The following is a 68,117-nucleotide window of genomic DNA, read 5'->3' on the forward strand; positions in this document are numbered from 1 at the left end:
AATAGGAAAGCCCTGATATGGGGAGAAGAGTCTCAGTTAACCTGGACAGTGTTACCCAGGGTTGTGAGAACAGCTTAATGATGGTCAACTCATGAGCCTGAGATCTGGGATCCTCTATTCTAGGGTGGAACTTTACTGCAGCACGTGGCTGCCACAGCAACAAAAGGACTGTGTACAATAGACTGAGAGTTTGCTGAGTTTCTTGGTTTAAAGAAAGCACAAATAACTCAACAGCAAGTGACATATTTGGGATATGAGATTACAGCTGGACTTTGAACCTTAAGGACTGCCAGGAAAGAAGTCGTCTGCCAAACCCCTGAGCTGCAAATTGCCAAGGAAGTGAGTAAGGGATGGCCAGGGTGCCTGAGGGCGGTGGCTGCACTGGTGCTTGTGGGAATACAAGAAAAGCTGTTCAGAGCAGCAGCTGTGGAGCAAGATAAACGGCATGAGAACCAAGGACACCTCTGCAAGGAGAAGAAGAGTCTCACAGCTCTGATTGGATATGTGCCTGCATGGACAGTTGAAAAGTGTTTTGTAGAATGCTTTGTTGACATGCAAAGGTGTTTGGGAAAGTTGTAAGGGCAGATGGGAAAGTTAGAAAATAACAACTTGTGAAGGTATATAAGGGATGTGAGAACTTGTAATAAACAATTTGGATCGTTCACATCTGAGTCCGTGCCTCAAACGCTGCAGAAAGATATGCGTAAATTTTATTTTTGATAATGAAATGTGAACTTCGGTCTAGAAAGGCAGCGTCGTCTTCCTTCTTTTGATGCTTTCTCAGGTTCACAGTCATCTAGAGGACTTGATAACCGGATTACGTACAGTACAGACTGCTGTAGAAGAATATCAACATCAGCAGGTATCTCAATGATTTCTGCAAAGAACTGGTTTAGTCTTTTTATTTCTTGTGTGTGGGTAATTGACTGGAAAGATTGGGTGTGCTGTAAAGTACAAATAAACTGACAAAATTGGTTTCAGGGCAAGACACCTTCAAGGGTAAAGGTTGTAAATCTCCACCTTTCACTGTTGCCATTTCTATCTTTGCAGTAGTATGAAAATGTTTGTGTTAATCAGCATGATTCTTTTGATGGATAGGATGGACAATGTCAGCAGGAGGGAGATGTGTGGTTGAGATCTGGGAGGGGAAACCTGGATGTGAGAAATGTATTTTATCTTCAGAGCTTTGTCATAGTTTCCACCTGAGCTCATTAGGTTCTTTTTCCATTTGTGAATATGTGTTGGTACTTTACTGCCCCGCAGGGGGCTGAGGTAAGGAAAGAACAACTAGGTGAAGTAATGCTGTGCAGTCAGTGGCAGGCAGCTGGGAAGCAGCTGGTGCACATGCATGGCTTAGCATCTTGTGTAACCTTGGAATATTCTTTAATTAGTTTGCTGTTGGAAAATTAAGCTGCTATAGGGAGAATAAGAAGGATCTAGTGGAAGGGAAAAGCTGTTGACTATCTGCACCAGAAAAGTCTGAGCTCTTTTCCAGGTTCCTTTTCTGTCTTTTGGTGATATACCAATTAGAAGGTTTTTAGCATTTTTAACACTTCTGTATTTTACCCATACATTGTCACATACGGAGAACCGACATTTAACATATCCTGTAAAGACACACGAGGAAGTTTTATGAGTTTGTTGTATAAGCCTTTAAGGTCAGGTTTTTATGTCCTTCTGTAGGCCAGGAATGTCTCATTTTTTCTTAAAATGTGCTATTCAGAGCATGTAGGCAACTTTCATTCTTTACAAAGAGAACTGAAAAAGCATTTGTTTACACACAAATGCATCTGTGATGCAAATCTTTGCTCCTTTGTGTAAAAGGATAAGTAACATTGCTGTTCTGAAAACATTTTCTTGCTCTGAGGAGATCTGCAGTTTTTTCACAGTCAGTGAGTGTAGGGAATTTTAAGTGGTGGGCACAGTTATAAATGTAGTCATTTTTGTATCATTATGAAATCTGGAGAATTTTATGAAGAAAACTGTGGGTTAATGTTGTATGTGTGTCTTCTTATCTCCAAACGATGTAACCTCATTTTATTGTATAGAGAGCATTCACTTTTTCCACTAGCATTAAGTGCTATTCTTGACGGTGCTTCTCAAGCCATCTTTTATAAACTCAGTGTAACATTCACTATAGATCCTTAGTGGTGAGAGCTTAGCCCTGCCTCCATTTGAGTTACTGGTTTGTAATGCAGTTTATGTGCAGTGTTGTTTCTCTGGTTATCTTGGCATTCCCTTTGTCATTGTTGTTTCCATAGATACAAAATCAGAATATGTTGGCTATGACATCCAGAGGCTCACGCATGACGTGCGAGGAAGATCGAAAGTCGAGAGCCCACCTTGAAGACCATATTGCTAAACTGAGTAGGGAAAATGCTGAGCTTTTAGAAGAAGTGAGCCCAGAAAACAGTCCCTAACACCTAGCCAATACCCAGAGCAATGCTGACATTTTCTTGAGTTCTTACATACTCTGATTTTATATCCCTGCTACTCAGGCCCTGAGTACTATTGTGATTTGGGAGTCATGAAGGAATTGAATAAAAGCCAAGAGTATATCTCAGAGTTGTGCTGTCACGGTTTAAACTAAAAATCCACCTGTGTCCATGACAGGGGCCATGGGCCCCACAGGGGCCCAAGGCAGAAAGGAAAAAAGTTAATTAGGAAAAGAAAACAGCGGCAACCATCTAAGGAGGCACACTTATTTACTAAATTACTATATTGAAATACAGGATAACACAATATAATACAATATAATTGAAAATTGAAAATTGAGCTAACGAATCAAGCAAAATAGGAGAGAGAATGAGTCCCGTAACCGAGAGGCCTACTGTGAATCTAGGCGAAACGGTGAAGGCTCCCACACACTCCCCTGAACGCCAGAACTCAAAAGACCTCAGTCTAGCCTGCGACAGAGTTATTAAAGTGTCCAGGTCCTGTGACCCATCTATCTCTGACCATGTTGCTCTCTGGGAGATGTAGTCTTCTTCTGTAAGTTGCAGATTCAGTAAAATTATTCATGCTTTATATGATGTTATGATGTGGAATACTGATAGCAAAATTACAAAATTATTAAACCATGACATGTGCTATCAGAAAGATGGTGTGGTTTGATACCAGTTGAGCAAATGGAGCAACGCAGCAGTTCCTGTGTTCTTTATTTGATTTCCTTCTGGTTATTGTCTGACCCCTTGATTTACAAGCAGGATTAAAACACCCCTTATTTTCAGTGCAGTGTATGGAGGAACTGCTGCATGTTTTCAGAATAACAGGAGCTTAAAACCCTTGCAGAATAAATAAGGTGCAAATGCAAACTACAGAACTAGTTGCCAGCTCTCCTGTGGTTTGTCTGAAAAAACACCACAAGGAACAGCAACTAAATTAGTAAACACCCACAAATAAGATATACACAAATAAGTAATGACTGAGAAGACACTGGTGAATTCCAGAAAAGCAGACTCTTCCACAAGAGCCTGCTGGTCATTGGAATGAATGCTGTAGAGTGTGCAGTGTTCTCCAGGGCTGTGGCTACCTGTGCAAGCTGACCTATTAGCAGAGGAACTGCGGAAGCTGTTCTCTAGCATCTTTTTTCCAGCTATTTGGGACGAAGCCCAATAAGGGGGCAGAGGAGCATTTGCTTCAGCAGGGGCGTTAATTGGTATCCCTAGGTCTTGGCCCGCTTGTGTGAAGCCTGAAGTGATTTAAATGTTTACAAGAATCCTGTGCCTCAGTGTTCTGCTGAATGTGGCAAAGGGATGGATATGTGCTATCTGCAGTTGCTATGTGTACTGTCCTGTGCTGAGTGTATCATGTATTTTTGTTTGTTTGTTTTTTGAAAGTGTGAGAATGAAAGAAAGCAGGTGAAGAAGCCGATAGAATTGAAACTGAACTGCAGAAGGAATGTGACAGGTATGGCTCACTAGTACTTGAAAGAGAGCTCATGTAGGTTAGAAGTCAGGCTTTAAGGAACTTGAATGTAAAAGTAGGTGTGTTTAACTCTGAACAAATTCAGATCTCACATCAGTTCTTGCAAGACAGTTCTGGTACATGAGCCTATGATTTTCTGTAGCTGCCATAAGAAGAGCAAATGTAGGCTGCCTTGCACTTCTGGGAGGGAAGTCTTTTTTTCCTCTGTTGAGGTGAAATTTGGACCCTCCAGGTGATCTATTGCATTGAAATGCTGTTTTTTCTTATTAACTTTTGGCCTGTTGAGCATGTTAAAAATGAAGCAAGCCATAGCTATGCTTTTCTTGTACAAGCGTGACAAATAGATACCTAGTTCCTTTGCTTATTTTCTTGACTGATTTGTTGTGCAGGTTCAAGAGGCTTCTGAAGAAAGCTGTGAAAAAACTAAAGATGCATGAAGCCAAAGAAAGAGACTCCCGATTTAATTTCCAGGGAGAAATGAAGAACAGGTATTCTGAAATGGTGAATGAAGATGACAAATTAAGAACATAGGCAAGTTCTTGTTGTTTCTTTTTGGGTTTTTTGGTGTTTTTTTTTTTTTTTTGGGGGGGGGGGGGGGTTGTTTGTTTGTTTGTTTTCTTTCTTTCTTTTTTTTTTTTTGTTTGGGTCATGTTAATTTCTAGAGACTTGTAATATTCTTTTCAGTAGGTATGGAAAAGTTATATTTCTGGGAGAGAAAATTGGCTTCACAGTTGACCTTGGAAACTACTGAAACATCTCATATTTTGTACATACTCTTGCAACCAGACACTGGATTTGACCTAGAGAGAAAATACCTTCCTTTACCACTGCTGTGGAAGCTGCTTTACACAATTAGCATTCTGCCAGAGTCACTGCTGCTGTTCCTAGAGTTATTTTTGAAGCAGGGAGCCCTTGAGAATCCAGCTGTTGCTTCACAGCTCTTCCAATTTCCCTGAATAGACAGAAACCCATTGCCATGTGCCCATTTGCATATTCAAACATAATTACATGTGTAGTAGGAGCCGTAGTATTTGCTTGGTCTGGGGATCTTGTCTGGAAAAGGCTGATGGATGGAAGTACTGAAAATCCTTTTCTGCTTCCATCAAGATGTGTTTCCATGAACGAAAGAGGGTTTAGCCAGGGAAAGTTAAGACATCCCTGGCAGTTAATGTTAAGGCTGAAACTTTCATATATATATATGGGCATGTAATAACAGGATGCGGAGAAATGGCTGTAAACTTGAAAGTAGGTAGATTTAGACTAGATATTAGGAAGAAACTCTTTACTTCCTAATGTAAGGGTGGTGAGACTCTGGAACAGGTTGCTTAGAGATGTTGTGCATAGCCCCCATCTTGCAGGCATTCAGAGCCAGTCCGGATGGGGCTCTGAGGAACCTGGTCTAGAGGGAGCTGTCCCTGCCTATAGAAGGGAGATTGGAACTGGGTGATCTTAAAAGGTCCCTTCCAGCCCAAACCATTCTGTGTTTCTAAAACCTGGAATTTCTTTAACTAGCTTTAAAAATTGTATTGGCTGATCATTGAATGTGAAAAAATGTTTCTTCCTTTATGCCTGTCCTTTTTGATTTGTGTTTTCCTTGGAAGTTTTTAAATATCTCTTTAGAGCGTAGCCTGATCAGTTATCAGTAATGTTTTTACAGTGACTGATTTGACTCAATCTACTGTAAAAGTAACATCGTCAGTCTTGTTTCTTTTCTTTCCAGCCACCGCTGAGCTTGAAACTGCTAGATCTTCTCCAATGAAATCTACTTATGGATCTTCAAAAAATCTCAGTGTTGACCAGGATCCCCTTTTGCAGAGTGGTACAGGAGTACCGGGATGTTTTAAACCCAAATTACCTAATCTAAATATATTTTTATTTAAAATGTAAAGGGAAAAGTACTGGAGATCATTTACACAGTTTAGTGTGGAAACATCTTTACTGCGGTTTGAATATAAATTTTAAATGTATTAAATAGGTTGACACTCTGCACTTACCTGTTGGTCACCAAGGGGTAGCCAGTTTATTTTGCACTCAGGATAAGAACCATATCTATTTTTTCTTACTATCAGACTGAATAAGGTTGGTTCTTGAACTTGACGGAACTGTCAAAATGTTTTTGACACGTTATTTTGCTCCACGTTTTTTGTTGAAGGTTTTACCAGAAGCATTCCTTTGGTTCTATTTAACCCTTCCACTGTTTGTGGTAGAGTCTCTAGTGTTATTTTAACGCATAGGAGATTTTGATTGGATTCCTGCCAGCTGTTTCCGTCCTGATGCTGTGAATATTTCTGCTGGTTAAGTGGAAGTTTTAGCAGTGATTAAGCTGGAGAAGAATGCACTTTACATTGCTGTCACTTTCACGCAGCTTGGGTTTAAAAATACTGTGCGTGTGTAGCAGTGCCAAGAAAGCTTTAATGTGGCCTTTTTGATATTTCTGACTTGATATCCTTGTTGGATTTTGTGTTAGAATTTGACTCATCTTAAGACACTCACAGTTGGTAGATGAACACATGATGAACCTGAAGCAGTTCATAGTGGGAAGAAGGAAAATTAATATTGCAACCTTCTGTCCAATTGGTACTGCACCTTTTTATATGAATGTATGTTGTGACACTAATATGCTATATTTAATTCCAGATATTTATGTTCCAACTTGATATTTAATAAACTTTCATATCTGGTACATCTTTGTTTTATTCTGTTGGCCTTCTTGACTTGCTTTCCACCTCATTCCTTGCCTCTATGACTTGCTACAGCCCTCCTCTGCTCACTTCCATCTCTCCTGGTGCCTTCAGTCTGCCCTGAGATCAGACAAGTGGCCAGCATGCATTTGTGTCCTTTTCCTCCTGGGTACTTGAAGCAGTGGGGCAAACAGCTACTATATGTCATAAGGTTTGTCATCATAGAAATTAAGGGGTATATGCTTGAAAGAAGTGTGGAGGGTTGTGATTTTAATGGGTGCGCTGAACCACTTTCAGGTCTTTGGTGGTGATTCATTAACAGGAAGCCGAGGATAAAGTCTCTGTTGTAAACCTGGCCATGCTTGGGAGGGGGATCTTTGGAGCCTTTTCTGCAGGTTGGCCATTCCTTTATGAGATAACTTCTGGTGGCCCTTTGTGCTCTCTCCAGCTGGTACAAGACAGCAGCCAGGTGGAAGAATATCTCCAGCAGAATCCAGACAGCAAAGCACTCATAGAGTACCTTGCGCTTCTCCATGTTGGTTAAAGCCAGTTCTCCCTCCTCATTTATCAGAGGGAATGCACTCTCCCAGGTCTGTCACTTCTGCCCAGTGCACCTGTAGGCTCCCTTCTGGTTATTTTTACATCCCTCGCCAAGTTCAGTTCCATCTGTGCCTCAGCCTTCCTGATCCCATGCATGTCCAGACAGCATCCCTGGCCCCTTCCCAGCTACCTGTCCCTGCTTCCACTGCATACAACAAGCATGCGGGGCAGGGCCAACCAAGGAGTCCTATTAAAACAAGTGCCACCAAAAACAGCTGACGAGCCTTGGTAATTGGGACTCCTTGCTGGGAGGCACTGAGGCCCCCAATTTGCCGCCAAAAATAACCTCTCCAGAGCAGTTTGCTGTTATCTGGGGGCACATGTCACAGATGTTAAGAAGACTCTACTGCCTCTGATAAAATAGAAGGTTACTACCCACTCAAGGTCTCATTTAAGTAGGGTCCCAGGAGGCTGCAAAAAGGAAATTACAGAACATTAAAAGGGACTTTGAATCCCTTGGGAAGATGTTGAAGGGATCAGGAACACAAGTAGTCTTCTCTGTACTGCTGACTGGGGGCTGAGAAATGAAGAGGGAGAATGGGTCAGGTAAATTACTGGCTCAGGTAATGGTGTCAGGATCAAGGTTTTGGTTACTGTGATCTTGGGCAGGCCTTTGAGGGACCAGGTATTGTTGCATTAGGCGTGCACGAACACTCGGGATGTAACGCGATAGGCCCTCCCCTGCTCGGTTATGCATATGTAGAAGGAGTTATGCATATGTAGAAGGGGTGTAGACGAAGTAGATAGCGGCTTATTTAAACTGCTAACACACACAATAAAACGCCATTTAGCTATTCACCATATTGGTGTGAACGTGTAGTTAAATGGGCCCCGGCTGGACCAGGCCGGATTCACGGAGGCTTAGCCCTTGAATCCTGGCGTGAAAGGGACCACTGGTAACAAGTGGTGCCCCGTGTGAGGACGTTAGGATTCAAGGCGTTGGACATCCTCTGCATGACCGTCGGATAAACAGAGTCTGTGAGGTCGGCGGCAGGCTACCGGCGGTAGGACCGTGGTTTCGGGGCCGAGCGAACTTCTTCGTCTCGGATCGACTATGGAGCAAGTCGTAAAGGTATTGCTTCAGTTTTGTAAAGACCATGGTGGCAAGCATGTTCCTTCTAAGAAGGACATCGCGGCCATCATTATTTGCCTAGAAAAGGAGAGAGAGCTTTCCTCTCCTCGGGAGATTTTGGACCACAATAAGTGGGACTCTTTAACTTTTTCGCTCTGTGAACGCGCAATGAATGAGCAGAAAGATGCTGAGCTCAAAACGTGGGGGTTGGTGCTTGGGGCACTGAAAGCAGCTTGGAAAGAAGGAAAGACTGATGCTCAGGTCGGGGATGCTTTGGGAATTGGGTTGGGAGGCTTTTTCTCTTGCAGATGTGAGGATTTGAAAGACAAAGACAATGTGGAGCGCGCCATCCCGACCGCAGCCATCACTCCGGCTGAACAACAACCAGATGGCCCTGTCCAGCAGCATTCCACACATTCCACATCCTTATCTCTTGACCAGCAGAAGCCTTCCTCGGAGGCCCCATCACCGTATCCAAAGAAACCTGCGTTCCTTCGCCCATCCTTGGGGGTGGGGAAGGGGAGTGAGAAGAGGCGGTAGGATGGGTCCCTTCCTCGAGATGGGATGGGTTGTGGGTGTGGTTCCGCCCCGGGGGGCTGGGTGGATAGGTGTAACCAAGATAGAAGCCAATCCACATCAGTGGGGGCGGGGGCGGAGGCGGAGGCGTTCCTAGTCATCATAACCCTTCCCCGAGAGGGTGGGCTGCTCGTCCACCTCTACCTGGGAGGAGGGGGAAGGGAGAAGAAGAGCGACCAAGTCACGGATTGGTCAAAGATAAGGGAGGCATTCCTTCTTGTCGTTAATTGGGGGTCCGGTCAGGGGGCCCTGGGCTCGAGTGGAGTCTCTGAAGCTGAAACAAGACCAGCTGATGAGAGAGCCACGGCAGTCAGAGTCGGTTAAACTGCTGTTAACAACTTTGAGAAGTCTTTTTTCATCTATGCTTTTGTTTGTTGTGGTTGTGGATTGTGATTGATATCAGTCCTTGGATGTGTTAAAACTACATAATTTGGTTATGGCTTGAAGACTGGTGGTTTAAGTAACTTGTAACGTATCTTGGAATTTGGAAAGTTTTGTGTGTGCACCTCTTGGGGAAGTGAGAAAGTAATTTTTTGACGTTTGTGCTTCTCCAAGGAGTTTATTGCTTTTGAAAAACCTAGAAATGTTTGCAGACCTTTTTTCAGGTCATCCTAGATTTCTGGTACTTCCTTCACAGTGATAATCATTCCTTTCTTTCACCTCTTTTTGTCAAACTGATTATGATTTACATGTAACTCCTCCATAGTGTTTCCAAATGAAATGAGCCAAGGGACCTATCTAATATCTGTTAGTTGTGGTTACAAAAGAAATCTATCATAAAGATCTTTGCACTGATGTTTTTCAGTGTCAGTTCCAGCCCAATGGTATCAGTGGACAATAATCATCCTTAAAACTATGCTACTTAAGCAAAAAAAAGAGGGAATAGAGATGGCACTTCCAGCAGGAAGGCTTGCTAAAATGACATATGTATTGAAATCAAGGATGTGATGATGGGCAACAACCAGTAGCCCTCACTTCATTTCAGTTAACAAGGAAAGAGTGAAAAGTCATGGAAAAAATATGATAATATTAAAGAATTTGGAATCAGGTTAATGGTCCTGCTGATAACTTGGAGGAGAGCAAGAATGCTTAGGATAAACTGTATTGGTTATTGTCACTGTCTTTGTGATTGTTAAATGCAAATGGTATATGAAAATCTTAATGTTATAGGGATGTGTAAACATGAATGCTATATGGAAGTGGAATTATTAATGTTATGTGCAACTGTAATTGAGGGTACGAATAGTGGAATTGTGAAAAACGAAAAACAGGAAAAAGGTTACAGAAGAACAGTGAGTTAAAATATTTAATGTGACCTGCTCTAGCGAGAGAAGTTTAAGTGCCTGCAAGAGAACGCAAACCCCCGCGTTGCCCCCCCTCACTGCCTACCCCCCTCCTCCGCCGCTTGTGAAAGTAAACAAATCGTTACTTCCGAATGGGGACAAAAGCAAAACATTGGGAGTGCAACTGCCCCTAGTTTAGTGTGAATCACTACCCCTGCTGGGACCCGAATTACAGACAAAGTAAGTGATAATTTGGTGTGGGTAGTAGAGGCCCAAGACAGGGATAAGAATGCAGCACCAATTGCATTCAGAGTAACACAGACAGCTCAGCTGATTGAGCTTTGGTCATACGTGAACCCATGGTCTCTTGCCACTCACTCCAAACCGCCTCAGTTTTGGTGGGTCTTGCCAGTGGTCTTTATAGTATCTGCTCACACCCATGCCAGGTGCACAAGCTAGACGTCCCGTGATCATGCCAGGATGGTCTGTCTGGCAGGAATTGTTACAATCTTTCGGTTTTCTTCCTCTTTGTCTGCAGAGCTGTTTGCACCTCTGAAGGCCTCTTGCTAGTCCCAGCAAGAATGTCTTCATTTTCTCCCAATAATATACTCATTTAGGGAACTAGGGTAGGGGACTTGGACAAATTTGTTGATGGAGCTTGGAAATTGTATGGAGGGGGAATTGTGGTGGTGCAGTTGGGAGGAACGGTGGCAGCTTTACTAGAGCAGATCCTGAAGATCCCAGGATGAGTTTTGCCCCCAGTGGGCTGAATGCAGTGTGCACACAGCAGTGCGAAGATATTTGTTTTCTGGCAGATACAGGTGCATCTCACTCTGTACTGCACCAAGAATTACTACCCATAGATGGTTTTTTTAACTATAGTAGGAGTAGGTCAACAAGAAAAGCTTACCAATTAAATAAAACAAAAAGAAGAAAGTTAAGGGTAAAACAAGTAACAATAGGAATAAGTAACTATAGCTGTAAATAACTTTCTCTGAGTAGTCTGTATTGTAGAGAGATCTAATATAGTGGTTTGTTAACAAGAATTAAAACAGGAGAGAATCTGAGATGGGTGAGAAAGGCAAAGTGCACTTTGAAGCAGGGGATGCCCTGCAGGCACTGCCTATCACATTCACCACTATTGTGTTCCTTCTCTCTCCTTTTGGTGGTTTATCACCTCGTAGTTGTCAATAAGTAATAATACATTAGCTTAGAAATTTCCATTTATAGTATTGTCTAAAATGAAAGCTGGAATCAGTGTGTATATGTCAACTCAAAAAATTATGACCTTACATGTAACCTTATGTTTAGTGCGTTATCAGTCAAGGTTTTGATTGAGTGATGATGATTATGTTAACATTTAAGTCCCCTGCAGCTCAGCGACACTGGGCCACTGCCATCGTGGTCCTTGGTGTGCCGCGACATATCAAGACAGACAATGGCTTGTGCTTCATCTCGCAATCTACTCAAGAATGGCTTGAGCATTGGGGAATATCGCACTCGACAGGAATCCCTGGGAATTCCCAGGGGCAAGCAATTGTGGAGAGGGCCAACCATCTCCTGAAGGACAAGATAAGTGTCCTTGGAGAGGGGGAGGGTCACAGAGGTAGGATCTCGGTAGCCCAGCAGGTGGATGTATTGGCGTAGCACATTATGCAATCAATCATTTTGAACGAAAAGGTTATGCCTCAGTAAAATAGAGAATCAGGAAAAATTTTATGGGTCCCATCGAGAAAAATAAAACCTGATACAGTGATCACCCATAAGGATGTTCTGGGAGAAACAGAAAGCTAATCGAAAGCTGAGTACTTTTCTTTCAGGCACACAGTTTTACAGAATAGAGCTGCAATAGATTTCCTGCTGCTGGCTCAAGAAGCACAGGTGCAAGGACTTGGAATGAGAAAATGGAGTTCCAGCGGATATACAAGAAGCTTTGCATAGAAGGATGAACTGTATAATATAACCAAAGATGCCTTGGACATACTGGTTAGAACACCACTAACATTGTTAGGCATTGCACCACTTATCTCTGCATGTTTTGTAACCTGTATACCTCACTTTATAGTTAATATGTAACAAAGTTTAAATTGTATAAGGACTAACACTTTTATATATTAGGATTAGGATCGGTGCTTGCGTTGTAACGGGGCATGGTTTTGTTAAGCATGGGGGGGGGGGGGAATGTTGCATTAGGCGTGCACGAACACTCGGGATGTAACGCGATAGGCTCTCCCCTGCTCAGTTATGCATATGTAGAAGGAGTTATGCATATGTAGAAGGGGTGTAGACGAAGTAGATAGCGGCTTATTTAAACTGCTAACACACACAATAAAACGCCATTTAGCTATTCACCATATTGGTGTGAACGTGTAGTTAAATGGGCCCCGGCTGGGCCAGGCCGGATTCGCGGAGGCTTAGCCCTTGAATCCTGGCGTGAAAGGGACCACTGGTAACATGCCGGAGCTGCAGTGCTGCACTCAGTGCAATGCCGGAGCTGCAGTGCTGCACTCAGTGCAATGCCGGAGCTGCAGTGCTGCACTCAATGCAATGCCGGAGCTGCAGTTCAGCACTCAGTGCAATGCCGGAGCTGCAGTTCAGCACTCAGTGCAATGCCGGAGCTGCAGTGCTGCACTCAATGCAGTGCCGGAGCTGCAGTGTCGCACTCAGTGCAATGCCGGAGCTGCAGTTCAGCACTCATTGCAATGCCGGAGCTGCAGTGCTGCACTCAGTGCAATGCCGGAGCTGCAGTGCTGCACTCAATGCAATGCCGGAGCTGCAGTTCAGCACTCAGTGCAATGCCGGAGCTGCAGTGCCGCACTCAGTGCAATGCCAGAGCTGCAGTGCTGCACTCAGTGCAATGCCGGAGCTGCAGTGTCGCACTTAGTGCAATGCCGGAGCTGCAGTGCCGCACTCAGTGCAATGCCGGAGCTGCAGTTCAGCACTCAGTGCAATGCCGGAGCTGCAGAGCTGCACTCAATGCAATGCCGGAGCTGCAGTGCTGCACTCAGTGCAATGCCGGAGCTGCAGTTCAGCACTCAGTGCAATGCCAGAGCTGCAGTGCTGCACTCAGTGCAATGCCGGAGCTGCAGTTCAGCACTCAGCTCCACCCGTAGGAACCCACGGGATGAAGGGAGTCACCGCCTGGTTTTGACGGGACGCTGTGTGTCCCAGCTGCAGTGCTGCTGTCAATGAGGGGTGGGCAGAGCACGGGGCTGCGGGCAGAGCTGGGGGCGGAGCCTGCGGAGTAGCGACCAATGAGAGGGAGGGACGGGCGGTGGGCGGGGCTTGAGTGGAGGGGCGTGTCTATGCTAATCAAAGCCGCGGGGGTCGCCGGGAGCGCTCCGCCACGATGAACCGGGGCCCGGCGGAGCCGCTGTCGGGACCGAGAGGGAGTGGCACCGGCGAAGCGGGGTGGGAGTGGAGCGGGGGAGGAGGCGGAGGGGTCGGGGCGGGCGTTGGGTGCGCGACCGTGAGGTGTCGGGGGCGCACGTGGGGGCGGGTGCTGTGCGGGCGGTGTTACGGGTATCGCTTCTCGGCCTTTTGGCTAAGATCAAGTGTAGTATCTGTTCTTATCAGTTTAATATCTGATACGTCCTCGATGAGAGGACTTTATATTAAACGGATTTTTGGGTGCGGGAGTTGGACTCGGAGCTTGCTCCCTCCGCTCCGCGCATCGTCCCGGTATGGCAGTACCTCCGGGCATGGTGCACCTCCCCCGGGAGGAGTGTGGTGGTGAAAGGCAGAGCTGGGCCCAGTGCTGGGTGGGGTGTGCAGTGATGGCCGGGATGAGGGCAGGGAGGGCAGCTCAGTCAGTTCCATACGGCACCGAGTTGCTGCGAGTGTGGATCTGCCTGGGGGGAGCGAGGCCCTGCACAGGGATCTGGACAGGCTGCACAGCTGGGCTGAACCAACGGGATGAGGTTCAACAAGAACAAATGCTGGGTCCTGCACTTTGGCCACAACAACCCCGGGCAGCGCTACAGGCTTGGGGCGGAGTGGCTGGAGGATTGTGCGGAGGAAACGGACCTGGGGGTATTGATGGAAGCTGGCCTGAACATGAGCCGACAGTGTGCCCGGGTGGCCAAGATGGACGACGGCATCCTGCCCTGTATAGAAACAGTGCTGCCAGCAGGAGCAGAGACGTGATTGTCCCCCTGTACTCGGCGCTGGAGCGGCCGCACCTCGAGTGCTGTGTCCAGTTTTGGGCCCCTCACTGCAAGAAAGATATTGAGGCTTTGGAACGTGTTCAGAGAAGGGCTACAAAGCTGGTGAGGGGTCTGGAGCACAATGGGGCCATATGAGGAGAGGCTGCGGGAGCTGTGATTGTTCAGCCTGGAGAAGAGGAGGCTCAGGGGAGACCTCATTGCTCTCTATAACTAACTGAAGGGAGGTTGCAGTGAGCTGGGGGTTGGCCTCTTCTCTTGTGCCATTATTGATAGGACTAGAGGGAATGGTTTCAAGCTGCAGCAGGGGAGGTTCAGGCTGCACATTTGGAAATATGGCTTCTCAGAAAGGGTGGCCAGGCACTGCAATGCACTGCCCAGGGAGGTGGTGGAGTCACTGACCACAGGAGTGTTCAAGAAATGTTTGGATGTTTTGTTGAGGGATATGATTTAGCTGGGAAGTATTGGTGATGGTTGGACTGGATGATCTTCGAGGTCCTTTCCAACCTTAATAATTCTGTGATACTGTGACGTCCAGGCAGTCAGGGCCCAGCCAAGGGAGGTTGTGCCCTGTCTCCCCATCACCAGAGATCTCAGGGCATGAGAAAAATCGCTTTCCTCTGCAGAAGTGAGCTCTGAGCAGTCCCTGACAACTGGAGCAGAGAGAAAAGATGGAGCCCAAGTGCGGCCCTTAGGAGGATGGGGCTTTTCTTCAGGGCAGCTCTCCTCTTGATCCGACAAATTCACACTCTTCTTCTCCAGGTCAAAGCTCTGCAAAGAAGTAGGACAAGAACACGCTGAAGAGCATGACAGGTACACTGCTACGGTTCTATCAAATTCAGGCTAAAGCAGCACAAGCTCTTCAGAAGGTCACCACCTTCCCCCTGCCCACCTAGATATGAGCGGCACACAAACCCTGTGCTGTAAGCATAAGGCAAATCTTCCAGTTCCTGTGAAGTTTTCACCCTTCAGTACAGGCTTTTTCCAAGTGGGAGAGCTGTTAACCACCTCAGGCTGCACTCCCTGCACTCCTCCTCCTCCTTTCTTACCTCCAGTTCTTGCATGACCTCATCCATGAAATCTCCTGAATTCTGTTTGTAAGTAACTGCCAGCTTGATGGTGTCATTGAAGAGCTGACAAGGAAGAACACTTTGTCACTCAAAGCAAAGAATGATGGGATTCTTTAATATATGGAAATTGTTCCCACACCCCACAGGGAAAAACCCTCAACTCTATAACTGCTTACAGTCAGTGGGACAACCCACGTACCAAAGAGAGGCACTACCCCATTTCCCACCCCGTGCTTATAGCAGTCTCCATGTCCCTGGGCTGTACAGCTGTGATTTACCTTCACTACGTTGGTGCCATCTGCAGCAGACACAAAATAAAAGGGTGTCATGGAGTCCTCTCTAGAGCTCACTCCGCGACAGTGGGAACAAACCCAGGGGAGCAGGAGCAAAAGTGCCTCCCTTTCTCTAGCGGCACGGCACGGCACGGCCCAACCACGTGTGTTTCGGGAAAGGGGAAGGCAAGGGAGATTGTGATTGGGTCTAAAAAATAATGAAGAAGGAAAAAGGTCATCTGAGAACGAATGGCAGTTTAATAACCTAATAACGCTAAACAACAACAAGAGAGTTTCAACAAAGAGAATACCAAGTCCCCAATCTCACCGATGGAGCTGTGGAAGGCGGGAAGCTCCGACCGCGTTGTCTCCTCGTAGGGAGCTGGGCCAGCAACCCCATCCTCTTCCCCACTTCCCTTCCGGTGCCCCTCCCCACATGAACATTTAAGGCAGTCCACAGAAAAAAAACTTGTCCCCTTTACTCTCATTATTAGGCATGGTGTTCTGATGTGGAATACCAACACCAACCAAATTACAAAACCATAACAAAGGGCAAACTGAACTTTGGGTGAAGCTGAAGCTTTTCTGGGTCATCTTGATATCCGCTGAGGGGAAAAAAGAAATGGAGAAATAGTAAAGCACTGGTATAGAAAGAATGGCGACAAATACAGGGATGGTGGAACACATGTGGATTAGATCCTAAAGCAGCGATCAAGGCCCCCCCTTTGCAGTACAAAGCCATGCGGGTCCCCCACAATTGTGAGAGGGCTTTAAAAGCTATGGCATCAGCACACAGCTGGCAAGAAGATACAGACAGGAATGGGCTCTTGTTGCTTTATTTGTGGTGCTTGATGCAGCCTGGAGGAAAGGCTCATATGAGTGGGATGGATCTTGCCCTAAGCTCTACCACTGAACCCAATGAACTGCTCTACACCTGGCTATTTATTTGGTACCATAGAGCCCGGAGGGAGCAACACTAAAGGATGCGCTTGGGCCCAACAGAAGCACGACATCCCTTCACAGTCGGATAAAAGAGAACAACGTCACAGTCCCGAGGAGCTTCAAGAGGCAAAACCCATCAATTGTATTGGCGGCCGCCAGGAGCCCCCGGCACCGGCCGGACATGGGGGGACGCGCGGCCACGCTCTTGGATTTGCGCACGGCGCTGCCGCCCAGAGCGATGATCTGCACGGCCTCAGCCCGGGGCTCAGCCCGGGGCTGCTCCGCCGCCTCCGCCATCGCTCCAACGCTGCGTCCCCGCCGCGCGATGCATTGCGTCATCACCCGCGCGACGTCGCACTCTGATGACGTCATCACCGCAGCGCCGTCTCGTGGAGTTGAAAGGCGGGGTCAGAGCTGGGGGCGGAGCCTGCAGAGTAGCGACCAATGAGGGGCGTGTCTATGCTAATCAAAGCCGCGGGGGTCGCCGGGAGCGCTCCGCCACGATGAACCGGGGCCGAGCGGGGCCGTTCCAGGGGGCGCAGCGGAAGCGGCACCGGCAAAGCGGGGTGGGAGCGGGGCTGGGGAGGAGACAGAGGGGTCGGAGCGGGCGGCGGGTGTGCGACCGTGAGGTGTCGGGGGCACGCGTGGGGGCGGGTGCTGTGCGGGCGGTGGGTGGGGTGTCGCTTCTCAGCCTTTTGGCGAAGACCAAGTGTAGTATCTGTTCTTGTCAGTTTAATATTTGATACGTCCTCGATGAGAGGATTTTACATTAAACGGATTTTTGGGTGTGGGAGTTGGACCCGGAGCTTGCAGTCTCCGCTCCGCGCGTCGTCCCGGTATGGCAGTACCTCCGGGCATGGCGCTCCTCCTCCGGGAGGAGCGTGGTGGTGAAAGGCAGAGCTGGGCCCAGTGCTGGGCGGGGTGTGCAGTGATTGCCAGGATGAGGGCAGGGAGGGCACCTCAGTCAGTTCCACGTGGCACCGAGTTGCTGCAAGTGTGGATCTGCGCTGGGATGCACTACCCAGGGAGGTGGTGGAGTCACCAACAATGGGTGTGTTCAAGAAACTTTGGATGTTGTGTTGAGGAGTATGATTAAGCTGAGAAGTATTAGTAATGGTTGGACTAGATGATCTTCTAGGGCTTTTCCAATCTGATAATACTGTGATTCTGTGATCAACAGCACCACACAGCTTGGTTGTTGCATTCAAACTCACTGTAGGTACTCATAATCCCACTGTCTAGGTCACTGCTAAAGATGTTAGAGAGCACCATTACCAAGATTAGGGATCTTGATATCAAGAATGTGGCTACCAGCAGGCAGCAAATCTCATGCTATAAAGGAACTCAGATGCCTGGCTATGACACTACAAGACCATCAGCTTTCCATTAAAATTCCAGTGCACATCTGAAATTCCATGTGAGAGTATAGAGTGATTAATCATATTCTTGAAAATCAGAGCCTGAAATGGGGTACACTGGGCACAGCATAGTCATCCAGTCAAAGTAAGTGATTCCCTTGCTATATTTCACATGGGTGCAGCTTCAGTTTCATCTTTGATGTCACAGATAGAAAGCATTACTTTCAGAGCATGTTTCTGCTGGTGGACTGTCTCTTTGCTACACGATTTTCTCAGCAGAATACAAGTGGAAGTACAAGCCAGCTTGAAGAGAATGTCTTGCACAGTGTGGTGTGGCCAAGACTGGAGCCTACTGGAGAGGTGACACTCCTACACACAGTTTCTGGAGGACAGAAAAGGCACAGCAGATAATGCTCAGCTGCAATATGCTGGCAGAGCTCTTGGAGCTTCACAGCCAGGAGGAAGCAAAACCCTGGCAGCAGCTTGAGCTCACACACTGCAAAAGGCTCCTAGTGCTGTTGAACCTCAGTGCAGCCACACCACAGTGTGCTATCAGTCCTCTTCAATGAGGCTCAAGCTCCCACATGTCTGAGCTCTTGGGCAGGTGCCTGAGTGCCTGGGTTTCACAGCCTTAGCAATGCCGTAGTACTGGCCAACATACCTGGTATGAGGGAATCTGAGCTCAGGCTCATCCATGGACTCATCAACTAGTCCAGACTTAATGAGCACAGCTTCCAGTCCTGAATAGATCCTGGCCAATATAAACATGCTGCCCCTTAATGTGACAAAAGAAGATGAACCCAATTGCACAGTCCCTGAAGTAGACCTAAACCTCCAACTAGCACAGAAAGCACTCCTTCCATCAGCCAGTATGAAACCAATGGAATCCAAATTAGATCCTCATTTCTCAACAATGCCAATACAAAGGAGCCACTCCAGATCCAGATGCCATCAGAGTTTGCTTCTTCTCCCTGCAGACGGGCCGCCCGAACGCAGCCGCAGGAGAAAGAGAGCACAAGCCGCGGTGTTGGACTGACCTCTAGCGCCAGTGATGCTGCAGGGCTTCGCACGGGCCGAGCTACGAAGCTGTGGTTGCCCTGCTGGCACATCGCAGCCGGACGTTATCCTCACACAAACACAGTCCTTTCACCTGCTGGTCAGCAAACAACAGAGCACAACACACACCGGCATCCAGGACTCATGCAAAAAAAAGGAGAAAAAGAAATTGCTAGAGGGTGTTTCTCAGAAGCACAGAAGCACAAGCCAACTGGAAGATAACTGCAATTATTCTTGAAAGTAATGTTATTGTTGTCTTGATGTAGCCACTGTTGAGCAAAGCAAACAAAGTCAGCCCGATTTTTTAAAAAACAGATTAATCTGCGTGGCACAAAGTAATAAAGGAATGATTTTTATTAATAAACTGAGGATAGCAGTTGTCAGAAGAATGCATGTGTCGCACACAGAGGTAAACTCCCTACAGCAAAACGAACTGTAACATTTCCTATCCGTGCTTCATCCTCAGAGGAAAAGCATTTCTTCAAAAGATCTTCTGGAAGAGAGATGGTAAGAGACGTGAAAACTGAAGGATCCGAGCAGAGCTCTCCAGTAGCTCCCTCTGTACGTAGATGGTTGCAGAGACAAAAGGTCAAGTTCACTTTTGGAGGGAGCTTGGTGATGTTTACCACTAACGTTACATCACCTTCAGGCAAGTCTGCTTGCTTTCATGTCCTCACAAAAGTACATGAAATGGATGAGCATCCGATTCTTTGGTTGACTGTTGCTGGTGCTTTTACTCCATGGGCAAGTGTTACAGGCTTTGCTGGTGATCTTCTGCGTTCTGTTGCTGTGGGTTTTTAAAATTACTCTATTTCTGTTTCAAAAAAGGCAACTTTGGCACTGTTTTCCCATTTCCAACAATGCAGTGAAATTCCGGTCTCATTTGGATGACAATAAGATGAACCATACTGAATCCTGAAGAGGACAAGACACGCTTGCTTTGTCCTTGGCTCCTGTGCATGGGGGCCCTAACACCAATTCAGTTCATTGGAGAAATTTCCTCTGGTGACTCTTGTCCCCGTGCCTTTCTTCAGCTTCCATTGTTTTGTTGTTGCGTTGCTGTTATTTGTAGTAATAGAAACAGTAGTATTGTTGTTATTTGAAGAGTCAAATGTCATCAGAGGAAGTTTGCAGAATCCTTTCTAATCTGGTTTTGAAATGCAAAGTCAAAAGCAAAGATCTTGAATTTTGGATTCCTGTCTCTCCAAGACATAGGAAAAGAAAATGTGTTTTTTTGTCTTTTTCCACGTGATACTTATGCCCAGGCACACAGCACAATAAGCAAGCAGGAGCCTTGCTGCCCAGCATTCTGGCTTTGCAAAAGCTAGAATAAACCATAACTTTTCCACTTGATTAAGTTCCAACAACTCATGTGATGAGTTCCAATTGATTAAGGGAAATTATGATCAGTTCTGCATCTGCGTGCATGCGTGCTGCTCTCTAGCGGTCACGGGCAGACGTCTTCTCCACATCTACCTTCCAAAGGCTTTCTATTGTGCCTCTCAATTTCATTAGTCGCTAACTACAGACCCAGTTCTAACCAGCTTGGTTCCTGTTCTTTCTTCCAAGATGTCCTTGCTCCAAGGCTCCTGCCATTGTTCAGGGGGTCTGTCTTGCACGACAGGAACGCGTGTCCCAGCAACGTTGCTGTACAAGAATTGTCCCTCAGAAGGCTATGCAGAACCAGTGGAAAAGTGCTGGGAGCCTTCTCCGTGCTGGTGCCGCCTTCTGCCTTTGGTGTCTCAGCTTCTGGATGGTCTCACATGCCACAGAACGAACTGTCAGATGGGTGTCATCTTCCAAAGGCTGAAGGGCTACAACAGAAGGAAACAGAGCAGAGATTGGACCCCCAGTCTACAGAGAGCCACCAGCTTTGCTAGCCCCACTCCTTGCTTTTCCTGGCCAGGAGGAGCACGGGAGACTGACGGGTCAGCCGGAAGACACTGCTTTGGGTTGCCAGGAATGCTCCTCTGTCCCTGCAGCATTTCCTTGCAGCAGGGCAAAGAACAGCTGCATGTTGCCCAGCTCTGCCCCCAGCCCCAACACATACAGCACTGCCCTCACTCACCACTGCAGAGTTCATTCAGCATCTTCTCACTCTGCTCCCTGGAGTGCTTCCCAATCAGCCCTAGGGAAAGAGCTCCGTCAGACAACCACTCCCTCATACGACGCCCGAGGGGGGACCTGAGCAAGGCACCCACTGGGGCTACCGGCATGGGCAGGCTGTACCTGGGGGCTTCAGGGCTGTGCCTTCCTGCCAGGGCAGGGCCCAAAGAGGGACTCAGGGTTTGGGCTCACCAATGAATCTGACAGCCTCGCATCGCAAGGAGGCCTGAGAATCCTCCTGGTATGGCAGGCTCTGCTGCAGGCAGCCTTCCACTCCCTTTCTGTCCTGCTGCAGCTGAAGAAGAGCACAAGAGCATGGGGCTTGCAGAGCAGCCACAGCTGCTGCTGCAGCCCCTCCTCCAGCATCCCCTTTCCTCCAGCAAAAAGGTGGGGGCTGTGAGATTGTCCTCACCAAACACTTCATGATCCCCGCTGTGTTCTTCTGCTGGGCCTCATGCTTGAGCTCCTTCCACTTCAGGAACTTTGCACAGGACACAAGGGCTTCCCCAGATGCCTGCAGAACAACAGATGCAGGGACATGGCACCACACACACAGACACACTTCCCAGTGTCTGAATGCTTGCTGAACTTGCTCTCAATTGCAGATCACTGCTGAGCTGTCAGCACACCACTGCCTGCACACTGCTCAGCTCTGAAATTCCTACCTGTGCTACGCTCAGGGTCTCGTCACTCATGTGAAAGAGCAGAGGGAGCAGGCCCCTGAGCACGGTCTTCTTCATGCTTCCCTTCTGAGACCACAGCACAGCGTCCATCACATCCGTGAAGAGGCGGATGGAACCTTCTCGCACTTCACATGATGCCTGAGGGAGAACAGGAGGACCTCAGACCTCAGCAACTCCCCCAGGAGTCCCCTGCACTACCAGGGACAAGTTCTGATAGGCTGCAGAGCCCACAGGACATGTCATTTCTGAAAGCCCAGAGAAGGAAAGAAAGGAGAAGATGCTCCTGTCAAGCACCCACCCGCAGAGCTCAGCCTCCCACAACAGACTTACGTGATTAAAAAGAGGCAGGATCTTCTCAGCCAGCTCCAGAGCAAAGGGACTGGCGTGCCTCTTGCCCAGATGGTGAATTGAATTCCTGAAGATATTCAGCACCTTCACAGTAATGGGGGAGGAAATGGGTGTGTTGGCAAACTGCAGGATCTCCATGATGACTGGAAGCAGGGCCCGGATTTCTCTTGCCTGTACAAAACACACAGTTTCCTTCCCATCAGGAGGACAGCGGCCAAGGCACAGTGTTGCCCATTGCCCCATCACCAGGCTGTCAACATGAGGGCTATGTTTGACAAGGTCCTGCTCACCATCTCAGGTCTCTCAGACAGCAGCACGAGGCGTCTGAGCACCAGCCAGAGCACTGGCAGGCTTTCCACATTCAGAAGCTTCTGGAGCAGTGCTGGCTTACACAGCTCCTTCATCAGCTCTTCAGTGGGAGGCATCACCTGAAACGAACACAGCAGTGAGAGGCAGGCAGAGGCAGCAGGACATCCTGCACCCTGCAGCTCCTGGCTGCTCTGGCAGCTCGAGGCAGGGCACTAGGGAGACACAGCCCAGCCTGAGCACGCAGTGCCCTGAAGGAGAGGATGTTGCCTTGTCCAGTAACTCACAGTCAAGCGAAGGAGGCCCAACCCCACTGTGCTGATGCTCAATATCTCACACAGCTGCTGGCCCTGCAGAACACTGCTGAGCTCATCCCAGATCCCCTGGGATGCTTCCAGCAGGGGCAGCACACTCTTCAGTATGTCCAGGGTAGTGCTATAAACAGAGAGCAATGCTGTGTCAGCAGGGCTGCCTTAGCCACAGCACCATGGCTCAGGCAGGAGCCTGATGGGGGGCTCTGGGCTGCCATGGTTGGTATTGGCTGCTGCAGCCCTGAGCGGCCTGCCGGCACTGGAAAGCACAGTGGGATGGAGGGCCTGCTCCTCGAGATGTCCTGCAGCTTTCCTTGGCTTTGGCAGCCAGACCATTTCTGAGCCCTGCTCTTCACATGGAAAAAATGTGGGGCTCTCTGGGCTGATACCTGTCATTCTGTGGAAGGTCAGTCAACACACTCCTCAGCACATCCCTGGGAAACTGGACTGTCAGCACATCCAGCACTGAGAGCAGGATCTGCTGAACTGATGTGCTCTGGATCTTCAGGTTGGCGTGGATGCATCGCAGAATCTCTGGCACCTGTTGTGAGAACACAGGGAAACTGCTGCTGCCACTGGACCGCAGCCATTTGCCTCCCAGGCTGTGTTATTACTGCCCTTCCCACAGCTCTTTGCTGCCTTCAAATGGCTTCTGTACCCAAGAGCTGTGGCGGGCAGGGTCGCCTCACTCTGCTTACATCCATTAGCCAGGTGCCAGGGTCTCTCCAAAGCACATCCAGCATAGTCTCAGCCCACTTCTTCTCATCAAAACCGTAGTCCCCAGTGAGCTTCTCCAGGGTTGCAAGGGCAATGTCTGTCCTCTGAGAAGGGGCAAGGTTTTTTCCAAGGGGCTGCAGTAAGAAGGAAAAAAGGAGGGAAGGCATGTTAAACAGAATGAGAGAATAGCGTCTGGAGTGGGATGACCACAGGCAAAAGGAAGGATAAAGACCCTCCCTTCATGTCAAAAGCATTCTGTGGGTTCATGCCTGAGTCACAGCTTGTCTCACAGGTATTCCTGAGTCGTAGAGGCAGCTCTGGGATGCAAAGAATGAGAGTGCCCGGCTGGAATTTTCATGTCTCCTTACCTGCTGCCAGAAACTGCTGGTCATGAAGCCACTAAGCTTCCAGATGCGCCCCAAAGCCCTCTCACACACAGCCTGTGTCTTGGAGATGCTGAAAGGCAGCAGCACCTGTGAGGAGAGGAGCTGCTGGTTAGCCTGGGAGCTGCTGATGCCCACTCCAGGAGAAGCAGGTCTGCTGAGCTCCTGGCTGGAATCACAGCTTCCATCCAGGCTTCCCCTGAGCTTAAGCAAAGCCCATCATGGGGCTACTGCTGCTGCCAGGGTCCCTTGCTGGCTCCAACTGCTGCCAGTGCCGTTTCCATGGAGCGGGATAAACTTCTACTAGAAGGGAGCTCTGGGGGCAGAACTTCACAATAGACAGACCTCCAAGATTCCCTGCAGCCGACTATTGACACTGGCAATGGGACAGTCATCTAGCACAATCTGCAGCATGTCGTCCATAGCTTCCAGGGTCTGTAAAGAGAACAGTGGGTTGTGGAAGTCTTTCAGGGTTCCCTTACATACCCAGGAGACTGCTGTGAACCCCTCTGACTGCCAATAAAGGATACCCACAGATCTGTGCACAGGGGCACTCTGCAAGACTGCTGCACTCAGAGCAGGCTACAACACAGGGTGTTTGCCAAGCCCAAGGCAAGAGTGAGAGGGGTGAGGGCAAGCAAGGCTGCTAATTCATCCCACAAACATCTTGATAAATCTCTGGACACAAGTAATGCAAGCGGCAGCCCAGAGGCATGGGGTCAACAGTAGATTGCCCAGTACATACCTGGTTGTAGAGGGAAATGTTCAAGGCCCTGGCTGGAGGAAGATAGAAGACGACGCTGCAGCACACGTGAAGAGATGGAATATTTCTTCCTCCGTAACTGCATTCACTGTGCTGCAATTAGAGAGACACTGATGCTAGGAGCGGTGCCTGGGTGCTGAGGCAGGGGTGGAACAGGTCCTCCTCTGGGCAAGGCTCCCTGAGAGGGATGGGGAGCCCTGCCAGGAGGTGCCTCCTCCCCCACGGGGCTGCTCTGGGTCAGAGGACAGTCCTGATGTCACCAGCTTTGGGGCGAGGGCCAAGACTTAGCGGGGAGCTGCGTCAGGGCCACCAGGATGGTGCCCGGGGGATGTGCTGGCAAAAGCAGGGGCTGGGCAGGTACCTCAAGGCAGCAATGGTGTTCATGCAGCAGAACCTCAGTCCGGTGCTCAGCTGCTCCATGGGCTCCTCACACAACAGATCCTGCAAAGCACAATCAGGATGGCACCTGGCAGCTGCCAGCACCCAGCAACAGCAAACCTGCCACCGGCCGCTAGGGCCTGAGTCGCCCCAGTGGCCCTTGACAAACACTGGCACACTGGTGCTGCTGTCCACCTCCACTGCTGAGCTCTCAGCAGCACCTGGAGTCCCATCTGGGGCACTTGGGTGTCTGTGCGTGATTTCCCTGCCTCCCTCTCCCCCTGTCCTGTCCTTCTCACAGGGTGCAGCTACCTGGGTGCCATGTCCCCTCACCTCAATCTTCTTGCACATATTTTTGAGCATGCAGAAGATACTGGGGCTCAGTGCGAGGCCCTCCTGTCCAGTGGTGCTGCACAGTATGCAGATGGAGTTGAGGAACTGCAGCTTCTGCACCAGATCCTGGCAAGCACACAGAGACTGAGGAGTATGAGTGGGGACAGCCATGGCCAGGGGGACCAGGCGTTGCGGGTTGTGGAGCAGCGCAGGACAGCTGCAGGACAGCAGCAGCTCTGCCCGGCCAGCAGCCCTCCTGCAGCCTGAAGGCAGAGCCAGAGGGACTGTCTGGAGATGCAGGTACAGCCACAATGGAGATGGCTGCTCTTACCATTTCCTTGCTGATGCTGTTGGCTTGGATGAAATCCACTGCCTCCTGTTCCACATCAGACAGAGGCAGCAATTCAGCATCTGACCAAGGAGAGAGAGCAGTGCTACAGAGGGGCCAAAGGCAAGCGGGAGCAGAAGAAGGAGCTCTGCCCTCTCCGGCCCCGGGCTCGCTCCCCTGGCACAGTCTGCCTGTGACAAGGGGTCCTGGTGTGGAGCAGGGGGCACTCGCTGCCCCAGCCCTGCCCACCCTGCTTTGGACCCTCACTCACCAGCATGCAGAGGCATCACCTCGGTCACTTGGTAGAGCTCCGCTGGAGATCTTCTGTCCTTGGGAGCCCCACCCTCCTTCCCGGCCATGCACGCGACGCTCATCACAGCAGCTGTGACGTGCTGTAACAGAACGGAAACACATTTCTGTTTTCTCTATTCAGACAGCACAGTATGGGTACAATTCTTCAGAACTACCCTCGCATACCCTGCGGCAAAACCATGTGGGGGGACAAAACAGGGCACGTACCTGGCAGTGAGATCACCTCACGCTATCTGCAGCAGATCCTTGTCACTTTGCTCAGATGTAATGAGAGCAAAAGCTGCACCAAGGCAGTGGGCGGAGGGTGAGGAGAGGAGAGAGAAAGAGCAGGTCAGTGAGCAGGGCTAAGACAGCCATGGAATAACGCACACAGCACAACCATCCCATCCACTTGCTGCAAGACATGCTGAGTCTCAGGCTACGTGATGCCTGTCCGCCCAGCAACTTTACGATGCTTCCACAATTGAGCAAAGAAGACGACGGAAGAAGCATGGGACGGGTGCCACCTTTACGGATACCCCCTTTGGAATGTGTGTACCGGGGGAAAATTACGTCTGATGGTCAAGAGTAAGCAATACGGTGCTGTGAGCTCCAACAGCCAGCAGTTCTCAACAACTCACTGCCCACCCATCCATCCCACGTTGGCTCAGCTTACCTACAAGATGCTGCGCACAACGGTGTGAAGAAAACGGCACTAAAGGCACTAAAGGCACTAAAGGCACAAGAGCAACAAACCAACCAACTACTCCAACCACTAGCTCACCCACAAAGGAACACAGAACGCACCGCTCCTCCCCTCATTCCAGACGCTTATGACATCACCATGGGCCACCAGCCTGGTCCACCATGACCCCCCACAAGGCGGGGAGGCAAGACCACGTGGTCACGTCTGATTCCAACACAACACCACAACATTCCAGAACTCAGTGTGGGCTTGGAATTCTATCCCGGTGTGGCAGCGCAATGGGAGGTGTTAGGGCACAGCTGAAGAGCTGACAGACACCGGACGTTTCCAAAGGAGGGTGCCAGATTAACTCTCAGCATTCTCTTGCAGGGTTCTTAGGGATGCTTCAAACCCATTTTCACTGCCTAGGTCATTTCTAGAAAGTCCAGCCGACAAATGCTCACTTTGTCTGGGGAACGCCTCTATGCATTATGAATGAAAAAGAAAATAAAATGGGCACGCAACCCTATGAAACTTACCTCTCTGCTCTTGTTGTCAGCCACACACCTAAGATGAGCATTACGTGTCCCTTCTCCTGAATGAAGATTCACCCAAGTCTGTGTTCCACTCTGCTCCACCTCAGGGACTAGAAGAAACACAGACAGAGATGATGATCCTTTGAGCAGACGAATGTGCTGGGTGCACACGTATTCTCTTTAGCAAGAAATACTACTTTAGAATCCACAGTTTTTTGAGAGGTAGTATGAAAGATGAATGAAAAGGAAGCATATTGTGAACTATTATCATGAAAATAACCTTGTTAATCCTCTCCCCATCAAAAAGGAAGCCTTATTAGCTGCAGCTCCTAGAACACCTTGCACCACAAACTGCGGCACATATATCTTCTTCCCACAGCACCCTCCCCTCTCTCGTTAGTGTCAGATTCACTCAGGTTAAAATACGTGGATCAGAACAGCCACTCAGTTCTGCTGAGGCAGGATCCCACTGCCGGGATGTCCCCCAGACCCATTCCCTGCTTTTCCCAGCACAGGTGGGGAAAGGAACAGCAACTGACATCACCTACTCAGACTTCTGCAGGGCCTTTCATTCAGTCTCACATCACAGAGAGAAGCAGGAGAGCTCTCGTGGCACAAAGCTCAGGGCTGCAGAAATCAAGGCTGCCTCTACGATGGTGCTTCAAACAACATGTAGAACTGGATACGAGACGAGAAAGACAGGGCTGCATGGGCAACATCAGCACTTCTGCAGAGCACATCACACAGTTGTAGGCACACTGCAGAAGACTCACACAGCACCTGAGAGGTAACAGCTCAGGAAGGAAAACCTTACCCCGTGAACACAGCCACAAGCTACTCTCTCTTCGTGGCCTTCCTTCACACTGAGCATTTCCCTCAAGAGTGCTGCTCAAGGTGATGCTGTCTCCAGCTGTTGGCCACTTGCACTGCTGGACGCTGCACCCACAGCTCATTTTGCTTGAAGTAAAGCCTGCTGGCTTCACTCCAAAGCACAGGCACAGGCCACAGCCTGATCCACCTGCTTTGTCTGAAAGGCTTCTAAGGCTGCTCTCATGGGATCCCTTCTGCTGCTCGTTCTCTCTGGGCAGGAAGCTCTACTCTCACAGCAACAGCCAAGAGCCGGAAGGCTGGAAACGCCTCCAATCCACACGGATGATTCTGTCAACAAACAGAACTGCCTGCTCTTCAGCAGGGGGATGCTCACCCAGCAAAGCGCTTGCCCAGCAGATACCTTTTCCATACTCTCAGAGCTGTCACAACAGTGTGCAGCCCTTGGCACTGCATTTCCAATCAAGGTAAATATAGATCTAAGCTACTCCTTCTGTGTTCATACTTACATCGCCAGCTGGGGTTGGAGCTCGAGAACTCAACACAACAGATATGACACGAGGTGCAACTGGAAGATGTGTCTCCAAGGCAACAAAAGCTAACTCACCAACCAAGAACCAGGTCTTGCTCATTTGGCTGATCAAAGCATGCGGGAGGGGGCCGGACATCGGACCACGAGTGTCCATTTCCACTGCAGCTCCATCTAGAGAAGAGCACCAATCACCAGGTGAGAATGAATTCATTCACAGGCCGCACAATGAGTCTGTTCTTGACACAAAAAATCCCACATCGATTCCCCCCCAAAAAAGGGAACGGCAGGAGCTAATACGGACCAAAGAGGTTCTTGTTCCTACAACTCATCCTCTCATCCCAAGTCCTGGGTGATGCCCACAGGCTTCAAGTCAGGTCTCAGATCCATTGGACTCCTGTCACTGGATTTTCCCTGGCCTGGCTCAAGCCCCAGTCCTACCATAGGATCATAGAATTACCCAGGTTGGAAAAGACCTTGAAGATGATCAAGTCCAACCACAGCCTAACCAGTACCCTAACTCTAAAAACACTACACTAAATCATATCCCTGAGTACCACATCCAATCGGCTTTTAAACACAGCCAGGGATGGCAATTCAATCACCTCCCTGTGGAGCCTATTCCTGTACCTAACTACCCTTTCTGAAAAGGAGTGATTCCTAATATCCAACCTAAACTTGCCCTGGCGCAACTTGAGGCCATTTCCCCTCGTCCTGTCACTTGTCACTAGTGAGAAGAGACCTGCCCCACTCTCACTGTACGAACTTTTCAGGTACTGGAAGAGGGCAATAAGGTCTCCCCTCAGCCTCCTTTTCCCCAGACTAAACAGCCCCAGCTTCCTCAGCTTCTCCTCATAGGGCTGATTCTCCAAGTTTTTCATGAGCCTCGTTGCCCTTCTCTGGACCTGCTCCAGTAACTCCATGTCTTTCCTGTGCTGAGGTCCCCAAAACTGAACACAGTACTCAAGGTGAGGCCTCACCAATGCCGAGTACAGGGGCAGGATGACTTCCCTAGTCCTGCTCACCATACCATCCCTGGTAGTGGCAGGGCCCTTCATTGCAGCACTCCTTCTGGTAGTTCAAATTCAACTTACACAGATATCCTAGCAGAAGTTCGCATTGAGAATTGCACCTAACATTCTTCCTTGCAGAAGAAAACAGGCCCAACACGTGGTTGTAACAATGCCTGCATCAAAATGAAGCAGAGACGGCATGGCAGGACAGACGCACTCAGAGTGCATGTTAGAAGCCATTCAAGAACCTAGTCGTTCTAGCTGCAGGTCCACCGACTTCTGTTAAAAGTTGAACAGTCCCCAGAATACCTGTTTCCATCAACTGGCACTGTCCAAAACTGCCAGCCTTCCTGCAGTCACCTGGCCCAAACATCCCTTTTGCTCTACGCTTGATTCCTGCAAGAGATCATAGAAAGGGATCTCAGCACTGGCACAGCTGAAACAAAAAGGGTGTGCGAGTTTCAATGATGGCAAGGCTGGAGCTGGAGGTTTGGGTTTAACTTGGAAGTGCTAATGGCACGGACACGTTTATGGTACATTACAGAGATAGAGGTGTCTGCATTGTTAGTCACATATTGCCATTGCCATGCTGAACAGATACATGCAAGTACTGGTATGCTATCATGAGGAATCCAGTAGTTACATTTAATTTAGAAGCAAGATGCAATTAAAAGCACACTTAAATAAAAGCACACCCTTTTCTTTCACTCAATATAATAGCCCAGAAAAAAAATAAAAACAAACCAAAACCCTCATGATGAATGTTAAAGAAATGATCTACTAGATCTCGATGGAAAGTGGAACCACATGCTAGTTTTAGGAACACAGCACTTGTCTCATGATCTGAATGCATCTCAAGGCATGCTCCTTGTGACACTGCCAGAACTTCTATCATTAACAGACGAGCACTGTGCCCTGATAGATGGTTAAACCGCTTGCAGTGCACTGTCAGATGCACAAGCTGCCAGCTGTATGTGCTGTGACCAAATAAACCAAACACTGAAATCTTTCAGAATTTTAGGACCTGCAAGCATTGCATTCATATTTAAAATAAAAAATTCCTAAGCTACACATGTTCTAGGTTTCCATTTGTTAGATACAACATACCTTTGGAAGTAAGCGCCTGAAAGGGTATGCCTTCTACTTGCTTCTCTGCCTAACTCTTTGAAAAGAAGGCCTTTGGAGCAGGAAGTGCAAAGGACAGCTCATTTCTTAATGCTGACTCTGCATCAACATTCTCTGTGTTTGCACGCTTCTTAGATGCCCCTTTTTTTGTCGCTGGAATTGACAATGTGAATTCCATATCACCCAGTTGAGTATCATACCTCGAATGCTGCCATAGACGGAACAAAAGGTTTTCTGATCACATCCGGAGAAATTACTGTCAAGGAAATTCTAACAGCTGAGAAGGTCAGACACAATGCTTATAAAAATATAATGCACTACTTCTCTGTTGAACAAAAGAGTTTAAACCTCTGATTCTCTCCTAGAATAAGTTCGTTTCTTATAGACTGTCAAATGCCATTTTTTCACAGAATCACAGAATTGTAGTGGTTGGAAGGGACCTCTAGATATCATCGAGTCCTACCCCCCTGCCAAAGCAGGCTCCCTACACCATGTCACACAGCTCGGCGTCCAGGCGGGTCTTAAATATCTCCAGAGAAGGAGACTCCACCACCTCCCTGGCAGCCTGTTCCAGTGCTCCGTCACCCTCACTGTAAAGAAGTTTTTGCACACATTCGTGCGGAACTTCCTATGCTGTACTTTCATCCCATTACCCCTAGTCCTGTCTCCACGCACTACTGAAAAGAGACCAGACTCACCACTATGGCTCCCACACCTCAGGTATTTATAAACCTGGATCAAGTCCCCTCTCAGCCTTCTTTTCTCAAGGCTCAACAGACTCAGTTCCCTAAGTCTCTCCTCATAGGGGAGATGCTCCAGGCCCTTCACCATCTTAGTGGCCCTCCGCTGGACTCTTTCCAAGAAATCCCTGTCTTTTTTGTACTGGGGAGCCCAGAACTGGATACAATATTCCAGATGAGGTCTCACCAGGGCAGAGTAGAGGGGGAGGATCACCTCCTTCGACCTGCTGGACACGCTCCTTTTAATACACCCCAGGATGCCATTGGCTTTTTTGGCTACAAGGGCACACTGCTGGCTCATGGTTAATCTGTAGTCCACCAGGACGTCCAGGTCCCTCTCAGCAGATCTCCTCTCCAGCAGGTCTTCCCCCAGCCTGTACTGGTGTATGCAATTATTTCTACCCAGGTGCAAGACTCTACACTTGCTTTTGTTAAACCTCATCCGGTTTCTTACTGCCCAGCTCTCCAGCCTGTCCAGGTCTTGCTGAATGGCAGCACAGCCTTCAGGCGTGTCAGCCCATCCTCCCAACTTCGTGTCATCAGCAAACTTGCTGAGGGTGGTCACTATCCCCTCATCAAGGTCGCTGATGAAGATGTTGAACAAGACCGGATCCAGTACATATCCCAGGGGGACGCTGCTAGTTACAGGCCTCCAGCCAGACACCACACTGGCAACGACAACCCTCTGCACTCTGCCAGTCATCCAATTCTCGACCCACTTCACCGTCCATTCATCTATCCCATACTTCCTCAGCTTTGTTATAAGGATGTCATGGGGGACAGTATCAAAAGCCTTACTGAAATAAAGATAGACTACATCTACTGCCCTCCCCCCATCCACCCAGCTAGTGACATCTTCATAAAAGGCCACCAGGGTGGTCGAGCACGACCTCCCCTTGGTGAATACATGCTGGGTACTCCTGATAACCTCCTTTTCTCCCAGTTGTCTGGAGATGCCATCCAGCACAAGCTGATCCATCACCTTCCCTGGGACAGAGGTGAGGCTGACTGGCCTATAGTTACCCAGGTCTTCCTTCTTGCCCTTTTTGAAGACTGGAGTGACATTGGCCGTCCTCCAGTCTTCAGGCACCTCCCCAGTTCTCCAAGACCTCTGATAGATTACAGAGAGCAGCTCAGCAATGACCTCTGCCAGCTCTCTCAGCACCCACGGATGCACCCCATCAGGTCCCATGGATTTATGGACCTTTATGTTTCCTAGGCACTCACGGACCACCTCTTCCCTGACTAAAGGGAAATCTCCCATTCCCCAGACTCTCTCATCAACCTCCAGGGTCTGGGTTTCTTGAGGGAGAGCCCTTTCACTAATGACAGAAGCAAAGAAGGCATTCAGAATTTCCGCCTTCTCAGCATCCCCCGTTACCAGAGCACCCTTCTCACTTAGTATGGGGCCCACATTCTCCCTAGCCTTCCTTTTGCTGTTAACATATTTAATAAAGCCTTTTTTATTATTCTTTATCTCCTTAGCTAGATTCAACTCCAGGTGGGCTTTCGCCTTCCTGGTCATATCTCTGCAGTCCCTGACTACATTCTTGTATTGTTCCCAAGTGGTCAGACCCTTGTTCCACATATCATGCACTTTCTTCTTTCTGCGGAGCTTGCACATGAGCTCCTTACTCATCCACGCAGTTCTCCTTGCACATTTCCCCGATTTCTAAGTCACAGGGACGCACCGATCCTGAGCTTGGAAGAAGAGCCATTTAAACGCTATCCAGCTCTCACAAGCCCCCTTGCCTTCCAGCACCCTTGCCCACGGGATAGCCCCAAGTAGGTCCCGAAGGAGATCAAAGTTGGCTGTCCTAAAGTCCAGGGTAGCAATCCTACTTTTTGCTTTGCTTCCTCCACTCAGGATCTCGAACTCCACCATCTCATGGTCACTACATCCCTTTTTCATTATTCAGTCCCTCATCTACTCATTGTCACCTTCCAACATGGCTCCTTGTGTAACTCCATTGATACCTCCACATCTACATACAGCTTCATTGTCAAACATCAGCTCCGTGTCCCCCCCCAGACACCTCAATATCCCCCCCAAACCATTTCTGCCCCCCAACCATCTCTGCCCTCCATCATCTCAGCATTACTGTAGTATCAGAACCGGAACTTACCTCCTGTAGTGCTGTTCTAGGCTGAGCAATGTGATGGTGGAGAAGCCAAGTCCTGGAGCTCCATCCAGCAGCTCTTGGTCCAAGGCAGCAACAGAGCAGAAGAGCTTCTTCATGTGGGTTCATGTGGGTAGATGTGACTGCAGCAAGGAGCTCCAGCAAATAAGTGCTGGCCCCCAGTGCCAGACCTTATATGAGCACCAGGAGGGGGCGGAGCCAGCCCTTCAGCCAATCGGATATGTTGCCTGCACTTGGGCTGTACTGCTGTGTCTCCGCCCCATCATGGCTTCCAACCATGACTAAGCATTTCTATTATATCACCCTAATTATATAATGATATCATCGCCCCCATCACCCCCCATCTTCCCAATGTCCCCCCAGCATCAACCTCAGAGTGGTGCCCATAGTGTCACCCCATTGTGACACTGAGATCTGCAGCCCTGTGTCCATATACTGTGCTGTCATTTCTTCTCTATCCATAACCCTCCCCTTTAAGAACAAATAAATGTAATTATTAACCTGTTATTGCTTTAATTTTTGGCTTTGTTCCTGATTGGAGCTGTTATGTAACATCCTGATTGGGCACCTGCTGAGGGGAGGGGCCAACCCCATGGGCACAGGTGGGGGCCGTTGAGCTGTGGATTGTGATTGGTTGGAGCCTGGCTCCTCCCCTCCTTGATTCGTATTTAAGGGCTGGGAAGGGCAGGGGGCAACATCAGTTCCAGCTCAGTGCTCCTATGGGAGCATTGAAGGAGAGGATTCTCCTTCCTGCTGCTTTCGAGGTCTGGATACCATATGGGATGCGACTCTGCTTGGAGATCCTTTCCTTTGGGGTCAATGGTGAGTCTTTGACTTTGCAATGGGGTAAGGAATTTCTTCTTTATTACTGGTCTTCTCCTTTTGATTACTCCTAACAGCACTTATGGATGGGGGTGAGAAGGAGCCGTATCTACTTATGGATGGGTATGAGAAAGAGTTGTATCTAGAGCCTGCTTCCTTTGGATGGAGGGCTCAGCCTACACAATGGGGTGAGCGATCCCTTCTTTATTGCAGGGTTTGGGGGTGGAATGGGTCACTTTGGGATGCTCCATCCCTAGAGGTGTTTGAGGCTGTGGGACCCTGGTGTGGTGGTTGGGTACTGTCCCCATAGCAGGAGGGTTGAATGGAGATGGTTGTGATGGTCTTCAGTGCTGATCATCATTTGATTCTATGCTCATATATTGCAGAGTATCAGCCCCAGTGCTGGCTGCTATGGGACATTGTTCATCATCATCTCCATCTGGATGCGGAGCCATTGTTTGCTGCTCCCTGGACTCGGTTCTACAGCCAGTTCTTCATCCATCTCATCATCTTCCCGTCCAGTTGGTGTCTTCATCACTTGGACATGAGGATACTGTGGGGTCCTACATCAGAGGCCTTGTTGAAGTCTAAGTAGATGATATCAGCAGCTCTTCCTTCATCTACTGATGCATCAGTGCCATCATAGAAGTCTATGAGGTCAGTCAAGGAGGATTTGCCCTTGGTGAGGCCGTGTTGGTTCTCCATCATCACCTCCTGCCTTCCGTGAGCCCTGGGTCCTTCTATGAGGATCTGCATCATCGCCTCCTGCCTTCCATGAGCCCTGGGTCCTTCTATGAGGATTTCCATCATCACCTCCTGCCTTCCATGAGCCCTGGGTCCTTCTATGAGGATCTCCATCATCACCTCCTGCCTTCCATGAGCCCTGGGTCCTTCTATGAGGATCTGCTTTGTGGTCATTCCCAGCACAGCAGTGGGACCGACGGGTCAGCCGTTCCTGGGCTCATCCCTTCTACCTTCCTACAAAGGAGCGCCATGTTGGCCGTGTTTCTGCTCACCAGACTGCACCCCACTGTCACCACTTCTCAGTCTGCGATGCATTTCATCTGGACCTATAGACTGTTTGATTTCAGGACCTTGGTTGGTCTTGCACTGGTTTGTTGACCTTATAAGGTCCAGTGGGGTCTCATGGGGCCCCAGTAGTTCCAGTGGGGTCTCATGGGGCCCCAGTGGTTCCAGTGGGGTCTCATGGAGCCCCAGTGGTTCCAACATCCCTCCCTACCAAACCCAAGGTGAGTGCTGTGTCTATGAACTGCCCTGCAGATGGTGGCAGTGCCTTCATTGCCTTTTTTTGTCCAACAGGTTCCAGCAGAGCACAGAGATGTGCGGCTCCTGTTGAGAGCAGTGAGGAACAGAAACCTGCATTGCTTGGACCCAGCTTTGCTGATGGTAACTCTCAGCCCAGCAGGTAAGGGCAGCACACACAATTGCTTTTTACCTGTTCCATACTGAAATTGAAGGTAATGTTCCATTATTATAATGATAATATCTGCTCTCATCCTTCTCCATTCTCTTTTCCTCTGTTCTCTGCTGTTTCTCCAGCATTTCCTGCAGTGTTTCCTTTGTTCTCACTTTATGTTCTGTTCATTCTATTGGCCTTGTTGTTCATTTTGGTGCTTCATTCCCTTCAGCCTTTCATTCCATGTTGGAGTTCCAAGCAGTTTCCTCTGCTGCCTTGCCCCCCATCCTGATGTTTCTTGTAGTGCCCTTTTGGGCCTTGCCCCCCATCTTGATGTTTCTTGTAGTGCCCTTTTGGGCCTTGCCCCCCATCTTGATGTTTCTTGTAGTGCCCTTTTGGGCCTTGCCCCCCATCTTGATGTTTCTTGTAGTGCCCTTTTGGGCCTTGCCCCCCATCTTGATGTTTCTTGTAGTGCCCTTTTGGGCCTTGCCATCCATCTTGGTGTTTGCTGCAGTCTTCTCTTCAGCTTTGCCCTCCATCTTGATGTTCCTTGCAGTGTTCTTTTGGGCCTTGTCCTCATCTTGATGTTCTGTGTGATGTTCTCTTTGGCCTTGCCATCCATCTTGATGTTTTACATGATCATTTTTTTGGCCCTTGCCCTCCATCTTGATGTTTCAGCAGTGCTGTTTTGGGCCTTGCCCTCTGTTTTGCAGTTCCATGCAGCATTCTTTTGGGCCTTGCCCTCTGTTTCATTGTTCCCTTTGTTGTTCTCTTGGCTCCCCACGCTGTTTTCCCTTTGGCCTTTGTTCTTGTTGTTCCCTATAATGGTCTGTTTGCTGTTGCTTTTGCTTTGGCTTTCCCTTGGCTTTCCTTATTGCTTTTGTCCTTGTCTTACCCTTGGCTGCTTACTTTGCTTTTCTGTTGCAGTGTCTTTCTGTGGTTGTTCTGCTTGTCTTTGGGATTTGCTGTGAGGTTTTGTTTGTGTTCATCTTGATCTGCTCCCCCGGCTTAATGCGGGTTGTAGTGGTAAAGTCTGTAACCTGTATTTGTTAATGGAACTGATATTTACCTAATATTTACCCAATACTAAAGGTGTCTGTTATGATAAATGCAGTCATAAAAGTGATGCTCAGTGCTTTATGTGAAAGTCACTTTAATTATGATTGTAGTGTGAGATACAATTGTTAAACTTACTGCAAATCTAGACTTAAAAGTACCATTAATTATATCCACAATAGCATTAATTATATCCCTAATAGCATTAATTCTATCCCAGTGCCTTCATTGTCATGTTGTGTCCAACAGGTTCCAGCAGAGCACAGAGATGTGCGGCTCCTGATGAGAGCAGCGAGGAACAGAAACCTGCATTGCCTGGACCCAGCTTTGCTGATGGTAACTCTCAGCCCAGCAGGTAAAGGCAGCACATAGCAATTGGTTTTTACTTGTTATGTACTGAGATGCGAGGTTAGTGTTTTTGACTTCATTTTTGCACTCTGTGGTGTCCTGTGGGCTGTCTGTGCTTGTCCTACTGTGTTGTCTTTGTGTTTGGTCTTTGCTGTTGCTCAGCTGTTTCTTGCAGTGTTTTCCTTGCCCTCCATTTTGGCATTCCTTGCGTCGTTCTCTTAGGCCTTGCCCTCCATTTTAGCATTCCTTGCGTTGTTCTCTTAGGCCTTGCCCTCCATTTTGATGTTCCTTGTGTCATTCTATTGGGTCTTGCCCTCCATTTTGGTGTTCCTTGCGTCGTCCTCTTAGGCCTTGCCCTCCATTTTGGTGTTCCTTGCGTCGTTCTCTTAGGCCTTGCCCTCCATTTTAGCATTCCTTGCATCGTCCTCTTAGGCCTTGCCCTCCATTTTGGCATTCCTTGCGTCGTCCTCTTTGGCCTTGCCCTCCATTTAACATTCCTTGCGTCGTCCTCTTAGGCCTTGCCCTCTGTTTTGGCATTCCTTGCGTTGTTCTATCGGGACTTGCCCTCCATTTTGGCATTCCTTGCGTCGTTCTCTTAGGCCTTGCCCTGTTAGTGGTCTATTGAGCTTTGCCCTTTATTTCAGTGTTCCCTTTATCATTTTCTTGGTTTCTGACTCTGCTTTCTCCTTGGCCTTTCTTCTTTGTGTTCCTATAATGGTCTCTGTGCTGTTGGCTTTGCTTTGGCTTTTCCCTTGGCTTTCCTTATTGCTTTTGTGTTTGTCTTACCCTTGGCTGCTTGCTCTGCTTTTCTCTTGCAGTGTCTTTGTGGTTGTTCTGCTTGTCTTTGGGTTGTGCTCGGAGGCTTTGTTTGTGTTGATCTTCATCTGCTCACATGAATTAATGCGGGCTGTAGTTATAATCACTGTAACCTGTAGTGTTTTTGTTCATATAAGTTTTAACCCAATATTAAGATGTTTGCTATGGTAAATGTAGCTCTAAAAATTGATGCCCTGTGTTTTCTATGAAAGTTACTTCAATTATAATCCTAGTGTGGAATACAATTGTTAAACTTACTGCATATTTAAACTTATCAATAGCATTAATTATATCCCTCATAGCATTGATTATATCCCTCATAGCATTAATTATATCCTTCGTAGTATGAATTACATCCTACTGCTCCCTTCCATCACAGTTAGTGTAATGATAGCAGTGTGCTACCCTGCAGATGTGGGCAGTGCCTTCATTGTCGTGTTGTGTCCAACAGGTTCCAGCAGAGCACAGAGATGTGCGGCTCCTGATGAGAGCAGCGAGGAACAGAAACCTGCATTGCCTGGACCCAGCTTTGCTGATGGTAACTCTCAGCCCAGCAGGTAAGGGCAGCACATAGCAATTGGTTTTTACTTGTTACGTACTGAGATGCAAGGTTAGTGTTTCTGAGCTCATTTCTGCACTCCGTGGTGTCCTGTGGGCTGTCTGTGCTTGTCCTACTGTGTTGTCTTTGTGTTTGGTCTTTGCTGTTGCTCAGCTGTTTCTTGTAGTCTTTTTCTTGCCCTCCATTTTGACATTCTTTGAGGCATTCTCTTGGGCCTTGCCCTCCATTTTTTCATTCCTTGCGTTGTTCTCTTAGGCCTTGCCCTCCATTTTGGTGTATCTTGCATCATTCTTTTGGGCTTTGCAGTCCATTTAGGCATCCATTGCATCCTTCTTTTGGACTTTGCCGTCCATTTTGCCATCCACTGCATCATTCTTTTGGGCTTTGCCGTCCATTTAGGCATCCATTGCATCCTTCTTTTGGGCTTTCAGTCCATTTTGCCATCCATTACATCATTCTTTTGGACTTTGCCGTCCATTTAGGCATCCATTGCATCATTCTTTTGGACTTGGCTGTCCATTTAGGCATCCATTGCATCATTCTTTTGGGCTTTGCCGTCCATTTAGGCATCCATTGCATCATTCTTTTGGGCTTTGCCGTCCATTTAGGCATCCATTGCATCATTCTTTTGGGCTTTGCAGTCCATTTAGGCATCCATTGCATCATTCTTTTGGGCTTTGCCGTCCATTTAGGCATCCATTGCATCATTCTTTTGGGCTTTGCCGTCCATTTAGGCATCCATTGCATCCTTCTTTTGGGCTTTGCCGTCCATTTATGCATCCATTGCATCATTCTTTTGGGCTTTGCCGTCCATTTTGGCATCCATTCCCATCATTCTTTTGGGCTTTGCAGTCCATTTTGCCATTCCTTTTCTTGTTCTCTTGGGCTTTGCCCTCCTTTGCAGTGTTCCCTGCATCCTTTTGTAGGGCCTTGCCCAATATTTTGATATTCTCTTGGGTGCTTTCTTCCATTTTGCAGTTTCCTGCATCATTTTGTTGTGCCTTTATGTCCCTCTTCCTGTTCTCTGCAGTGTTTTGTGTTGTATTATGTTCTGTTTTGATGTTTTTTGTGCTGCTCTTTTGGGCCTTGCTGTTCATTTTGGCATTGTCTGTGTTCTTCTTTTGCACTTTTTGCTCCATTTTGGTGTTTTTTGTAGCAGATTTTTGGGCCTTGCCCACTATTTTACATTTTCACGTCCCACTTGTTTCAGCCCATTGATCTAACTATCTCTTTTTCTTCCTTAGGGCTCTTATATTCCCTGGCTGATGGATGTTCCCCTTTGATGCAGCACTCCATGCTGCCATGCAGGCGTTCAATAAAGCTTTGGGGGGCTAACGATCCATCACAACAGCACATCAGCTTCATGTTAGTCAATTAACTTCCATTTAATTGGAATTAGCTTTTGAGTTAAGTTCTGTTAACCCATTTGGTTTAAGGTTTGCGTTCAGTTAACCTTACCCAAATTGGTTTTAGATTTGACATCACACTTAAACAAATTGGTTTTACCTTAGTAATCTATTAACTTTACTCAGATTGGGTTTTGTTTTGTAATAATATCACTGCAACTAAATTGGTTTTTGATTTGTTGTTAATTAATCTTAATCAAATTGGTTATAGCTTTTTAATTAATTGTGTTAACAAAATTGGCTTTAGCTTTTAATCAGTCATTGTTAATCAAATTGGCTTTAGTTTTGCCATTTTATTTTTCATTGTTAATCAAATTGGCTTTAGTTTTCTAATTTTAATGTTACTTAAATTGGTTGTAGCTTTACAGCCGTTTAAGTTTAATCTAATTGGCTGTAGCTTTGCAATCTATATCTACCTTAATTGAATTGGCTTTAGCTTTGCATTCAATTGATCTTAACCCGATTGGCTTTAACTTTGCTATTATTTAACCTTAACCAAATTGACTTGAGTTTTGCAATCATTTAATGTTACTTAAATTGGTTGTAGCTTTACAACTGTTTAAGTTTAATCTAATTGGCTGTAGCTTTGCAGTCTATCTACCTTAATTGAATTGGCTTTAGCTTTGCAATCATTAAATCTTTAACTAATTGGCTTTAACTTTGCAATCATTTAACCTTAACCAAATTGGTTTAAGGTTTGATTTCAATTAATATCTGCCAAATTGGCTTTAAATTTGGCTTCAAATTAACTCAAATTAATTGGCTATATTTTTGAAATCATATTATTTTAGCCAAATTGGCTTTATTTATCCTTGCTTACGGGGCTGGGCTAGCCCATTATTTTCTATCCGGGCTAACCCAGCCCCGTAACCTACATTTAAGGCCTGAGGGAGTCGAGTTGCTTCCCGGCCACTCTTTGACTCGTGCCCATTTGCAGCCACTCTTTGACTCGTGCCCATTTGCGGCCATTATGAGAGTTACGCTGGTTTCAGCGCTGTGCTGCCATTTTGAATGTGCCACATTGGCTTTAGCTTTGCAGTCAATTATTGTTAATGAAATTGGCTTTAATACTGAGTCCATTCATGTTTGTGTTATTGACTTCAATTTTGCCTTGCTGTGTATGTAATGTGCTGATGCTGTAATTGTACCTTGTGCCATGCAATGTTCTGTATATTTGGATGCTGCGTCTGTAACCCGGGATGGACAATTTGCTGTGTATATGGATGTTGTACATGTACAATGTATTGTGCAATGTGCTGTATATGGATGTTGTACATGTACAATGTATTGTGCAATGTGCTGTATATGGATGTTGTACATGTAAATGTATTGTGCAATGTGCTGTATATGGATGTTGTACATGTACAATGTATTGTGCAATGTGCTCTATGTGTTGATGTGGTGGTTGAACATTGTGCTGTGCCATGTTCTCAATGTATCAATGCTGTGCCTGTAAACTGTGTTGTGCTCTGTATTGACTGTGCTGATGTTTGTACTCAATACTGGGATCTTGTGAGTTGTATCTTGTGCTATTTGTACTGTATATCTGGGTGTTGTGCCATGTACTGAACTGCTGTATCCAATTTGTGCTTGTAAATATGCTGTTGTTGCTTTATTGTGTTTGTACGATTGTATGAGTTGTGTATTGTGTTAATGGAGCTGTAATAAAGAAACAATTAAGCTATGTGGTGTGTCATTAATTGTCATCTGCGGGCGATGGAGCAGAATCTAAGGTAGGTGTGACAGGTAAGTGGGGGATGGTAGCACTAGAAGGGCTGTTAGTTCAGTGTATGTAGTTGTTGTAGTTGGTTAGGTTGATTCTGAGTTGAGTCGTAGCCGCAGGACATTCCGAGTTGAGTCGTAGCCGCAGGAGATTCCGAGTTGAGTCGTAGCCGCAGGACATTCCGAGTTGAGTCGTAGCCGCAGGAGATTCCGAGTTGAGTCGTAGGCGCAGGAGATTCCGAGTTGAGTCGTAGGCGCAGGAGATTCCGAGTTGAGTCGTAGGCGCAGGAGATTCCGAGTTGAGTCGTAGCCGCAGGAGATTCCGAGTTGAGACGTAGGCGCAGTAGATTCCGAGTTAAGACGCAGGCGCAGTAGATTCCGAGTTGAGTCGTAGCCGCAGGAGATTCCGAGTTGAGTCGTAGCCGCAGGAGATTCCGAGTTGAGTCGTAGCCGCAGTAGATTCCGAGTTGAGTCGTAGCCGCAGGAGATTCCGAGTTGAGTCGTAGCCGCAGGAGATTCCGAGTTGAGTCGTAGCCGCAGGAGATTCCGAGTTGAGTCGTAGCCGCAGGAGATTCCGAGTTGAGTCGTAGCCGCAGGAGATTCCGAGTTGAGACGTAGGCGCAGGAGATTCCGAGTTGAGTCGTAGGCGCAGGAGATTCCGAGTTGAGTCGTAGGCGCAGGAGATTCCGAGTTGAGTCGTAGGCGCAGGAGATTCCGAGTTGAGTCGTAGCCGCAGTAGATTCCGAGTTGAGTCGTAGGCGCAGGAGATTCCGAGTTGAGACGTAGGCGCAGTAGATTCCGAGTTAAGACGTAGGCGCAGTAGATTCCGAGTTGAGTCGTAGCCGCAGGAGATTCCGAGTTGAGTCGTAGCCGCAGTAGATTCCGAGTTGAGTCGTAGCCGCAGGAGATTCCGAGTTGAGACGTAGCCGCAGTAGATTCCGAGTTGAGTCGTAGCATCAGGAGATTCCGAGTTAAGACGTAGGCGCAGTAGATTCTGAGTTGAGTCGTAGCCGCAATAGATTCCGAGTTGAGTCGTAGGCGCAGGAGATTCCGAGTTGAGTCGTAGCCGCAGGAGATTCCGAGTTGAGTCGTAGCCGCAGGAGATTCTGAGTTAAGACGTAGCCGCAGGAGATTCCGAGTTGAGTCGTAGCCGCAGGAGATTCCGAGTTGAGTCGTAGCCGCAGGAGATTCCGAGTTGAGTCGTAGCCGCAGGAGATTCCGAGTTGAGTCGTAGCCGCAGGAGATTCCGAGTTGAGTCGTAGCCGCAGGAGATTCCGAGTTGAGTCGTAGCCGCAGGAGATTCCGAGTTGAGTCGTAGGCGCAGGAGATTCCGAGTTGAGTCGTAGGCGCAGGAGATTCCGAGTTGAGTCGTAGGCGCAGGAGATTCCGAGTTGAGTCGTAGCCGCAGTAGATTCCGAGTTGAGTCGTAGCCGCAGGAGATTCCGAGTTAAGTCGTAGCCGCAGTAGATTCCGAGTTGAGACGTAGGCGCAGTAGATTCCGAGTTGAGTCGTAGGCGCAGTAGATTCCGAGTTGAGTCGTAGCCGCAGGAGATTCCGAGTTGAGTCGTAGCCGCAGGAGATTCCGAGTTGAGTCGTAGCCGCAGGAGATTCCGAGTTGAGTCGTAGCCGCAGGAGATTCCGAGTTGAGTCGTAGCCGCAGGAGATTCCGAGTTGAGACGTAGCCGCAGTAGATTCCGAGTTGAGTCGTAGCCGCAGGAGATTCCGAGTTAAGACGTAGCCGCAGTAGATTCCGAGTTGAGTCGTAGCATCAGGAGATTCCGAGTTAAGACGTAGGCGCAGTAGATTCCGAGTTGAGTCGTAGCCGCAATAGATTCCGAGTTGAGTCGTAGCCGCAGGAGATTCCGAGTTGAGTCGTAGCCGCAGTAGATTCCGAGTTGAGTCGTAGCCGCAGGAGATTCCGAGTTAAGACGTAGCCGCAGGAGATTCCGAGTTGAGTCGTAGCCGCAGTAGATTCCGAGTTGAGTCGTAGCCGCAGGAGATTCCGAGTTAAGACGTAGCCGCAGTAGATTCCGAGTTGAGTCGTAGCCGCAGGAGATTCCGAGTTAAGACGTAGCATCAGGAGATTCCGAGTTGAGTCATAGCCGCAGTAGATTCCGAGTTGAGTCGTAGCCGCAATAGATTCCGAGTTGAGTCGTAGGCGCAGGAGATTCCGAGTTGAGTCATAGCCGCAGTAGATTCCGAGTTGAGTCGTAGCCGCAATAGATTCCGAGTTGAGTCGTAGGCGCAGGAGATTCCGAGTTGAGTCGTAGGCGCAGGAGATTCCGAGTTAAGACGTAGCCGCAGTAGATTCCGAGTTGAGTCGTAGCCGCAGGAGATTCCGAGTTAAGACGTAGCATCAGGAGATTCCGAGTTGAGTCGTAGGCGCAGGAGATTCCGAGTTGAGTCGTAGGCGCAGGAGATTCCGAGTTGAGTCGTAGCCGCAGTAGATTCCGAGTTAAGTCGTAGCCGCAGTAGATTCCGAGTTGAGACGTAGGCGCAGTAGATTCCGAGTTGAGTCGTAGGCGCAGTAGATTCCGAGTTGAGTCGTAGCCGCAGGAGATTCCGAGTTGAGTCGTAGCCGCAGGAGATTCCGAGTTAAGACGTAGCCGCAGTAGATTCCGAGTTGAGTCGTAGCATCAGGAGATTCCGAGTTAAGACGTAGCCGCAGTAGATTCCGAGTTGAGTCGTAGCCGCAGGAGATTCGGAGTTGAGTCGTAGCCGCAATAGATTCCGAGTTGAGTCGTAGCCGCAGTAGATTCCGAGTTAAGACGTAGCCGCAGTAGATTCCGAGTTGAGTCGTAGCCGCAGGAGATTCGGAGTTGAGTCGTAGCCGCAATAGATTCCGAGTTGAGTCGTAGCCGCAGTAGATTCCGAGTTAAGACGTAGCCGCAGTAGATTCCGAGTTGAGTCGTAGCCGCAGTAGATTCCGAGTTGAGACGTAGGCGCAGTAGATTCCGAGTTGAGTCGTAGGCGCAGTAGATTCCGAGTTGAGTCGTAGCCGCAGGAGATTCCGAGTTGAGTCGTAGCCGCAGGAGATTCCGAGTTGAGTCGTAGCCGCAATAGATTCCGAGTTGAGTCGTAGCCGCAGGAGATTCCGAGTTGAGTCGTAGCCGCAGTAGATTCCGAGTTGAGTCGTAGCCGCAGGAGATTCGGAGTTAAGACGTAGCCGCAGGAGATTCCGAGTTGAGTCGTAGCCGCAGTAGATTCCGAGTTGAGTCGTAGGCGCAGGAGATTCCGAGTTAAGACGTAGCCGCAGTAGATTCCGAGTTGAGTCGTAGCCGCAGGAGATTCCGAGTTAAGACGTAGCATCAGGAGATTCCGAGTTGAGTCATAGCCGCAGTAGATTCCGAGTTGAGTCGTAGCCGCAATAGATTCCGAGTTGAGTCGTAGCCGCAGGAGATTCCGAGTTGAGTCATAGCCGCAGTAGATTCCGAGTTGAGTCGTAGCCGCAATAGATTCCGAGTTGAGTCGTAGGCGCAGGAGATTCCGAGTTGAGTCGTAGGCGCAGGAGATTCCGAGTTGAGTCATAGCCGCAGTAGATTCCGAGTTGAGTCGTAGCCGCAATAGATTCCGAGTTGAGTCGTAGGCGCAGGAGATTCCGAGTTGAGTCGTAGGCGCAGGAGATTCCGAGTTAAGACGTAGCCGCAGTAGATTCCGAGTTGAGTCGTAGCCGCAGGAGATTCCGAGTTAAGACGTAGCATCAGGAGATTCCGAGTTGAGTCGTAGGCGCAGGAGATTCCGAGTTGAGTCGTAGGCGCAGGAGATTCCGAGTTGAGTCGTAGGCGCAGGAGATTCCGAGTTGAGTCGTAGCCGCAGTAGATTCCGAGTTGAGTCGTAGCCGCAGGAGATTCCGAGTTGAGTCGTAGCCGCAGGAGATTCCGAGTTAAGACGTAGCATCAGGAGATTCCGAGTTGAGTCATAGCCGCAGTAGATTCCGAGTTGAGTCGTAGCCGCAATAGATTCCGAGTTGAGTCGTAGCCGCAGGAGATTCCGAGTTGAGTCATAGCCGCAGTAGATTCCGAGTTGAGTCGTAGCCGCAATAGATTCCGAGTTGAGTCGTAGGCGCAGGAGATTCCGAGTTGAGTCGTAGGCGCAGGAGATTCCGAGTTGAGTCATAGCCGCAGTAGATTCCGAGTTGAGTCGTAGCCGCAATAGATTCCGAGTTGAGTCGTAGGCGCAGGAGATTCCGAGTTGAGTCGTAGGCGCAGGAGATTCCGAGTTAAGACGTAGCCGCAGTAGATTCCGAGTTGAGTCGTAGCCGCAGGAGATTCCGAGTTAAGACGTAGCATCAGGAGATTCCGAGTTGAGTCGTAGGCGCAGGAGATTCCGAGTTGAGTCGTAGGCGCAGGAGATTCCGAGTTGAGTCGTAGGCGCAGGAGATTCCGAGTTGAGTCGTAGCCGCAGTAGATTCCGAGTTGAGTCGTAGCCGCAGGAGATTCCGAGTTAAGTCGTAGCCGCAGTAGATTCCGAGTTGAGACGTAGGCGCAGTAGATTCCGAGTTGAGTCGTAGGCGCAGTAGATTCCGAGTTGAGTCGTAGCCGCAGGAGATTCCGAGTTGAGTCGTAGCCGCAGGAGATTCCGAGTTGAGTCGTAGCCGCAGGAGATTCCGAGTTGAGTCGTAGCCGCAGGAGATTCCGAGTTGAGTCGTAGCCGCAGGAGATTCCGAGTTGAGTCGTAGCCGCAGGAGATTCCGAGTTGAGTCGTAGCCGCAGGAGATTCCGAGTTGAGTCGTAGCCGCAGGAGATTCCGAGTTGAGTCGTAGCCGCAGGAGATTCCGAGTTGAGACGTAGGCGCAGTAGATTCCGAGTTGAGTCGTAGGCGCAGTAGATTCCGAGTTGAGTCGTAGCCGCAGGAGATTCCGAGTTGAGTCGTAGCCGCAGGAGATTCCGAGTTGAGTCGTAGCCGCAGGAGATTCCGAGTTGAGTCGTAGCCGCAGGAGATTCCGAGTTGAGTCGTAGCCGCAGGAGATTCCGAGTTGAGTCATAGCCGCAGTAGATTCCGAGTTGAGACGTAGGCGCAGGAGATTCCGAGTTGAGTCGTAGCCGCAGGAGATTCCGAGTTAAGTCGTAGCCGCAGTAGATTCCGAGTTGAGACGTAGGCGCAGGAGATTCCGAGTTGAGTCGTAGGCGCAGGAGATTCCGAGTTAAGTCGTAGCCGCAGTAGATTCCGAGTTGAGACGTAGGCGCAGTAGATTCCGAGTTGAGTCGTAGCCGCAGGAGATTCCGAGTTGAGTCGTAGCCGCAGGAGATTCCGAGTTGAGTCGTAGCCGCAGGAGATTCCGAGTTGAGTCGTAGCCGCAGGAGATTCCGAGTTGAGTCGTAGCCGCAGGAGATTCCGAGTTGAGACGTAGGCGCAGTAGATTCCGAGTTGAGTCGTAGGCGCAGTAGATTCCGAGTTGAGTCGTAGCCGCAGGAGATTCCGAGTTGAGTCGTAGCCGCAGGAGATTCCGAGTTGAGTCGTAGCCGCAGGAGATTCCGAGTTGAGTCGTAGCCGCAGGAGATTCCGAGTTGAGTCGTAGCCGCAGGAGATTCCGAGTTGAGTCGTAGCCGCAGGAGATTCCGAGTTGAGTCATAGCCGCAGTAGATTCCGAGTTGAGTCGTAGCCGCAGGAGATTCCGAGTTGAGTCATAGCCGCAGTAGATTCCGAGTTGAGTCGTAGCCGCAATAGATTCCGAGTTGAGTCGTAGCCGCAGGAGATTCCGAGTTGAGTCATAGCCGCAGTAGATTCCGAGTTGAGTCGTAGCCGCAGGAGATTCCGAGTTGAGTCGTAGCCGCAGTAGATTCCGAGTTGAGTCGTAGCCGCAATAGATTCCGAGTTGAGTCGTAGCCGCAGGAGATTCCGAGTTGAGTCATAGCCGCAGTAGATTCCGAGTTGAGTCGTAGCCGCAGGAGATTCCGAGTTGAGTCGTAGCCGCAGGAGATTCCGAGTTGAGTCGTAGCCGCAGGAGATTCCGAGTTGAGTCATAGCCGCAGTAGATTCCGAGTTGAGTCGTAGCCGCAGGAGATTCCGAGTTGAGTCATAGCCGCAGTAGATTCCGAGTTGAGTCGTAGCCGCAATAGATTCCGAGTTGAGTCGTAGCCGCAGGAGATTCCGAGTTGAGTCATAGCCGCAGTAGATTCCGAGTTGAGTCGTAGCCGCAGGAGATTCCGAGTTGAGTCGTAGCCGCAGGAGATTCCGAGTTGAGTCGTAGCCGCAGGAGATTCCGAGTTGAGTCGTAGCCGCAGGAGATTCCGAGTTGAGTCGTAGCCGCAGTAGATTCCGAGTTGAGTCGTAGCCGCAGGAGATTCCGAGTTGAGTCATAGCCGCAGTAGATTCCGAGTTGAGTCGTAGCCGCAATAGATTCCGAGTTGAGTCGTAGCCGCAGGAGATTCCGAGTTGAGTCATAGCCGCAGTAGATTCCGAGTTGAGTCGTAGCCGCAGGAGATTCCGAGTTGAGTCGTAGCCGCAGGAGATTCCGAGTTGAGTCGTAGCCGCAGTAGATTCCGAGTTGAGTCGTAGCCGCAGTAGATTCCGAGTTAAGACGTAGCCGCAGTAGATTCCGAGTTGAGTCGTAGCCGCAGGAGATTCCGAGTTGAGTCATAGCCGCAGTAGATTCCGAGTTGAGTCGTAGCCGCAGGAGATTCCGAGTTGAGTCGTAGCCGCAGGAGATTCCGAGTTGAGTCGTAGCCGCAGTAGATTCCGAGTTGAGTCGTAGCCGCAGTAGATTCCGAGTTAAGACGTAGCCGCAGTAGATTCCGAGTTGAGTCGTAGCCGCAGGAGATTCCGAGTTAAGACGTAGCATCAGGAGATTCCGAGTTGAGTCGTAGCCGCAGGAGATTCCGAGTTGAGTCGTAGCCGCAGGAGATTCCGAGTTGAGTCGTAGCCGCAGTAGATTCCGAGTTGAGTCGTAGCCGCAGTAGATTCCGAGTTAAGACGTAGCCGCAGTAGATTCCGAGTTGAGTCGTAGCCGCAGGAGATTCCGAGTTAAGACGTAGCATCAGGAGATTCCGAGTTGAGTCGTAGCCGCAGGAGATTCCGAGTTGAGTCGTAGCCGCAGGAGATTCCGAGTTGAGTCGTAGCCGCAGGAGATTCCGAGTTGAGACGTAGCCGCAGTAGATTCCGAGTTGAGTCGTAGCCGCAGGAGATTCCGAGTTAAGACGTAGCCGCAGTAGATTCCGAGTTGAGTCGTAGCATCAGGAGATTCCGAGTTAAGACGTAGGCGCAGTAGATTCCGAGTTGAGTCGTAGCCGCAATAGATTCCGAGTTGAGTCGTAGCCGCAGGAGATTCCGAGTTGAGTCGTAGCCGCAGTAGATTCCGAGTTGAGTCGTAGCCGCAGGAGATTCCGAGTTAAGACGTAGCCGCAGGAGATTCCGAGTTGAGTCGTAGCCGCAGTAGATTCCGAGTTGAGTCGTAGCCGCAGGAGATTCCGAGTTAAGACGTAGCCGCAGTAGATTCCGAGTTGAGTCGTAGCCGCAGGAGATTCCGAGTTAAGACGTAGCATCAGGAGATTCCGAGTTAAGACGTAGCCGCAGTAGATTCCGAGTTGAGTCGTAGCATCAGGAGATTCCGAGTTAAGACGTAGGCGCAGTAGATTCCGAGTTGAGTCGTAGCCGCAATAGATTCCGAGTTGAGTCGTAGCCGCAGGAGATTCCGAGTTGAGTCGTAGCCGCAGTAGATTCCGAGTTGAGTCGTAGCCGCAGGAGATTCCGAGTTGAGTCGTAGCCGCAGGAGATTCCGAGTTGAGTCGTAGCCGCAGGAGATTCCGAGTTGAGTCGTAGCCGCAGGAGATTCCGAGTTGAGTCGTAGCCGCAGGAGATTCCGAGTTGAGTCATAGCCGCAGTAGATTCCGAGTTGAGTCGTAGCCGCAATAGATTCCGAGTTGAGTCGTAGCCGCAGGAGATTCCGAGTTGAGTCATAGCCGCAGTAGATTCCGAGTTGAGTCGTAGCCGCAGGAGATTCCGAGTTGAGTCGTAGCCGCAGGAGATTCCGAGTTGAGTCGTAGCCGCAGTAGATTCCGAGTTGAGTCGTAGCCGCAGTAGATTCCGAGTTAAGACGTAGCCGCAGTAGATTCCGAGTTGAGTCGTAGCCGCAGGAGATTCCGAGTTAAGACGTAGCATCAGGAGATTCCGAGTTGAGTCGTAGCCGCAGGAGATTCCGAGTTGAGTCGTAGCCGCAGGAGATTCCGAGTTGAGTCGTAGCCGCAGGAGATTCCGAGTTGAGACGTAGCCGCAGTAGATTCCGAGTTGAGTCGTAGCCGCAGGAGATTCCGAGTTAAGACGTAGCCGCAGTAGATTCCGAGTTGAGTCGTAGCATCAGGAGATTCCGAGTTAAGACGTAGGCGCAGTAGATTCCGAGTTGAGTCGTAGCCGCAATAGATTCCGAGTTGAGTCGTAGCCGCAGGAGATTCCGAGTTGAGTCGTAGCCGCAGTAGATTCCGAGTTGAGTCGTAGCCGCAGGAGATTCCGAGTTAAGACGTAGCCGCAGGAGATTCCGAGTTGAGTCGTAGCCGCAGTAGATTCCGAGTTGAGTCGTAGCCGCAGGAGATTCCGAGTTAAGACGTAGCCGCAGTAGATTCCGAGTTGAGTCGTAGCCGCAGGAGATTCCGAGTTAAGACGTAGCATCAGGAGATTCCGAGTTAAGACGTAGCCGCAGTAGATTCCGAGTTGAGTCGTAGCCGCAGGAGATTCCGAGTTGAGTCATAGCCGCAGTAGATTCCGAGTTGAGTCGTAGCCGCAATAGATTCCGAGTTGAGTCGTAGCCGCAGGAGATTCCGAGTTGAGTCATAGCCGCAGTAGATTCCGAGTTGAGTCGTAGCCGCAGGAGATTCCGAGTTGAGTCGTAGCCGCAGGAGATTCCGAGTTGAGTCGTAGCCGCAGTAGATTCCGAGTTGAGTCGTAGCCGCAGTAGATTCCGAGTTAAGACGTAGCCGCAGTAGATTCCGAGTTGAGTCGTAGCCGCAGGAGATTCCGAGTTAAGACGTAGCATCAGGAGATTCCGAGTTGAGTCGTAGCCGCAGGAGATTCCGAGTTGAGTCGTAGCCGCAGGAGATTCCGAGTTGAGTCGTAGCCGCAGGAGATTCCGAGTTGAGACGTAGCCGCAGTAGATTCCGAGTTGAGTCGTAGCCGCAGGAGATTCCGAGTTAAGACGTAGCCGCAGTAGATTCCGAGTTGAGTCGTAGCATCAGGAGATTCCGAGTTAAGACGTAGGCGCAGTAGATTCCGAGTTGAGTCGTAGCCGCAATAGATTCCGAGTTGAGTCGTAGCCGCAGGAGATTCCGAGTTGAGTCGTAGCCGCAGTAGATTCCGAGTTGAGTCGTAGCCGCAGGAGATTCCGAGTTAAGACGTAGCCGCAGGAGATTCCGAGTTGAGTCGTAGCCGCAGTAGATTCCGAGTTGAGTCGTAGCCGCAGGAGATTCCGAGTTAAGACGTAGCCGCAGTAGATTCCGAGTTGAGTCGTAGCCGCAGGAGATTCCGAGTTAAGACGTAGCATCAGGAGATTCCGAGTTAAGACGTAGCCGCAGTAGATTCCGAGTTGAGTCGTAGCATCAGGAGATTCCGAGTTAAGACGTAGGCGCAGTAGATTCCGAGTTGAGTCGTAGCCGCAATAGATTCCGAGTTGAGTCGTAGCCGCAGGAGATTCCGAGTTGAGTCGTAGCCGCAGTAGATTCCGAGTTGAGTCGTAGCCGCAGGAGATTCCGAGTTAAGACGTAGCCGCAGGAGATTCCGAGTTGAGTCGTAGCCGCAGGAGATTCCGAGTTGAGTCGTAGCCGCAGGAGATTCCGAGTTGAGTCGTAGCCGCAGTAGATTCCGAGTTGAGTCGTAGCCGCAGGAGATTCCGAGTTAAGACGTAGCCGCAGTAGATTCCGAGTTGAGTCGTAGCCGCAGGAGATTCCGAGTTAAGACGTAGCATCAGGAGATTCCGAGTTGAGTCGTAGGCGCAGGAGATTCCGAGTTGAGTCGTAGGCGCAGGAGATTCCGAGTTAAGACGTAGCCGCAGTAGATTCCGAGTTGAGTCGTAGCCGCAGGAGATTCCGAGTTAAGACGTAGCATCAGGAGATTCCGAGTTGAGTCGTAGGCGCAGGAGATTCCGAGTTGAGTCGTAGGCGCAGGAGATTCCGAGTTGAGTCGTAGCCGCAGTAGATTCCGAGTTGAGTCGTAGCCGCAGGAGATTCCGAGTTAAGTCGTAGCCGCAGTAGATTCCGAGTTGAGACGTAGGCGCAGTAGATTCCGAGTTGAGTCGTAGGCGCAGTAGATTCCGAGTTGAGTCGTAGCCGCAGGAGATTCCGAGTTGAGTCGTAGCCGCAGGAGATTCCGAGTTGAGTCGTAGATGCAGGAGATTCCGAGTTGAGTCGTAGCCGCAGGAGATTCCGAGTTGAGTCGTAGCCGCAGGAGATTCCGAGTTGAGTCGTAGCCGCAGGAGATTCCGAGTTGAGTCGTAGCCGCAGGAGATTCCGAGTTGAGTCGTAGCCGCAGGAGATTCCGAGTTGAGACGTAGGCGCAGTAGATTCCGAGTTGAGTCGTAGGCGCAGTAGATTCCGAGTTGAGTCGTAGCCGCAGGAGATTCCGAGTTGAGTCGTAGCCGCAGGAGATTCCGAGTTGAGTCGTAGCCGCAGGAGATTCCGAGTTGAGTCGTAGCCGCAGGAGATTCCGAGTTGAGACGTAGCCGCAGTAGATTCCGAGTTGAGTCGTAGCCGCAGGAGATGCCGAGTTAAGACGTAGCCGCAGTAGATTCCGAGTTGAGTCGTAGCATCAGGAGATTCCGAGTTAAGACGTAGGCGCAGTAGATTCCGAGTTGAGTCGTAGCCGCAGGAGATTCCGAGTTGAGTCGTAGCCGCAGGAGATTCCGAGTTGAGTCGTAGCCGCAGGAGATTCCGAGTTGAGTCGTAGCCGCAGGAGATTCCGAGTTGAGTCGTAGCCGCAGGAGATTCTGAGTTGAGTCGTAGCCGCAGGAGATTCCGAGTTAAGACGTAGCCGCAGGAGATTCCGAGTTAAGACGTAGCCGCAGTAGATTCCGAGTTGAGTCGTAGCATCAGGAGATTCCGAGTTAAGACGTAGGCGCAGTAGATTCCGAGTTGAGTCGTAGCATCAGGAGATTCCGAGTTAAGACGTAGGCGCAGTAGATTCCGAGTTGAGTCGTAGCCGCAATAGATTCCGAGTTGAGTCGTAGCCGCAATAGATTCCGAGTTGAGTCGTAGCCGCAGGAGATTCCGAGTTGAGTCGTAGCCGCAGTAGATTCCGAGTTGAGTCGTAGCCGCAGGAGATTCCGAGTTAAGACGTAGCCGCAGGAGATTCCGAGTTGAGTCGTAGCCGCAGTAGATTCCGAGTTGAGTCGTAGCCGCAGGAGATTCCGAGTTAAGACGTAGCCGCAGTAGATTCCGAGTTGAGTCGTAGCCGCAGGAGATTCCGAGTTAAGACGTAGCATCAGGAGATTCCGAGTTGAGTCGTAGGCGCAGGAGATTCCGAGTTGAGTCGTAGCCGCAGTAGATTCCGAGTTGAGACGTAGGCGCAGTAGATTCCGAGTTGAGTCGTAGGCGCAGTAGATTCCGAGTTGAGTCGTAGCCGCAGGAGATTCCGAGTTGAGTCGTAGCCGCAGGAGATTCCGAGTTGAGTCGTAGCCGCAGGAGATTCCGAGTTGAGTCGTAGCCGCAGGAGATTCCGAGTTGAGTCGTAGCCGCAGGAGATTCCGAGTTGAGTCGTAGCCGCAGGAGATTCCGAGTTGAGTCGTAGCCGCAGGAGATTCCGAGTTGAGACGTAGGCGCAGTAGATTCCGAGTTGAGTCGTAGGCGCAGTAGATTCCGAGTTGAGTCGTAGCCGCAGGAGATTCCGAGTTGAGTCGTAGCCGCAGGAGATTCCGAGTTGAGTCGTAGCCGCAGGAGATTCCGAGTTGAGTCGTAGCCGCAGGAGATTCCGAGTTGAGTCGTAGCCGCAGGAGATTCCGAGTTGAGTCGTAGCCGCAGGAGATTCCGAGTTGAGTCATAGCCGCAGTAGATTCCGAGTTGAGTCGTAGCCGCAGGAGATTCCGAGTTGAGTCATAGCCGCAGTAGATTCCGAGTTGAGTCGTAGCCGCAATAGATTCCGAGTTGAGTCGTAGCCGCAGGAGATTCCGAGTTGAGTCATAGCCGCAGTAGATTCCGAGTTGAGTCGTAGCCGCAGGAGATTCCGAGTTGAGTCGTAGCCGCAGTAGATTCCGAGTTGAGTCGTAGCCGCAATAGATTCCGAGTTGAGTCGTAGCCGCAGGAGATTCCGAGTTGAGTCATAGCCGCAGTAGATTCCGAGTTGAGTCGTAGCCGCAGGAGATTCCGAGTTGAGTCGTAGCCGCAGGAGATTCCGAGTTGAGTCGTAGCCGCAGGAGATTCCGAGTTGAGTCATAGCCGCAGTAGATTCCGAGTTGAGTCGTAGCCGCAGGAGATTCCGAGTTGAGTCATAGCCGCAGTAGATTCCGAGTTGAGTCGTAGCCGCAATAGATTCCGAGTTGAGTCGTAGCCGCAGGAGATTCCGAGTTGAGTCATAGCCGCAGTAGATTCCGAGTTGAGTCGTAGCCGCAGGAGATTCCGAGTTGAGTCGTAGCCGCAGGAGATTCCGAGTTGAGTCGTAGCCGCAGGAGATTCCGAGTTGAGTCGTAGCCGCAGGAGATTCCGAGTTGAGTCGTAGCCGCAGTAGATTCCGAGTTGAGTCGTAGCCGCAGGAGATTCCGAGTTGAGTCATAGCCGCAGTAGATTCCGAGTTGAGTCGTAGCCGCAATAGATTCCGAGTTGAGTCGTAGCCGCAGGAGATTCCGAGTTGAGTCATAGCCGCAGTAGATTCCGAGTTGAGTCGTAGCCGCAGGAGATTCCGAGTTGAGTCGTAGCCGCAGGAGATTCCGAGTTGAGTCGTAGCCGCAGTAGATTCCGAGTTGAGTCGTAGCCGCAGTAGATTCCGAGTTAAGACGTAGCCGCAGTAGATTCCGAGTTGAGTCGTAGCCGCAGGAGATTCCGAGTTAAGACGTAGCATCAGGAGATTCCGAGTTGAGTCGTAGCCGCAGGAGATTCCGAGTTGAGTCGTAGCCGCAGGAGATTCCGAGTTGAGTCGTAGCCGCAGGAGATTCCGAGTTGAGACGTAGCCGCAGTAGATTCCGAGTTGAGTCGTAGCCGCAGGAGATTCCGAGTTAAGACGTAGCCGCAGTAGATTCCGAGTTGAGTCGTAGCATCAGGAGATTCCGAGTTAAGACGTAGGCGCAGTAGATTCCGAGTTGAGTCGTAGCCGCAATAGATTCCGAGTTGAGTCGTAGCCGCAGGAGATTCCGAGTTGAGTCGTAGCCGCAGTAGATTCCGAGTTGAGTCGTAGCCGCAGGAGATTCCGAGTTAAGACGTAGCCGCAGGAGATTCCGAGTTGAGTCGTAGCCGCAGTAGATTCCGAGTTGAGTCGTAGCCGCAGGAGATTCCGAGTTAAGACGTAGCCGCAGTAGATTCCGAGTTGAGTCGTAGCCGCAGGAGATTCCGAGTTAAGACGTAGCATCAGGAGATTCCGAGTTAAGACGTAGCCGCAGTAGATTCCGAGTTGAGTCGTAGCATCAGGAGATTCCGAGTTAAGACGTAGGCGCAGTAGATTCCGAGTTGAGTCGTAGCCGCAATAGATTCCGAGTTGAGTCGTAGCCGCAGGAGATTCCGAGTTGAGTCGTAGCCGCAGTAGATTCCGAGTTGAGTCGTAGCCGCAGGAGATTCCGAGTTGAGTCGTAGCCGCAGGAGATTCCGAGTTGAGTCGTAGCCGCAGGAGATTCCGAGTTGAGTCGTAGCCGCAGGAGATTCCGAGTTGAGTCGTAGCCGCAGGAGATTCCGAGTTGAGTCATAGCCGCAGTAGATTCCGAGTTGAGTCGTAGCCGCAATAGATTCCGAGTTGAGTCGTAGCCGCAGGAGATTCCGAGTTGAGTCATAGCCGCAGTAGATTCCGAGTTGAGTCGTAGCCGCAGGAGATTCCGAGTTGAGTCGTAGCCGCAGGAGATTCCGAGTTGAGTCGTAGCCGCAGTAGATTCCGAGTTGAGTCGTAGCCGCAGTAGATTCCGAGTTAAGACGTAGCCGCAGTAGATTCCGAGTTGAGTCGTAGCCGCAGGAGATTCCGAGTTAAGACGTAGCATCAGGAGATTCCGAGTTGAGTCGTAGCCGCAGGAGATTCCGAGTTGAGTCGTAGCCGCAGGAGATTCCGAGTTGAGTCGTAGCCGCAGGAGATTCCGAGTTGAGACGTAGCCGCAGTAGATTCCGAGTTGAGTCGTAGCCGCAGGAGATTCCGAGTTAAGACGTAGCCGCAGTAGATTCCGAGTTGAGTCGTAGCATCAGGAGATTCCGAGTTAAGACGTAGGCGCAGTAGATTCCGAGTTGAGTCGTAGCCGCAATAGATTCCGAGTTGAGTCGTAGCCGCAGGAGATTCCGAGTTGAGTCGTAGCCGCAGTAGATTCCGAGTTGAGTCGTAGCCGCAGGAGATTCCGAGTTAAGACGTAGCCGCAGGAGATTCCGAGTTGAGTCGTAGCCGCAGTAGATTCCGAGTTGAGTCGTAGCCGCAGGAGATTCCGAGTTAAGACGTAGCCGCAGTAGATTCCGAGTTGAGTCGTAGCCGCAGGAGATTCCGAGTTAAGACGTAGCATCAGGAGATTCCGAGTTAAGACGTAGCCGCAGTAGATTCCGAGTTGAGTCGTAGCATCAGGAGATTCCGAGTTAAGACGTAGGCGCAGTAGATTCCGAGTTGAGTCGTAGCCGCAATAGATTCCGAGTTGAGTCGTAGCCGCAGGAGATTCCGAGTTGAGTCGTAGCCGCAGTAGATTCCGAGTTGAGTCGTAGCCGCAGGAGATTCCGAGTTAAGACGTAGCCGCAGGAGATTCCGAGTTGAGTCGTAGCCGCAGGAGATTCCGAGTTGAGTCGTAGCCGCAGGAGATTCCGAGTTGAGTCGTAGCCGCAGTAGATTCCGAGTTGAGTCGTAGCCGCAGGAGATTCCGAGTTAAGACGTAGCCGCAGTAGATTCCGAGTTGAGTCGTAGCCGCAGGAGATTCCGAGTTAAGACGTAGCATCAGGAGATTCCGAGTTGAGTCGTAGGCGCAGGAGATTCCGAGTTGAGTCGTAGGCGCAGGAGATTCCGAGTTAAGACGTAGCCGCAGTAGATTCCGAGTTGAGTCGTAGCCGCAGGAGATTCCGAGTTAAGACGTAGCATCAGGAGATTCCGAGTTGAGTCGTAGGCGCAGGAGATTCCGAGTTGAGTCGTAGGCGCAGGAGATTCCGAGTTGAGTCGTAGCCGCAGTAGATTCCGAGTTGAGTCGTAGCCGCAGGAGATTCCGAGTTAAGTCGTAGCCGCAGTAGATTCCGAGTTGAGACGTAGGCGCAGTAGATTCCGAGTTGAGTCGTAGGCGCAGTAGATTCCGAGTTGAGTCGTAGCCGCAGGAGATTCCGAGTTGAGTCGTAGCCGCAGGAGATTCCGAGTTGAGTCGTAGATGCAGGAGATTCCGAGTTGAGTCGTAGCCGCAGGAGATTCCGAGTTGAGTCGTAGCCGCAGGAGATTCCGAGTTGAGTCGTAGCCGCAGGAGATTCCGAGTTGAGTCGTAGCCGCAGGAGATTCCGAGTTGAGTCGTAGCCGCAGGAGATTCCGAGTTGAGACGTAGGCGCAGTAGATTCCGAGTTGAGTCGTAGGCGCAGTAGATTCCGAGTTGAGTCGTAGCCGCAGGAGATTCCGAGTTGAGTCGTAGCCGCAGGAGATTCCGAGTTGAGTCGTAGCCGCAGGAGATTCCGAGTTGAGTCGTAGCCGCAGGAGATTCCGAGTTGAGTCGTAGCCGCAGGAGATTCCGAGTTGAGACGTAGCCGCAGTAGATTCCGAGTTGAGTCGTAGCCGCAGGAGATGCCGAGTTAAGACGTAGCCGCAGTAGATTCCGAGTTGAGTCGTAGCATCAGGAGATTCCGAGTTAAGACGTAGGCGCAGTAGATTCCGAGTTGAGTCGTAGCCGCAGGAGATTCCGAGTTGAGTCGTAGCCGCAGGAGATTCCGAGTTGAGTCGTAGCCGCAGGAGATTCCGAGTTGAGTCGTAGCCGCAGGAGATTCCGAGTTGAGTCGTAGCCGCAGGAGATTCTGAGTTGAGTCGTAGCCGCAGGAGATTCCGAGTTAAGACGTAGCCGCAGGAGATTCCGAGTTAAGACGTAGCCGCAGTAGATTCCGAGTTGAGTCGTAGCATCAGGAGATTCCGAGTTAAGACGTAGGCGCAGTAGATTCCGAGTTGAGTCGTAGCATCAGGAGATTCCGAGTTAAGACGTAGGCGCAGTAGATTCCGAGTTGAGTCGTAGCCGCAATAGATTCCGAGTTGAGTCGTAGCCGCAATAGATTCCGAGTTGAGTCGTAGCCGCAGGAGATTCCGAGTTGAGTCGTAGCCGCAGTAGATTCCGAGTTGAGTCGTAGCCGCAGGAGATTCCGAGTTAAGACGTAGCCGCAGGAGATTCCGAGTTGAGTCGTAGCCGCAGTAGATTCCGAGTTGAGTCGTAGCCGCAGGAGATTCCGAGTTAAGACGTAGCCGCAGTAGATTCCGAGTTGAGTCGTAGCCGCAGGAGATTCCGAGTTAAGACGTAGCATCAGGAGATTCCGAGTTGAGTCGTAGGCGCAGGAGATTCCGAGTTGAGTCGTAGGCGCAGGAGATTCCGAGTTGAGTCGTAGGCGCAGGAGATTCCGAGTTGAGTCGTAGCCGCAGGAGATTCCGAGTTGAGTCGTAGCCGCAGGAGATTCCGAGTTGAGTCGTAGCCGCAGGAGATTCCGAGTTGAGTCGTAGCCGCAGGAGATTCCGAGTTGAGTCGTAGGCGCAGTAGATTCCGAGTTGAGTCGTAGCCGCAGGAGATTCCGAGTTAAGTCGTAGCCGCAGTAGATTCCGAGTTGAGACGTAGGCGCAGTAGATTCCGAGTTGAGTCGTAGCCGCAGTAGATTCCGAGTTGAGTCGTAGGCGCAGTAGATTCCGAGTTGAGTCGTAGCCGCAGGAGATTCCGAGTTGAGTCGTAGCCGCAGGAGATTCCGAGTTGAGTCGTAGCCGCAGGAGATTCCGAGTTGAGTCGTAGCCGCAGGAGATTCCGAGTTGAGTCGTAGCCGCAGGAGATTCCGAGTTGAGTCGTAGCCGCAGGAGATTCCGAGTTGAGTCGTAGCCGCAGGAGATTCCGAGTTGAGACGTAGCCGCAGTAGATTCCGAGTTGAGTCGTAGCCGCAGGAGATTCCGAGTTAAGACGTAGCCGCAGTAGATTCCGAGTTGAGTCGTAGCATCAGGAGATTCCGAGTTAAGACGTAGGCGCAGTAGATTCCGAGTTGAGTCGTAGCCGCAGGAGATTCCGAGTTGAGTCGTAGCCGCAGGAGATTCCGAGTTGAGTCGTAGCCGCAGGAGATTCCGAGTTAAGACGTAGCCGCAGGAGATTCCGAGTTGAGTCGTAGCCGCAGTAGATTCCGAGTTGAGTCGTAGCCGCAGGAGATTCCGAGTTAAGACGTAGCCGCAGTAGATTCCGAGTTGAGTCGTAGCCGCAGGAGATTCCGAGTTAAGACGTAGCATCAGGAGATTCCGAGTTGAGTCGTAGGCGCAGGAGATTCCGAGTTGAGTCGTAGGCGCAGGAGATTCCGAGTTGAGTCGTAGCCGCAGGAGATTCCGAGTTAAGTCGTAGCCGCAGTAGATTCCGAGTTGAGACGTAGGCGCAGTAGATTCCGAGTTGAGTCGTAGGCGCAGTAGATTCCGAGTTGAGTCGTAGCCGCAGGAGATTCCGAGTTGAGTCGTAGCCGCAGGAGATTCCGAGTTGAGTCGTAGCCGCAGGAGATTCCGAGTTGAGTCGTAGCCGCAGGAGATTCCGAGTTGAGTCGTAGCCGCAGGAGATTCCGAGTTGTGTCGTAGCCGCAGGAGATTCCGAGTTGAGACGTAGCCGCAGTAGATTCCGAGTTGAGTCGTAGCCGCAGGAGATTCCGAGTTAAGACGTAGCATCAGGAGATTCCGAGTTGAGTCGTAGCCGCAGTAGATTCCGAGTTGAGTCGTAGCCGCAGGAGATTCCGAGTTAAGACGTAGCCGCAGTAGATTCCGAGTTGAGTCGTAGCCGCAGGAGATTCCGAGTTAAGACGTAGCATCAGGAGATTCCGAGTTAAGACGTAGCCGCAGTAGATTCCGAGTTGAGTCGTAGCATCAGGAGATTCCGAGTTAAGACGTAGGCGCAGTAGATTCCGAGTTGAGTCGTAGCCGCAATAGATTCCGAGTTGAGTCGTAGCCGCAGGAGATTCCGAGTTGAGTCGTAGCCGCAGTAGATTCCGAGTTGAGTCGTAGCCGCAGGAGATTCCGAGTTAAGACGTAGCCGCAGGAGATTCCGAGTTGAGTCGTAGCCGCAGTAGATTCCGAGTTGAGTCGTAGCCGCAGGAGATTCCGAGTTAAGACGTAGCCGCAGTAGATTCCGAGTTGAGTCGTAGCCGCAGGAGATTCCGAGTTAAGACGTAGCATCAGGAGATTCCGAGTTGAGTCGTAGGCGCAGGAGATTCCGAGTTGAGTCGTAGGCGCAGGAGATTCCGAGTTAAGACGTAGCCGCAGTAGATTCCGAGTTGAGTCGTAGCCGCAGGAGATTCCGAGTTAAGACGTAGCATCAGGAGATTCCGAGTTGAGTCGTAGGCGCAGGAGATTCCGAGTTGAGTCGTAGGCGCAGGAGATTCCGAGTTGAGTCGTAGCCGCAGTAGATTCCGAGTTGAGTCGTAGCCGCAGGAGATTCCGAGTTAAGTCGTAGCCGCAGTAGATTCCGAGTTGAGACGTAGGCGCAGTAGATTCCGAGTTGAGTCGTAGGCGCAGTAGATTCCGAGTTGAGTCGTAGCCGCAGGAGATTCCGAGTTGAGTCGTAGCCGCAGGAGATTCCGAGTTGAGTCGTAGCCGCAGGAGATTCCGAGTTGAGTCGTAGCCGCAGGAGATTCCGAGTTGAGTCGTAGCCGCAGGAGATTCCGAGTTGAGTCGTAGCCGCAGGAGATTCCGAGTTGAGACGTAGGCGCAGTAGATTCCGAGTTGAGTCGTAGGCGCAGTAGATTCCGAGTTGAGTCGTAGCCGCAGGAGATTCCGAGTTGAGTCGTAGCCGCAGGAGATTCCGAGTTGAGTCGTAGCCGCAGGAGATTCCGAGTTGAGTCGTAGCCGCAGGAGATTCCGAGTTGAGTCGTAGCCGCAGGAGATTCCGAGTTGAGTCGTAGCCGCAGGAGATTCCGAGTTGAGACGTAGCCGCAGTAGATTCCGAGTTGAGTCGTAGCCGCAGGAGATGCCGAGTTAAGACGTAGCCGCAGTAGATTCCGAGTTGAGTCGTAGCATCAGGAGATTCCGAGTTAAGACGTAGGCGCAGTAGATTCCGAGTTGAGTCGTAGCCGCAGGAGATTCCGAGTTGAGTCGTAGCCGCAGGAGATTCCGAGTTGAGTCGTAGCCGCAGGAGATTCCGAGTTGAGTCGTAGCCGCAGGAGATTCCGAGTTGAGTCGTAGCCGCAGTAGATTCCGAGTTGAGTCGTAGCCGCAGGAGATTCCGAGTTAAGACGTAGCCGCAGTAGATTCCGAGTTGAGTCGTAGCCGCAGGAGATTCCGAGTTAAGACGTAGCATCAGGAGATTCCGAGTTAAGACGTAGCCGCAGTAGATTCCGAGTTGAGTCGTAGCATCAGGAGATTCCGAGTTAAGACGTAGGCGCAGTAGATTCCGAGTTGAGTCGTAGCCGCAATAGATTCCGAGTTGAGTCGTAGCCGCAGGAGATTCCGAGTTGAGTCGTAGCCGCAGTAGATTCCGAGTTGAGTCGTAGCCGCAGGAGATTCCGAGTTAAGACGTAGCCGCAGGAGATTCCGAGTTGAGTCGTAGCCGCAGTAGATTCCGAGTTGAGTCGTAGCCGCAGGAGATTCCGAGTTAAGACGTAGCCGCAGTAGATTCCGAGTTGAGTCGTAGCCGCAGGAGATTCCGAGTTAAGACGTAGCATCAGGAGATTCCGAGTTGAGTCGTAGGCGCAGGAGATTCCGAGTTGAGTCGTAGGCGCAGGAGATTCCGAGTTAAGACGTAGCCGCAGTAGATTCCGAGTTGAGTCGTAGCCGCAGGAGATTCCGAGTTAAGACGTAGCATCAGGAGATTCCGAGTTGAGTCGTAGGCGCAGGAGATTCCGAGTTGAGTCGTAGGCGCAGGAGATTCCGAGTTGAGTCGTAGCCGCAGTAGATTCCGAGTTGAGTCGTAGCCGCAGGAGATTCCGAGTTAAGTCGTAGCCGCAGTAGATTCCGAGTTGAGACGTAGGCGCAGTAGATTCCGAGTTGAGTCGTAGGCGCAGGAGATTCCGAGTTGAGTCGTAGCCGCAGGAGATTCCGAGTTGAGTCGTAGCCGCAGGAGATTCCGAGTTGAGTCGTAGCCGCAGGAGATTCCGAGTTGAGTCGTAGCCGCAGGAGATTCCGAGTTGAGTCGTAGCCGCAGGAGATTCCGAGTTGAGTCGTAGCCGCAGGAGATTCCGAGTTGAGACGTAGGCGCAGTAGATTCCGAGTTGAGTCGTAGGCGCAGTAGATTCCGAGTTGAGTCGTAGCCGCAGGAGATTCCGAGTTGAGTCGTAGCCGCAGGAGATTCCGAGTTGAGTCGTAGCCGCAGGAGATTCCGAGTTGAGTCGTAGCCGCAGGAGATTCCGAGTTGAGTCGTAGCCGCAGGAGATTCCGAGTTGAGTCGTAGCCGCAGTAGATTCCGAGTTGAGTCGTAGCCGCAGGAGATTCCGAGTTGAGTCGTAGCCGCAGGAGATTCCGAGTTGAGTCGTAGCCGCAGGAGATTCCGAGTTGAGTCGTAGCCGCAGGAGATTCCGAGTTGAGTCGTAGCCGCAGGAGATTCCGAGTTGAGACGTAGGCGCAGGAGATTCCGAGTTGAGTCGTAGGCGCAGGAGATTCCGAGTTGAGTCGTAGGCGCAGGAGATTCCGAGTTGAGTCGTAGGCGCAGGAGATTCCGAGTTGAGTCGTAGCCGCAGTAGATTCCGAGTTGAGTCGTAGGCGCAGGAGATTCCGAGTTGAGACGTAGGCGCAGTAGATTCCGAGTTAAGACGTAGGCGCAGTAGATTCCGAGTTGAGTCGTAGCCGCAGGAGATTCCGAGTTGAGTCGTAGCCGCAGTAGATTCCGAGTTGAGTCGTAGCCGCAGGAGATTCCGAGTTGAGACGTAGCCGCAGTAGATTCCGAGTTGAGTCGTAGCATCAGGAGATTCCGAGTTAAGACGTAGGCGCAGTAGATTCTGAGTTGAGTCGTAGCCGCAATAGATTCCGAGTTGAGTCGTAGGCGCAGGAGATTCCGAGTTGAGTCGTAGCCGCAGGAGATTCCGAGTTGAGTCGTAGCCGCAGGAGATTCTGAGTTAAGACGTAGCCGCAGGAGATTCCGAGTTGAGTCGTAGCCGCAGGAGATTCCGAGTTGAGTCGTAGCCGCAGGAGATTCCGAGTTGAGTCGTAGCCGCAGGAGATTCCGAGTTGAGTCGTAGCCGCAGGAGATTCCGAGTTGAGTCGTAGCCGCAGGAGATTCCGAGTTGAGTCGTAGCCGCAGGAGATTCCGAGTTGAGTCGTAGGCGCAGGAGATTCCGAGTTGAGTCGTAGGCGCAGGAGATTCCGAGTTGAGTCGTAGGCGCAGGAGATTCCGAGTTGAGTCGTAGCCGCAGTAGATTCCGAGTTGAGTCGTAGCCGCAGGAGATTCCGAGTTAAGTCGTAGCCGCAGTAGATTCCGAGTTGAGACGTAGGCGCAGTAGATTCCGAGTTGAGTCGTAGGCGCAGTAGATTCCGAGTTTAGTCGTAGCCGCAGGAGATTCCGAGTTGAGTCGTAGCCGCAGGAGATTCCGAGTTGAGTCGTAGCCGCAGGAGATTCCGAGTTGAGTCGTAGCCGCAGGAGATTCCGAGTTGAGTCGTAGCCGCAGGAGATTCCGAGTTGAGACGTAGCCGCAGTAGATTCCGAGTTGAGTCGTAGCCGCAGGAGATTCCGAGTTAAGACGTAGCCGCAGTAGATTCCGAGTTGAGTCGTAGCATCAGGAGATTCCGAGTTAAGACGTAGGCGCAGTAGATTCCGAGTTGAGTCGTAGCCGCAATAGATTCCGAGTTGAGTCGTAGCCGCAGGAGATTCCGAGTTGAGTCGTAGCCGCAGTAGATTCCGAGTTGAGTCGTAGCCGCAGGAGATTCCGAGTTAAGACGTAGCCGCAGGAGATTCCGAGTTGAGTCGTAGCCGCAGTAGATTCCGAGTTGAGTCGTAGCCGCAGGAGATTCCGAGTTAAGACGTAGCCGCAGTAGATTCCGAGTTGAGTCGTAGCCGCAGGAGATTCCGAGTTAAGACGTAGCATCAGGAGATTCCGAGTTGAGTCATAGCCGCAGTAGATTCCGAGTTGAGTCGTAGCCGCAATAGATTCCGAGTTGAGTCGTAGGCGCAGGAGATTCCGAGTTGAGTCATAGCCGCAGTAGATTCCGAGTTGAGTCGTAGCCGCAATAGATTCCGAGTTGAGTCGTAGGCGCAGGAGATTCCGAGTTGAGTCGTAGGCGCAGGAGATTCCGAGTTAAGACGTAGCCGCAGTAGATTCCGAGTTGAGTCGTAGCCGCAGGAGATTCCGAGTTAAGACGTAGCATCAGGAGATTCCGAGTTGAGTCGTAGGCGCAGGAGATTCCGAGTTGAGTCGTAGGCGCAGGAGATTCCGAGTTGAGTCGTAGCCGCAGTAGATTCCGAGTTAAGTCGTAGCCGCAGTAGATTCCGAGTTGAGACGTAGGCGCAGTAGATTCCGAGTTGAGTCGTAGGCGCAGTAGATTCCGAGTTGAGTCGTAGCCGCAGGAGATTCCGAGTTGAGTCGTAGCCGCAGGAGATTCCGAGTTAAGACGTAGCCGCAGTAGATTCCGAGTTGAGTCGTAGCATCAGGAGATTCCGAGTTAAGACGTAGCCGCAGTAGATTCCGAGTTGAGTCGTAGCCGCAGGAGATTCGGAGTTGAGTCGTAGCCGCAATAGATTCCGAGTTGAGTCGTAGCCGCAGTAGATTCCGAGTTAAGACGTAGCCGCAGTAGATTCCGAGTTGAGTCGTAGCCGCAGGAGATTCGGAGTTGAGTCGTAGCCGCAATAGATTCCGAGTTGAGTCGTAGCCGCAGTAGATTCCGAGTTAAGACGTAGCCGCAGTAGATTCCGAGTTGAGTCGTAGCCGCAGTAGATTCCGAGTTGAGACGTAGGCGCAGTAGATTCCGAGTTGAGTCGTAGGCGCAGTAGATTCCGAGTTGAGTCGTAGCCGCAGGAGATTCCGAGTTGAGTCGTAGCCGCAGGAGATTCCGAGTTGAGTCGTAGCCGCAATAGATTCCGAGTTGAGTCGTAGCCGCAGGAGATTCCGAGTTGAGTCGTAGCCGCAGTAGATTCCGAGTTGAGTCGTAGCCGCAGGAGATTCGGAGTTAAGACGTAGCCGCAGGAGATTCCGAGTTGAGTCGTAGCCGCAGTAGATTCCGAGTTGAGTCGTAGCCGCAGGAGATTCCGAGTTAAGACGTAGCCGCAGTAGATTCCGAGTTGAGTCGTAGCCGCAGGAGATTCCGAGTTAAGACGTAGCATCAGGAGATTCCGAGTTGAGTCATAGCCGCAGTAGATTCCGAGTTGAGTCGTAGCCGCAATAGATTCCGAGTTGAGTCGTAGCCGCAGGAGATTCCGAGTTGAGTCATAGCCGCAGTAGATTCCGAGTTGAGTCGTAGCCGCAATAGATTCCGAGTTGAGTCGTAGGCGCAGGAGATTCCGAGTTGAGTCGTAGGCGCAGGAGATTCCGAGTTGAGTCATAGCCGCAGTAGATTCCGAGTTGAGTCGTAGCCGCAATAGATTCCGAGTTGAGTCGTAGGCGCAGGAGATTCCGAGTTGAGTCGTAGGCGCAGGAGATTCCGAGTTAAGACGTAGCCGCAGTAGATTCCGAGTTGAGTCGTAGCCGCAGGAGATTCCGAGTTAAGACGTAGCATCAGGAGATTCCGAGTTGAGTCATAGCCGCAGTAGATTCCGAGTTGAGTCGTAGCCGCAATAGATTCCGAGTTGAGTCGTAGCCGCAGGAGATTCCGAGTTAAGACGTAGCATCAGGAGATTCCGAGTTGAGTCGTAGGCGCAGGAGATTCCGAGTTGAGTCGTAGGCGCAGGAGATTCCGAGTTGAGTCGTAGCCGCAGTAGATTCCGAGTTAAGTCGTAGCCGCAGTAGATTCCGAGTTGAGACGTAGGCGCAGTAGATTCCGAGTTGAGTCGTAGGCGCAGTAGATTCCGAGTTGAGTCGTAGCCGCAGGAGATTCCGAGTTGAGTCGTAGCCGCAGGAGATTCCGAGTTAAGACGTAGCCGCAGTAGATTCCGAGTTGAGTCGTAGCATCAGGAGATTCCGAGTTAAGACGTAGCCGCAGTAGATTCCGAGTTGAGTCGTAGCCGCAGGAGATTCGGAGTTGAGTCGTAGCCGCAATAGATTCCGAGTTGAGTCGTAGCCGCAGTAGATTCCGAGTTAAGACGTAGCCGCAGTAGATTCCGAGTTGAGTCGTAGCCGCAGGAGATTCGGAGTTGAGTCGTAGCCGCAATAGATTCCGAGTTGAGTCGTAGCCGCAGTAGATTCCGAGTTAAGACGTAGCCGCAGTAGATTCCGAGTTGAGTCGTAGCCGCAGTAGATTCCGAGTTGAGACGTAGGCGCAGTAGATTCCGAGTTGAGTCGTAGGCGCAGTAGATTCCGAGTTGAGTCGTAGCCGCAGGAGATTCCGAGTTGAGTCGTAGCCGCAGGAGATTCCGAGTTGAGTCGTAGCCGCAATAGATTCCGAGTTGAGTCGTAGCCGCAGGAGATTCCGAGTTGAGTCGTAGCCGCAGTAGATTCCGAGTTGAGTCGTAGCCGCAGGAGATTCGGAGTTAAGACGTAGCCGCAGGAGATTCCGAGTTGAGTCGTAGCCGCAGTAGATTCCGAGTTGAGTCGTAGCCGCAGGAGATTCCGAGTTAAGACGTAGCCGCAGTAGATTCCGAGTTGAGTCGTAGCCGCAGGAGATTCCGAGTTAAGACGTAGCATCAGGAGATTCCGAGTTGAGTCATAGCCGCAGTAGATTCCGAGTTGAGTCGTAGCCGCAATAGATTCCGAGTTGAGTCGTAGCCGCAGGAGATTCCGAGTTGAGTCATAGCCGCAGTAGATTCCGAGTTGAGTCGTAGCCGCAATAGATTCCGAGTTGAGTCGTAGGCGCAGGAGATTCCGAGTTGAGTCGTAGGCGCAGGAGATTCCGAGTTGAGTCATAGCCGCAGTAGATTCCGAGTTGAGTCGTAGCCGCAATAGATTCCGAGTTGAGTCGTAGGCGCAGGAGATTCCGAGTTGAGTCGTAGGCGCAGGAGATTCCGAGTTAAGACGTAGCCGCAGTAGATTCCGAGTTGAGTCGTAGCCGCAGGAGATTCCGAGTTAAGACGTAGCATCAGGAGATTCCGAGTTGAGTCATAGCCGCAGTAGATTCCGAGTTGAGTCGTAGCCGCAATAGATTCCGAGTTGAGTCGTAGCCGCAGGAGATTCCGAGTTGAGTCATAGCCGCAGTAGATTCCGAGTTGAGTCGTAGCCGCAATAGATTCCGAGTTGAGTCGTAGGCGCAGGAGATTCCGAGTTGAGTCGTAGGCGCAGGAGATTCCGAGTTGAGTCATAGCCGCAGTAGATTCCGAGTTGAGTCGTAGCCGCAATAGATTCCGAGTTGAGTCGTAGGCGCAGGAGATTCCGAGTTGAGTCGTAGGCGCAGGAGATTCCGAGTTAAGACGTAGCCGCAGTAGATTCCGAGTTGAGTCGTAGCCGCAGGAGATTCCGAGTTAAGACGTAGCATCAGGAGATTCCGAGTTGAGTCGTAGGCGCAGGAGATTCCGAGTTGAGTCGTAGGCGCAGGAGATTCCGAGTTGAGTCGTAGGCGCAGGAGATTCCGAGTTGAGTCGTAGCCGCAGTAGATTCCGAGTTGAGTCGTAGCCGCAGGAGATTCCGAGTTAAGTCGTAGCCGCAGTAGATTCCGAGTTGAGACGTAGGCGCAGTAGATTCCGAGTTGAGTCGTAGGCGCAGTAGATTCCGAGTTGAGTCGTAGCCGCAGGAGATTCCGAGTTGAGTCGTAGCCGCAGGAGATTCCGAGTTGAGTCGTAGCCGCAGGAGATTCCGAGTTGAGTCGTAGCCGCAGGAGATTCCGAGTTGAGTCGTAGCCGCAGGAGATTCCGAGTTGAGTCGTAGCCGCAGGAGATTCCGAGTTGAGACGTAGGCGCAGTAGATTCCGAGTTGAGTCGTAGGCGCAGTAGATTCCGAGTTGAGTCGTAGCCGCAGGAGATTCCGAGTTGAGTCGTAGCCGCAGGAGATTCCGAGTTGAGTCGTAGCCGCAGGAGATTCCGAGTTGAGTCGTAGCCGCAGGAGATTCCGAGTTGAGTCGTAGCCGCAGGAGATTCCGAGTTGAGTCGTAGCCGCAGGAGATTCCGAGTTGAGTCATAGCCGCAGTAGATTCCGAGTTGAGTCGTAGCCGCAGGAGATTCCGAGTTGA

General features: G+C 50.3%; 2 protein-coding genes, 2 long non-coding RNA genes and 2 other non-coding genes across 7 annotated transcripts; 3 read left to right on the forward strand and 3 right to left on the reverse strand.

The window, feature by feature from the left end:
• The first annotated feature begins 13,663 nt into the window (after nt 1-13,663).
• LOC146755265 (U2 spliceosomal RNA) lies at nt 13,664-13,854 on the forward strand. The gene has a single exon (XR_014938387.1). It is a non-coding gene; the product is annotated as a U2 spliceosomal RNA (small nuclear RNA).
• Nucleotides 13,855-17,265: 3,411 nt separating this feature from the next.
• LOC146755266 (U2 spliceosomal RNA) lies at nt 17,266-17,456 on the forward strand. Its single transcript, XR_014938389.1, has one exon. It is a non-coding gene; the product is annotated as a U2 spliceosomal RNA (small nuclear RNA).
• Nucleotides 17,457-19,129: 1,673 nt separating this feature from the next.
• On the reverse strand, nt 19,130-22,373 carry LOC146755267 (maestro heat-like repeat-containing protein family member 7). Its single transcript, XM_085526291.1, has 5 exons — nt 22,120-22,373; nt 21,772-21,927; nt 21,299-21,620; nt 21,069-21,128; nt 19,130-20,814 (listed from the first exon to the last, which is right to left on the reverse strand). The coding sequence occupies exons 1-5, from the start codon at nt 22,273-22,275 to the stop codon at nt 20,666-20,668; spliced, it is 843 nt and encodes a 280-aa protein (XP_085382417.1). The 5' UTR covers nt 22,276-22,373; the 3' UTR covers nt 19,130-20,665.
• A 6-nt stretch (nt 22,374-22,379) lies between these two features.
• On the reverse strand, nt 22,380-24,277 carry LOC146755268 (uncharacterized). Its single transcript, XM_085526289.1, has 7 exons — nt 24,200-24,277; nt 23,840-23,944; nt 23,453-23,605; nt 23,144-23,295; nt 22,731-22,878; nt 22,529-22,565; nt 22,380-22,387 (listed from the first exon to the last, which is right to left on the reverse strand). Exons 1-7 carry the CDS (start codon nt 24,275-24,277, stop codon nt 22,380-22,382), a joined length of 681 nt encoding a protein of 226 aa, XP_085382415.1.
• A 623-nt stretch (nt 24,278-24,900) lies between these two features.
• Nucleotides 24,901-27,586, reverse strand: LOC146755269 (uncharacterized). Of its 2 annotated transcripts, none has more exons than XR_014938338.1 (4): nt 27,172-27,586; nt 26,176-26,248; nt 25,928-26,048; nt 24,901-25,058 (listed from the first exon to the last, which is right to left on the reverse strand). It is a non-coding gene; the product is annotated as an uncharacterized LOC146755269 (long non-coding RNA). The 2 variants fall into 2 exon arrangements; XR_014938337.1 differs by lacking the exon at nt 24,901-25,058 and adding an exon at nt 25,431-25,739.
• Nucleotides 27,587-34,423: 6,837 nt separating this feature from the next.
• Nucleotides 34,424-39,027, forward strand: LOC107321684 (uncharacterized). Its single transcript, XR_014938336.1, has 4 exons — nt 34,424-34,554; nt 34,753-35,792; nt 37,089-37,194; nt 38,455-39,027. It is a non-coding gene; the product is annotated as an uncharacterized LOC107321684 (long non-coding RNA).
• The last annotated feature ends 29,090 nt before the right edge of the window (nt 39,028-68,117 follow it).

Source organism: Coturnix japonica, chromosome 35, assembly GCF_054131305.1.
Source record: "Coturnix japonica strain WE chromosome 35, WE-NBRP24, whole genome shotgun sequence".
Taxonomy (NCBI): domain Eukaryota; kingdom Metazoa; phylum Chordata; class Aves; order Galliformes; family Phasianidae; genus Coturnix; species Coturnix japonica.

What these genes read in the sequence shown, in the direction of transcription:
- LOC146755267 (XM_085526291.1), bottom strand. Translation starts at nt 22,275, where the DNA reads ATGGAGATCCTGCAGTTTGCCAACACACCCATTTCCTCCCCCATTACT. An exon ending in CGAGGCTGTCAGATTCATTG is followed by an intron (nt 21,129 to 21,298) that starts GTGAGCCCAAAC and finishes CTCTTTCCCTAG; the next exon opens with GGCTGATTGGGAAGCACTCC. An exon ending in GCTGAATGAACTCTGCAGTG is followed by an intron (nt 20,815 to 21,068) that starts GTGAGTGAGGGC and finishes CTTCTGTTGTAG; the next exon opens with CCCTTCAGCCTTTGGAAGAT.
- LOC146755268 (XM_085526289.1), bottom strand. Translation starts at nt 24,277, where the DNA reads ATGGACGACATGCTGCAGATTGTGCTAGATGACTGTCCCATTGCCAGT. An exon ending in CTGGCACCTGGCTAATGGAT is followed by an intron (nt 23,296 to 23,452) that starts GTAAGCAGAGTG and finishes TTCTCACAACAG; the next exon opens with GTGCCAGAGATTCTGCGATG. An exon ending in TGGGCCTCCTTCGCTTGACT is followed by an intron (nt 22,566 to 22,730) that starts GTGAGTTACTGG and finishes TGTTCGTTTCAG; the next exon opens with GTGATGCCTCCCACTGAAGA.